The sequence below is a fragment of the Myxocyprinus asiaticus genome, chromosome 31 (assembly GCF_019703515.2).
Source record: "Myxocyprinus asiaticus isolate MX2 ecotype Aquarium Trade chromosome 31, UBuf_Myxa_2, whole genome shotgun sequence".
In the NCBI taxonomy this organism is placed as follows: Eukaryota; Metazoa; Chordata; class Actinopteri; order Cypriniformes; family Catostomidae; genus Myxocyprinus; species Myxocyprinus asiaticus.
In genome coordinates, this window is record NC_059374.1 from 28,879,832 (window position 1) to 28,940,779 (window position 60,948).

At 37.5% G+C, this 60,948-nt stretch overlaps 3 protein-coding genes across 4 annotated transcripts; 1 reads left to right on the forward strand and 2 right to left on the reverse strand.

Annotated features, from left to right (window-relative positions):
- Positions 1–40,904: 40,904 nt before the first annotated feature.
- Positions 40,905–51,319, reverse strand: dhrs13a.3 (dehydrogenase/reductase (SDR family) member 13a, duplicate 3). Its single transcript, XM_051665031.1, has 5 exons — positions 51,079–51,319; positions 47,287–47,405; positions 47,069–47,192; positions 46,488–46,814; positions 40,905–45,154 (listed from the first exon to the last, which is right to left on the reverse strand). Exons 1-5 carry the CDS (start codon positions 51,239–51,241, stop codon positions 44,895–44,897), a joined length of 993 nt encoding a protein of 330 aa, XP_051520991.1. The 5' UTR covers positions 51,242–51,319; the 3' UTR covers positions 40,905–44,894.
- Positions 51,320–52,727: 1,408 nt separating this feature from the next.
- Positions 52,728–55,957, reverse strand: cryba1a (crystallin, beta A1a). Of its 2 annotated transcripts, none has more exons than XM_051665032.1 (6): positions 55,860–55,957; positions 55,129–55,195; positions 54,888–55,006; positions 53,970–54,111; positions 53,731–53,873; positions 52,728–53,387 (listed from the first exon to the last, which is right to left on the reverse strand). In XM_051665032.1, the coding sequence occupies exons 1-6, from the start codon at positions 55,940–55,942 to the stop codon at positions 53,240–53,242; spliced, it is 702 nt and encodes a 233-aa protein (XP_051520992.1). In that variant the 5' UTR covers positions 55,943–55,957; the 3' UTR covers positions 52,728–53,239. The 2 variants fall into 2 exon arrangements, with proteins under 2 accessions (XP_051520992.1, XP_051520993.1); XM_051665033.1 differs by having other exon boundaries at positions 55,851–55,915.
- A 2,388-nt stretch (positions 55,958–58,345) lies between these two features.
- Positions 58,346–60,572, forward strand: crybb1l3 (crystallin, beta B1, like 3). Its single transcript, XM_051665034.1, is given in 6 exon segments — positions 58,346–58,411; positions 58,555–58,607; positions 58,609–58,671; positions 59,695–59,827; positions 59,946–60,088; positions 60,197–60,572. Coding segments are annotated over 6 exon segments (627 nt in total). The 3' UTR covers positions 60,366–60,572.
- Positions 60,573–60,948: the final 376 nt, after the last annotated feature.

Here is a 60,948-nt window from a genome sequence, read left to right on the forward strand (position 1 = left end):
TTGCGAATAGAGCATCGCCTCAGGGAGATGAGAGTGGCTCCCAATGTCTGGCTTAGTGAAGCCGGGGCCCGTCACTCCCCAGACAGTTCTCATTTATTTAACAGCTCAACAGGTAATTTTCCAGCAAAATGCTGATTTTCCTCACCGTCTTCCTCTTCAGCATGTATTCTAATTACCAGTGGCTCTCTTTGATCTGAGGCCCGCACTCCACACTGCTCCAGCTACCCCGGGATCTCATTTCATTAGAGGTTCATTTCGTCTTGGCTCACTCCTTATTCCACTGATACACATTCAGTTAGGGGGGAGATATGGCCTGACATATTAACTGAGCGCACTGACAAATACTGTCAAAATACACAGCACCGCTTCCACCCACTCCCCGGAGACGGGGCTCAAAAACAAAGTCCGCTGCATTTAAGGAGATGGAAGATGGGATTAAAGATGAGTCCATGTTCTGATTACCTGATTAAAATTTGGAGGCTGGGTTAAAGACAGCAGTATTAAAATTAATGTCATCAGCTCCGTATAAATCATAGTGCTCGGGCTCGCGGGGGCCGCAGAGGGTATGAGTGGTTTTAATCTGTACTTGGCAGTAAAAGGAACACAGAGAGGTTTTCTGATAGCAGGGGCCTCCAGTTAATGACAGTTTTCAATGTCAGAGTTTCATTGTTACGATATATGTGACATGAAAATAAAACATTCATTACATACATGGCTCATCGTGATAGACTTACGATTAGGCCCAGATGGAATCTCTAGACTTGTCTGGCATTTTTGCTCTGATTTTCTGGACGAAAATCTGGGAAAATCTGAATGTATTTAAACGTTGTAAAAAGTGATAAAGGAATAGCTCACCCAAAAGTGGGCAGTGGTGGCTCAGCGGTTAAGGCTCTGGGTTACTGATCAGAAGGTCAGGGATTCAAGCCCCAGCACCGCCAAGATGCCACTGTTGGGCCCCTGAGCAAGGCCCTTGACCCTATCTGCTCCAGGGGCGCTGTAACATGGCTGACCCTGCACTCTGACCCCAGCTTAGCTGGGATATGTGAAAAAAAAGAATTTCACTGTATATGTGCAAATGTATAACATGTGATAAATAAATACAATTAATTAATAAAAAAAATTAAAAAAAAAATTAATAAATTAATTAAAAATGACAGTTCTATCAAAATGTACTCACCCTGATGATGTTCCAAACCTGCATCACTTTCTTTCACAAGTGGAACAAAAAGGGTTTAAAAAGGACCCAAAAATTTCATAGAAGTAGTCCAGGCAAGTTATGCATCATGTTCCAAATCTACTGAAGGCATACGGTAGGTTTTGGTAAGAAACAACCCAAAATCACCCTTTAATTTGTTGTAAATAATAAATAAATCTCCATGCCAGACAACTAGTTCTTGTCCCTGTGCCAAAATTGCACTATGGCCTATAAGTGTGAATGTGCTGGAAAGTTTGGGAGTTTTTGTTGTGCAATCTAGCACTCATGGAAAATGGAAAATGCAATTGGTAAAATGCAATAGTGTTGATTGTGCTAAATGCTGTGCCATCAACTCAACAGTCCTACAAAGAAGCTGATGCCATTCCACACACAGTATTCCTCTCAGCTGAAAGTGGGTCATTAGGTACTGCTGAACAAAGAGAAAAAGATGCCTCATCCCCGAGCCGAGTGGCGACAGGACATGCAGTATTAAAAGGGGTCTTTTCAGAATGTGAGAGTGCGCAGAAGGTGGCAGTTCTCTGGGAAGGGCCCCCTCAGTTGCTCCATCTGTCCATATGTCTGTCTCTGCAGAGGGTCACTGCAGGGGGTGGGTGGCACACCTCCTTCAATGCTCGGAACGATGCCACGCCTGCACAGAGCCGCTGCGTAATATGGACGATGCCCTGTGCCGCCATCGGATGGGCGAGTCTGCTTTACCTGCTGCGATTCCATTACCAGGCTGCCTGTTCCTGCGCTCAAGTGTTTCTGTAGCATATTAAACAGATTAATAGAACAATGCTCTGGGGAGCGAGCGGGCTGTCAATCTCAGCTAAAAACACAAAAGCAGAAAATTAAAAAAGCCCATGGCTGAACTCCAGAGCCGATAAAACACGCTGGAATCTGCGGAGGAGGGGGGGAGGTACACAGATGGTAAATATTTATTCTCCATCTCGGTGGTTTAGAGACCACACAAACACACTCGTGTACAAAGATGGCCATTCTCACACTCAAACACACACATATATGAATGCAGGCCTGCCCTTTTACTTGGCTTGTCTGTATGTCACACACTGTATGTACGCACATAATCACAACAAGAACATACATGCACAAAAGCTAAAAAAAAAAAAAGATATGTACCATCTTTATTTCTATGTGACGGTAATTCAATCTTCGATAAAGAATGTTTCTTTTTTATCCATAGTACTGTATTTAGTCTTTTTCAAGGTGCATCGCAACTATTCTATGTGTGCATCATGCTTAACTTAGATATGTTGTCCATGAATGCAATTTAATGTTTTGATTTAAAGATCTAAAACACAAGAGATTTGGAGCAAATGCACTCTGCGCTGCGTTTTATTTCTCTGAAAGATTCCAGGAGATTCAGTCTGGTCTACAGAGACCACAGAGGCGTGCTGGTCTATCTACTATCTTGATCACAACTCAGCAACCAAGTCTGAATCACCGAAGGTTTGAAGGAACTGATTGTTTGCTGTGTTTGGGAGTTTGTCTACACCAAACAGCCATCATGGTTTCATAAAATATTCCCACTTCTTCAAATGCAAAAAGTTATTAAGGTCGTTTCTGGGAAACAATCATGGGAACACAAATCCACTTATTGTGCCCATCAGATTCCATGCAAGTCCAATATAACATTGTCTTTTTTTTCAAAGCCCGTGGCTTTCCACTGTTCCTGAAGTGTATAAGCAGGTGAATTGCCACAGTTGCAGTGACCTAAAGTGACTATTCACTGTCATTATATGGCAAAAAGCAGTGTGAAATTCTTTTACATTTCTCCTTTTGTTTTCCACGGAAGAAAGTAAGTCATACAGGTTTGGTGCAACATTAGGGTGAGTAAATAATGACAGAATTTTCATTTTGCAGCAAACTATACTTTAAAGGTTTCAATCCAGTATGATTTTCTCTTTAGTGGAACACAAAAGGAGATGTAAGGAAGAATGTTAGTGACTAACATTCTCAGTCACCATTCACTTTCATTGAATGAAAAAAAAGAGCACTGTCAACATTCTTCAGAATTTGTCCTCTTGTGTTCCACAGAAGAAAGTCATACAGGTTTGGAACAACATGGAACAACATAATATATATTTGGGATGAACTATCCCTTTAAGGGCAGAACTTGGCGCATGGCTTTGCGAGTCGCTGTCCGTGGTGCTGAAAAGATTAACTAATCACCATCATGCTCTGCATACAAAGTCTTTTCGAGAAGAGGTAATGACAGATTCTCTTCACTATCTAGTCACAACCATCCACACCTCAGTTCAGTCTGACCTTCACAGGTGCCTTTTCTTGCTCTGTCGCAGTACATCCACCCACCTCTCTCCATCTCTATCTCTCTCTCCCTCCCTAGTCTCATTCACTCTCTATCTCTCTATCTCTTAGCCTGTCATTTTATCTCTCTCTTTAACTCAGCCTGCACCTCTCCCCTAAACACCCCCCACCCTCTCCACTCTTTTGCATTCCGCTCCAGGATCATCTCCACTTGGCAGCCAAGCCAGCCCTGTCTGTTTTCATTCCCTTCCAAGAGGACAAGTAATTTGGGAGAGAGGAGAGCAGATGACCACTGGCTTCTGACCTTTTCTGCCTCAATTTAACTCCTCTGTGTAGCACCACTAAAGTGGCAATCAGACTAGGCAGAAGTGACACCCTCATCTGAGCATGGCGGAGCCCCACACACAATCACAGTGTCACTTTCCATTACGGATGCCATGGCGACTGGGAGGAGAGTAGGGGTTGGCCTGGATGACCATGGCCACCTCCCTCCACACAGCTCTTATTAATGTGATGGCAGAGTGGCCAATGAGAAAAGCATCATGAACACAGGCTGGACTACGGCTTGTCATCAAAATACAGTGACATTGTTGGAATCACTCTTGTGCTTTGTGTGTCAAGTGCTAATAGACTTTGGTAAGGAGTGAGGCAAACAGGAATGGCAAACAAGAGATTTTGTGTCGGGTTACATTACATGTACAAAAAAATTGTTTGTTAATTCTGGTTGTTATACATAGTTTCTCTCTGTCCCTTTTCTTTTCAAGGACAGGGGCTGCAAATTAACTAATGAATTATCTACTGACATACAGATTATACTGTATGTACATAGCATTTGATGCATAAAATAAAGGAGACCAGGGGTAGTTGTCACACTTTTTACTTCAGTGAATATTTCTCAGGGTAGGTTTATTTTGAAAGTTGATTTCTGTATAGCCATATACCTTAAAGGAGACCTATTATGCCCCTTTTTACAAGATGTAATATAAGTCTCAGTTGTCTCCAGAATGTGTCTGTGAAGTTTCAGCTCAAAATACCCCACGGATCATTTATTATACCATGTTGTAAATGCCTCTTTTTGGGTGGAATCAAAAACACTGTTTTCATGTTATCTCTTTAAATGCAAATGAGCTGCTGCTCCCTGCCCTCTTTCCGGAAGAGGGCTGTGCCTTTACAGCTCGTGCTTCGGATACTATAGCAACAACAAATCAGAACCAATATGACTGACACCGTAAATAGGCATTTTGAGTTTGTGATAGTGCTTCTTATGTAGAAAATCACCACAGCAACGCAGTGACGTGATGTCATGTGCAAACAAGCTATAACGACATAGATCTGGTCCACGTGAATACAGAGACAATGGTACCTTTAGCTGTATAAGCCGTGGAATCAGCTAACAAGCACATTCGGAAAGGCGATTTGCAAACATTCACAAAATATAAAGTGCGATACTTACATCTTCAGGATATAAAGCTGGAACACGAACAGTTGGTACTGATCCATGCTTAAGAGTCAAATTTTTTGAAAATCCTGCTTTACATTGACCCTCATTCACAAACCAGTCCAGTGTAAAATGATTTGCACAAACATACACAAATTTTGGTATGTTTTGGGGCACATTTTCTTCAAAAACAGAACTTGTACACTGTGTCTTCAGTGGCTCTGATGCCGGGAGTACATGAAGACTCTTATGTTCACTTTTACAGCCAACAACAGAACACTTATGACGCTTACGAAGCTGAGACATTATTCTTCTCAATGTAGCTGCTCCAGTGCAGAAACAAATGGCGGACTGTGTGTCGATCACTCAAAGTGACGACACTTTAGAGCGGATACGAAAACCAGTCATTTTGAGACACTGTTTTTGATTAATAGAAATATAAGAAAGAGGAGTGGGTGGACATTTAACATTGTAGGGTGGTTGTGTACACACACTGCCGACTCACATTTATGTTCAAACACCATGTAAAAGTGAATTTTGCATAATAGGTCCCCTTTAAAGTATTGGCTCCAAAAAAAAAAAAATTAAAAAAAAAAAAAAAATATATATATATATATATATATATATATATATATATATATATATATATACTGAATTCAAAACAACAACAAAAGGTGACATACAAAAAAAAAATTGTTCTGGACAACAAATATTGTACTTGATAAACTGCATACATTTATGACATTAAACACATATGTGACAACCTGCCCCAATAAAATTTGACAACTTGCCTGGACAAAGGCAAGTTATAAAAAAATACAAAATACAAATACCCTTGTCCTAAGAACACAGTTTAATCTTTCAATCAAAATGTACCTTCAAAATACAGTATAGTATAATAGTTGTTGATCCTTGCCTGAATGTATGCTACTGTGATTTTATTGTGCTCATTGTTTACCTAACAGCTATTACATAAAAATTGTGATATTGAAATTTTAGGTTTGAGGATAGAATTCACAAAAGTTATCCTAATTTAAGATGGTTTTGAATGAAGTGTTTGAAACCAACCAACAAACCCACTGCTAGAGAAAACAAACATTTGTGGACTTATGACTCAAATAGTTACTAAGATATAATCCTTGTGACAACTTCCCTGTGTGACAACTGACCCCGGGCTCCCCTATATGTACAGTAACAATGTTGGTCAGCATTTTCTCTGTCAAATAAACAAATAAATAAAAATAAAACCTTTATTGAAAAGATAATAGAGATAGTCCAATGCACTACTTCTGGTACAAACATTAAAAAGCCTTTAATTTGGCTTGTCTTACATCGACATATATATATATATATATATATATATATATATATATATATATGTGTATATATATATATATATATGTGTTTTTGGGGGGGGGGGTCGCGCGTGTGTGTGTGTGTGTGTGTGTGTGTGGTTAGTACGAGAGAGAGAGAGAATAAAGTGACGGCCCCAAAGCTGATTTCGCGATCGTGGGAGAGAAAGCAGCTGTTAGTTTATCACTCAGAGACACGGTGAACGGCTCGTAAACCGTCCCGCGGTCTTTGATTCTCTAATAGATAAACTCAGTGTTCCGGTATCACCCACGATGGCGGAAATGCACAACAGTCCAATGTGGTTGGACTACAATACAGCAAATCTCATTCGTGATAATTAATAGCTTGAGTATTAGCAATGAGCGGATACGGTGGTCCGTAAACTGTACAAGCAATAACGTTGATACACAAGAATAACACACTATAATATTCTATCTCTGCCCAGACGTAAACCTCTTACTTGAATCGCATGAGGATGCAGAATGTGTGTTCATCCGTCTTTTAACTCCGACTCGGTTCCTTGAGGCTCGGGTGTTGACGGGAGGCCGTTTGTCGGTGGGCGGTATGGCTGCTGATTCTCGGCGGGCTGGCGGAGAAATCGGCGACGTCAACTTGATTGAAGATGGAAGAGAAATCTTTTATCTCTTCACTTCTGCAGGCAAACGGATGAAGATGCGGATTGCTCGGCGATCTCCTTCAGATCCGTTACAGTGTTCGGTGGAACACAGAGTAATCTCAACTCGTCCAGCGAGATGGAGATTGTATGGCCACAGTTTCAAGTCGTACATTACTTCCTTGTCCCACGAGGCTGCACCTGAGAGCAGCAATGAGCTGCGTCTACACACGGCGAGCAAAGTTGGAAGCAAATCCCGGAAGCATTTCAGAGGTATTTCTACTCCTGATGATGTCATGGTTGAGGTGTGTTCTGTTGTGTGCCTCATCCAATAGGAGTTGAGTGTTCAATCCTTTAGTGAGCAAGGCTTCATGGGATTTGTAGTCTGTTTTGGACTCCCTTTGTTTGATTTTGGTGCGGTTTTTATCAGTAAGATTTATGACCTGGTATGTGGGCCTGAGTTAGGTTTTATGACTGTGTTAGGCCTGCCTTTGTCTTCTATCTGAATACATGAGGCCCAACAACAGCATACTTTTTACTTGTTATTTGTAATAATTAATATAATGTACTGTAATGTTGAAGTGTACATAATACAAGTTGTAAAAAAATTTAAAAAAATAAATAAAATTCTCATACCTTTGACTCTCACAAGAACACAATCATCCTTTCATCTAAGGGGTCATACTGTATACTATTTGACAATTCATGCCACTGGCTCTAGAAATGTCCAGTGACAGCTAAAAGCTTAGAGATTCATCAGTGCATTCTGAAATGCTGAGGCAGACGATTATGTTTGTCTAAGCAGAACAGGGAGGGGTGAGGGGAAGTTTCCATGAATAGCAAACTTAGGCAAGTTTCACCACTGTTGCTAAAAGACATGCCATTGTGTGTGGATGTATGTAAGCCAGTGTGAAATACAATGAGTGCCATGCTCACAGGCTACACATGTTATGGCAAGAGCAGCCATGAAATATAGTCGCTCAGAGGGGATCTGCTACAAAGTGGCATATATGCAAAAAACATCACACAAGCCACAACACACACTGGATAAATGGATTACAGAGAGTGTCCATGGACTAGTTGAGGAGCGGGAGACTTAAGGAGCCATACAGGCTTGTAAAATGATCAGAAATGTGAAGAGCTCTGGAAGGAACTGTGGCAGATGTGATATGTGGCTCAAGTGTTCAAGTGAAAGGCCAATGAAGTTCTGAGAAAAACTAACTTACATCTTTATTTTAAAAGAAAAAAAAGATGGAGTTTACCTGACAAGAAAAAAATATCCTAAATGATGATTCGCCTCTGAGGGGGGTAGTATCAATTTGAAAAGATCCAGTCATTGTACTTGCTCATCCCTCCTGTGCTGAAAATGAAATTGTCTGATGTGCGAGATTTACCTTTGCCGCATTTGGCCTCGTTCAGGCAAGAGGGTCGCGGCTCAACGTGTCATCATGTGGCACCATCGTGGTGGCTCCAATTTACACACAGAGCCTTTCTGCATTTCAAAGGAGCCCAGCACGAGCCCTCCTGTTAGCGATCGCTATCTGAACCCCGCGGACGTCAGATTAGGCCAGCTGGAGAAACCGCTCGCTGCTTCCCCTGCATTTACATTTTCATTTTCATATTAGATTTTTCCTCCATTCCCCCTCCTGGGCTTTAACTAGCCTGTCCGTACACCTTCCCCTTCCTAGATCTCTCCAGAGCAGGGCCGTGAAGGCTAAAGCCTGCCACTCCTTTTCCAAGCCTGACATCATTCTCCAGTCCTTTACACAGCTACGATTAATAGAGTAGCTAATGAAACTTTTGATGTAAAAACAAATAATGGAGTTCGTCGGCAGAGCAGCTTTCAAGTATTTCATCTCGAGAAAAAGATGACTGTTTTAGAACGATGGAAATAGATCAAAGACTAACTAATAAATCCATGCAAGGAATACGAAAAGCATTCAAACAATATCTGCAAAAAATTAAACGACTACGAGATAAAAGAAGGTTCGTGCGAGCTCCTTGAGTCTTCATGTTCTTTTGTGGTTTTGGGCTGTGAATCTGAGGTATACTGTTCAGAGCAGGCTAGACATTATTATATGTTCTTGCCCTTGAAAATCAAACTTAGAAATGCTGACACTCTAAAAGGAACAAGAAATTGTTGAAGTGGAAACCAGCCATGTTGCTCACGCAAAACTCCAAAATACTGTATGTGTGCTAGAACAAAACACAGGCCTCAAAACCAGTAAAGATGTGCCACTTTTTAATTACTAAATATGTGGTTCCTACATATTTTTTCCTCATAAAAAAACAAAAAAACAAACTTGTGTCACCTAAGAAGTAACATTATGTGGACCCTTTCTACAGCATGGCAGGAAGTTAAGTAAATATTCCCATTCCATTTGGTCAGTTCTTATAAATATTGTTGTGTCTATTCTTCAAGCTCAACCACTCAACCCTGTTACACAAGTTAGAAAAATGATCAACCATATTTTTTTTCTTTAATTTATGGGATTAATAACTTTATTAAAGGGATAGTTGTTCACCCAAAAATGAAAATTCTCTCATTATTTACTCACCATTATGCCATCCCAGATGTGTATGACTTTCTTTTTTCTGCTAAACACAGAGATTCTTAGAAGAAAAACTCAGCTCTGTAGGTCAATATACAATGCAAGTGAATGGTGACCAGAACTCCAAAAGCTCCAAAAAGGATATAAAGTCAGCATAAAAGTAATTCGTAAGATTTCAGTGGTTTAATCAATGTCTTCTGAAGTGATCCAGCTAGTTTTGGTTGAGAACAGACCACAATGTAACTTCTTTTTACTGTTCATTTTTGTCATTGTAGTCTCTTGGCACGATAATGATTTCAAGATCAGTTACACTTCTTAGTACTTGACGCATGCGCAGAGTGCTAGATGGCACTATAGGAAGTGTAATCAAGCTTGAAATCATGATCGCCAAGGAGACTGAAGATGTCAAGGTTTATAGTGTAAAAGGAGTTACATTTTGGTCTGTTCTCACCCAAAACCAACTGGTTTGCTTTAGAAGACATTGAGTCTTATGGATTACTTTTATGCTGACTTTATCTCCTTTTCAGAGCTTTTGGAGTTCTGGTCACCATTCACTTGCATTGTAAGGACCTACAGAGTTGAAATATTCTCTATCTAAAATCTTTGTTTGTGTTTAGCAGAAGAAAGAAAGCCATACATATACTTTTGGGTGAACTAACCCTTTAATAACTATAAACCAACATTTAACTAGCCCCTACTAGGGGGTAGCTTAATTTAGACTAAATTTAGTTACTTGCAACCCTAGCTTTATATATATATATATATATATATATATATATATACACAGGGTTGGGAGTGTTACTTTTGAAATGTATTCTACTACAGATTACAGAATACATGCTGGAAAATGTAATTTGTAACGTATTCCATTAGATTACTGAAGGTCAGTAAAGTATTCTAATTACTTTGGATTACTACTTCAGCACTGGTAGATTTTTTCAGTTGTTTTGACTATAAAAACTCTGCCAGTACAGTAAGACAAAATACGCATGTTAAAAATACATTCTCTGAAAAACCTAAATATCTTATGCAGTGTTGTTTCTAAAACAAGATAAATTGATCTTGTTTTAAGGATTTTTAGAAAGCTTTAGGAAAACTATACAAAAATTATTATCAAGAATATGATTTTTTGTCCTAATATCAAAGGTCTTACTAGAAAAAAGAAATTATGATCCAACATTAATTTTTTTGATAAAAAAAATATGATCGTGTCTGGTAATGTGCATGAAAATGGCTAGAAGTAGCATTTTAGCTTAGCGTAAAGCTGACAGTTTACACAAGATTTATTTCTATTTCTTCTGCTCCAAACTTACTTCAAACTTACTTCTCTGTCTGCTCGTATGAATGTAACACATCATAAGAAAGTGTTTCACCGCTGTTCAAATGCACTTTGGATCACATCATTTATATGTATAAATGTTTTCCATCTGAAAGAACTAAATATTAAATGAAACAAATTACAATAAAATGCAAAGTAATCTCTTCAGTAATCAAAATTCTTTTTGAATGTTACTGTATTATAATACAGTTACTTATTTTTTGTAGTTTAAATACGTAATCCCATTACATGTATTCCTTTACTCCCCATCCCTGTATATATACACTACCAGTCAAAAGTTTTGAAACACTTGACTGAAATGTTTCTCATGATCTTAAAAATCTTTTGATCTAAAGGTGTATCCTTAAATGTTTGAAATGAGTTCTGTAGACAAAAATATAATTGTGCCACCATCTTAATTTATTTAATTATAAAACTAAAATTTTATTTAAAAAAAAAATAAAATGTTTTGAAATGGATGACTTGGACCAAATAATAAAGAAAAGCAGCCAATAAGTGGCCAACATAGATGGGAACTCCTTCAATACTGTTTAAAAAGCATCCCAGGGTGATACCTCAAGAAGTTGTTTGAGAAACATGTCTGCAAATTCTAGGCAAAGGGTGACTACTTTGAAGATGCTAAAATATAACACAGTTTTGATTTATTTTGGATTTTGTTTAGTCACAACATAATTCCCATTCATTTATGTTATTCCATAGTTTTGATGACTATTATTCTAAAATGTGAAAAAAACAAATAATTATAATACAGAATGAGTAAGTGTTTCAAAACTTTTGACCGGTAGTGTGTGTGTATATATATATATATATATATATATATATATATATATATATATATATATATATATGTACAGTATGTATGTATATGTTATTTTTTATTTTACAAATGTTAATTTAGATGTTCATTTAATGTTTATTGCTTTAAGATTATACAATTACAAACATCAGGGTTTTAAACTGTATGTAAACATTTCCCAAACATTTTTTGACCCAAACAGGGTTGCAAAAATTGCAAGCTTAATATAGAATTCATATAATTATACTGCTTATATAATATTTTGTTTGACATCCTAAATTTGACAATCAACATTTTCTGAGGGTCAAGTCCTTCCAATGATCATTTGTTGTTGTCTACACTATTTTGTACCCTGTTCATGGAAAGTGACATCTGAGTTGACCAGTTGGTCAATGTCCCTACCAGCCCAGACATCATGCAGTTGCCAATCTACTTTGAATTTGACAGGGAATTCATACAGAAGGAATAGTTGTATCATTCCAGAGCTTTCACCACTTAAAAAGCTTCTGTCTCTCAGGCAGATCTCCTTTACTGTGTGAGTGCAGGGGCCTCATTTAAAGTGGCACTCGATGGACTTAAAGGGCCACAGTGGTTCAGTGATGCATTGCACACATAAACACCAATGACTTGCCCTGCATATTAAAGGCATGGAACCGCACACCTACGTATTCTCATCACTTTCCCTGGCCCTCCACAAGCAGACAGAAAAACAAAACCAATCTACCAACAGAACATAGTCACCAACATGCCACAGGCTGACAGTGGCCAAACAGGTCAGCCGTCAATGTACTAGCTGTAAAAAGGCTAATCAGAATATGTGAAGCAAAATCAATGTTTGTCTTAGGTACCCATATTTTTACAGTAAATGCTAAAAAAAATTCTGGAGTGTCTTAAAGGGAAGTTCACCCAAAATTAAAAATTCTCTCATTATTTACTCATCCTCATGCCATCCCAGATATGTACAACTTTCTTTCTATTGATTTTTAAAAGAATATCTCAGCTCTGTTGGTCCATATAATGCAAGTGAATAGTGACCACAATTTTGAAGCTCCAAAAAGCACATAAAGGCAGCATAAATGGAATCCATATGACTCCAATGGTTAAATCCATGTCTTCAGAAGCAACATGATAAGTGTGGATTAGAAACAAATCAATATTAAAGTCCTTTTTTACTATAAATCTCCACATTGACCAGCCCTCCTATGCATGTTTATGAGAGGACAGAGTTCTTCTTCTGTTTTTTAGGGATTTGCATTCTTCGTGCATAACGCCACCTACTGGGCAGGGAGGAGAAAGAAAAAAGGGAGGGATAAAGCAAAGGAAAATAATAAATAAATCATATTTCACAACAGCCCAGTAGGTGACAAACTGCACAAAGAATGCAAATCGGCAAAAAAAATAAAAAAAACTCTCATAAATGCATATATGAGCGTTATTTAATAGTAAAAAAGGACTAAAATATTTCTGTTTCTCACCCACACCTCTCATACAGTGTCATGAAGACATGGATTTAACCACTAGAGTCGTATGGATTACTTTTATGCTGCATTTATGTGCGTTTTGCAGCTTCAGAGTTCTGGCCACCATTCACTTGCATTGTAAGGACCTACAGAGTTGAAATATTCTCCAAAACATTTTCATTTGTGTTCAGCAGAAGAAAGTCATACACATCTGGGATGGCATGAGGGTGAGTAAATGATGAAAGAATTGTCATTTTGGGGTGACCTTTTTCTTTAAAGAAACAGTATTAAACCCCAATATTAAAATTCTGCATTAATTTACTTACCCTTATGTCATTACAAAATTCTTCTGTGGAGCACAAAATAAAATATTTTAAATAATGTTGACACTGCTCTTTTCCATTCAACAAAAGTGTAATCACAATTCTTTGGAAATAACAAAAAAGTAGCACCATAAAAGTGGTCTCACACATTATAGTTCTTGCATTTTAAAGCCGCATGAAAGCTTTGTGTGAGGAAAAGACCAGAATTTCACTTGTTTCTAAGTTTAAATTTTTAGGAATATACGCATGAGTAGTTGAGATTTAAGAACTATGGCCGAGAGGAAGATTTTCAGTGAATAATGACTTAAATTTTGGTCTGTTGCTCACACAACGCCATATCACATGGCTCCCGGTGACCTATACCTTTAAATTTTGCAGTAAGATACTATCACGCAGATTTGTTAAATAGTTATATGGTACATAAAAGCTTTGTAACCAGCAATTATCTTTTACATGTAACTTTTCCACAATATCCATCAGTTATCTAATATTTCATGTCAGCTGACAGTTGTCAAATTAATGAAACATGAAGGTTTTCTCTGTGTTGTGCATTCACACAAAAATAATTAGAAAGATTTGGACATTCTATCGCTAGGACATGCAGACATATTCTATGCAATATTTACTTATATGGCTGTAGATGTTTACTTGTGCGGGTGACTCAGGCTTATCTCCCAACAAAGGGAGAAAAGGGGAGGATGAGAGGGAGAAGGATGGAAGAGAAGAGAGAAAGACTCATTTTACATTTTCTGCATGCTCCTGATGGCAGACATCTGACCTTCACTGCAGACATGCTTGGGCGGGTAACGCCGTTCAAATTACGTTCATTCCAAAGGACTACATGAAACAGCCACGATGCTTTAAAGTCATTCAATTAGATTATCCTTTTCATTTCTTTCTTCTTGCATGTAGAAAAGACGCAGACACACAGCTGAAAAAAAGTACACACAGCCGCATATACAGTACATGAAGGAATACACACATGCACACATGCATAAACTCAGTGGGAAAGGGGAGAGTAGGGTGCAAGAGAAAAAGAGGAAAAGGAGTATGAGAAATAAATAAGAATAACAAGTGAGCATAGCATACGTGATCTGCAGCCAAGATTTTGTGACTAGCAAAAATTCAGCCCTGGAATGCGAAACTGGGACTGCCTGCTATAGAATAAATAGACCCTATTTATTTTTTTAATACACATTAATACACCGTCTTATTGTGCATTATCAGTCATCAGTACATGTTATTTCAAAGAAAACACATTTTTGTCTTCGTAATCTTTCACCAAAATGTAATAAATTGCTCTGCCTCTGAATTTATTAAAGTAAATTCATGCTGCTATCTAATACAATCACTGTACCATGGTACTGCCACAGTACTTTTTTGTAAGGTACTGTTGGAGTCATATATATTATAAACAATGCAAAATGGGACATACTGTATATATTAGAGTTCCATACAAATACATGAATCAAAAGCCATCCCTGCTCTTCCAACCTTGCGCTTTGATTCACCTCCACCCACACAGTCTATCTCTCTTTCTAACTCTCCCACTTTCTCTCTCTGCATTTATTTTCTGCCCCTGCTGTGGTTTTGAATCCCTCCAGCTTGTCAGGAGGACTGGCTGTGCGGACAGCACTGCATCACGCATTACAATTCAATACAGCTTTGTGTGTGTGAGAGAGGAGGTGTGGGGAGGGGGGTGTGTCTATTTTCAGGGGAGTTACCATAATTATATGACAAAATGCTGCAAATCTCACAGGGTGCAGAACACAGGAGCAGGGGTCAGGGGACAGAGCACTTTCGGCGAGGTAATTTGTAAATGTCATTCAGTTGGGCTCCTCTGTCAAAGCCCAGCATCCGCAGCAGGCTTTCTCATGCAGATTTCTATAACCAGAACTGCCAATGCTGCTTAATTCTGCTGACCCCCTTGGCAGGACTATCTAGTACTGCTTGTATAATCAGCATAAAAATGCTATAAAAACATATACTTAGGGTGTTCATGAACAAGATTCTATTAGCTGTGTTACGCAATGAGGTGTTTTTGTGTTTTAACGTATTTAAGTCATATTTGTCTCTATTCACCTTCAGTGATACTTGCATCATGGATGCAGAATCATGCAAAAGCAATATTTTTGGATTACTAATGCCTCTGTAGAAAAGCGCTATTCGCAGTCAGCCATGATTAATATATTTAACAAGTAAAGGTATCCGATAACAGTGGGGTTAACAAGATAAATTAAGTAGTATTCAGCAGGTCATGTGACATCTAAACATTTGCGGCCCCACAAAGAACTTCATGTAAAATAAAATGGCTTTTTTTAAGCTACTGATACTTGAGTCTTCATCACATGTGAGTATACTTGAATTTAAATGGAATAAAATGTAAATTAATTTTTTCATTCACTATTTATTTCTTTAGGGGTAAAACTTTTTGCACAGAATGCACAGGAATATGTGCATTTGTGTGCATTTGTCTCAATTAGTAACCAACTTATTTATGTTATTAATTAATTAAGAAATAGAATAAATAAATAAAATATTGTTCTATTATTATATAAATAAACTGACGCAATTGACTTATTGATGTGTATTAAATTTAGCAGTGATAGTATAGGCCCTATTATAAGAGCGCTTGCACTAAGCGCAGCACTATGCCATAAGACATAAGTCAATGGGCATGAAGTTTTGGTATTTTAGTGCAAGCATGTGCTAAGTCTAGGTGCAAGTGGGTTTGCTAATGGGCTGGGTCAAGGGCAATTTAATTCCGAGGCTTTTCTCCAGATATTGCATCGTCTACATCAGGGGCGGCTGCAAAACGGGACTTTTCCCGGTGGGCCGGCTGCAAAACGGGGCTGAATGGGTGACGATAAGCTGAAACAGGCTGCCGCGTTTAGCACCAGTGATATAAAGACAGCAAATTCATAAGAAGTTTGTATTGTAAATGGACTGTATGCATAATGAATTAGAAGAATAGAAATATGGACTTACATAATTTTGTGGCATTAACTGCGACCTTGTTAAATGTAACGCTCCTTTTATACGCATGGAAAATGTTGTTCAGGATATGGATATAGGCTATGTTAAATTTTGCAAGAATGTAAGTATTATTAATCATTTTCATCTACTGACACACAAATCATGGCCAGTATTAACAGTGATTGCACTGGCATGCACTTCACTTCTACCAGTCAATTATGAAAAATGTAATTAATTTATTGAAACATGAAAAAATTAAACCAAAAATATTTCAAAATTCAAATTACGCTTCAAACCAATTGAAAATATAATCAAAATAACAAAGTGGTTAAAAAAATCATTCCAGATCCAAACATTTTACCCTCTCCAACTTCTTCCACCACTTTTTCCGTGACTTAAAAATCACTCTACGACAACAGGTGGAAAAATACCAATACAAATATGATCATAAATATAATTGTAAATACAAACATAATAATAATAATTGAAAAATAAATCATGACCTAAATGCATTGCTATGATAAAACCATTGTGTTATATTTCTTTTTGAGTGTTTGGCCTCAGTGGCCAGTTAAGAAACGACATGAGGTCAGACACTGGCTATATGATTATGGGCTGGTGATATTACCAAAACCTAGCTTTAGAATGTGTTGCTACAATTTGAATAATTACAGGAGAGCATTTCAGTCCCAATCAATGCACTATCACTATTATCCTCAAAAAGACCTGCCTCATTTTCCTTCAAGTGGGCTATCAATGCTGCCTAAAACACATACATTTCCAGGCCTGGCCAAAGTTTCAATTTCTTTAAATATATTTCAAGGCCATCACTCACTGCAGCCTTGTTCGCAAGAGCTTGAAGGTTTCTTCAGGATGGTACATGTTTTAGACAGACACTTAACACCTATGATGCAGAGCTTCTGATGATACAGTCAAAGCCTCAAGGACTGAGACATTGCACAGAGTGAACCGTTACACAATGGATGAGCAATTGCAGGCATTGCCAGGCTTTCAGAAATGCTTCATTAAAGGTTTTATTGAGGAACGGTGCATGGAGAGATATTTGGTGATGTGGTTCATTACATGAGGATCCTTGAGGTGTTGATCATTATATCCTGTAACCTCCATAGCGATTGTGATTCATGGTCTGCACAACAGAAATGTTACATTTCTTTGTTAGCTGAGTTTCGCCTCTTCTAATCTGAATCACTGTTTACTAAATAAACACTAATCTTAAGCAGTGTTCAAGGTGAATCATTAAAGCATATGCCGTGAATGTCACAAGTATATGTAAAAGATAGTCCAGTTCAGGTAGACTCAAAGTTGCTTGGAAGAATACAGCACTGTACAAAAAATCCAAAGCATCTTAGGGGATCAAGGAAAAACCTCAGTTGAATGAGACATGAATACATAGAGATGATATAAATTAGCTCAAGAAAAAATTGTCTTTGGGTTGCATATTTAGAAGCCCCATTCTGTCAAACAAAAGCATTAAAAAAAAAACACACACGAGAGAAATTTCTTTCTGTGGTCTTGGCATTCATTGGTGACTTTCATATCTCTGAAATGGGAAAACAGGCATCATTCGACTATTTCCTTTAGCACAGTGGCTATAATAGGACCGCGGGTTTGAAATTCAAGTGGATTTTATACTTATTCTCTCTGAGCACTGCACATAGCAGCATCCCATCCAAAGCGCCAATCATTATATCTAAAGCAGCTGTGATATTCATTATGAGGAGGCACCTTGCCTTGACCATTCTACTTTCAGTTGACGGCACAAAAGATTCCCCTCAATGCCTCGCCAGCACTCTCACCTTGTGATAGCAATGCAACAAATCTGTATATATATGCTAACCTGTTTAATTCCATTTTACTTGACTGTTAATATCTCCTTTTACTCTCCAAGCACACCACCTCCCAACCCTTTTAAAGAATTGTGCAAAAGGATTACAGAGGTGTTGAAACCTCATTTTTTAACTGAAATCCCAGAGCTAATGTATCGTAAATGTCTTTTAAAATAGACTTTATTATTATTTTCGACAACAGTTTTACACAGATACGTGTCGAAGAAACACGTTTAACTATTCACACAATTAAAATGATTGAGATGCAAAGCAGAGACCTTTCTTGAGATGTGTCATCTGAGATTGAGGCAGTGGTGGTCTGTCAGAGGTGGTAAGGGAGGCTGAGTCTCCTCAAAAATGCAACCTGGTCTCACAGTACTATATACCCATATTTTTGTGAAATGACTGCAACACTAGAGGCGCTACAACAATTACTTTTATTCCCTTTCACAAGTCCTGAAGAGCATGCGAGTCGATGTGGGGTGAAAGCATCATAGAAGCAGGGATGGATTACCGACTGGGCCAATGGGGCCAGTGCCCAGGGGCCCTTGACTACCAGGAGCCCTTGACTACCCGGGGGGGGGGCCTGGGCTTTAAGGTTGCGCGATCCAGTTTGGCGATCCCCCTGCTCGAAACCCCCGCTCAACAACTTTTGGGCATGAAAACGAACCCCCTCCATTCAATTATAATTGCTCGTAGTCTGTAGACGGCACTGCCTAATTTGTCAGTTCATTTACAATATTGATAACTGTTTGGTTGGTGATCAGAAAGATTATAATGTGTCATTAATTATCAATATGATTTTACAATATCAGGGCAAGATCATCTGTGTACAGTAGGATTTTTAACAGCAAAAAAGAATATGATAATAATAAAACATACTACAATCATTTGGTGGCTTGATGATTAATCAAGTTTGGTTTACTTATCAGCATCCCCGGAAAATTCACTCACGGTCCATCACTGGATCCAGGCTGAGAAAGGACAAAGTCCCTTTCAAGGCAAGTCAGTCCACTTGTCGGCCATCTTTAGAATGCTCCCAGGCAGCTATAAGAAGCAGCATAAAAGTGCAGCTCCTATCAACTTGAATGGGAAGAGGCCGAAATCTCCAAAATGGTTGGTCAAGATTATGATTAAACAACGTATTTCAAATCAGCAGTAAAAATCTTATAACAATTGTATCATAAATGGTGCTTCTTTAGCTTAGATCACGAAAAAAAAGAAAAAAGAAAAAACACTATTTTCCCAGCTGGTACATCTTATGCGCGTTCTTGAGTTGACTGACAGGCTATGTCTGTATCTAAAAGGTGATTAGCTCTTTCACCTTTTCTATGATGTTGTGTGTTCTAATTTCTCCCATTAATTTTAACACAAGTAGTTTGTCTCTGGCTAAATAGTTTCTGGAAAGGCCTGCCATTCTTAGCAAAGCATTTTTCCCCACACACGGCAGTTCCAGCTACAGCCCAATACTGTAAGAACTTAATGCCATCAGGGACTCAGCTATTTGAATGCTTGGGCTTTTTTATCAGTAGCACAAGTGGTGCAGAAAAAATTGCTTGGGATTAATTTGGGTGGCAGTGAACACACAGCTGGGATCAGTGTGTGCAGCTTTCTCAACCCATGCTCCTGATATGCTGGGATTGCATGGTCTGTTTATTAACGGTGACTTGGCTCCCATTGAGGGTCTAAGACTGGGGGGCTGGAGTCAGTGGTGCAACTTTAAAAGGCATTTAGCCAATAATAACATACATGTACAATATGATAAGAAAATTAAACCTTTTGGCCCTCATCTTTGGAGCCACACCTAAAAACTGCCCATTTTCCCTCAATTTATCCATATCCAATGCAGAGCTTGGCTGTATCATCTCAGAACATGCAGGATCATGTGTTCATGTGTGTAAATAAAGAGAAAGCATATTATGACTGTGTGTGAAGAATCAAAGCTTTTGGTCCATGATACAACCCTATTGGGGATGTTTGTGAATGTGAATGTAAATGCATGCTATATTGTGGCTGTTTTATTTCTCGTCACACCAAACTGTTTCTGTGGGTTGCAGATGGGTATTGGAGTTAATGGACCAGCACTCTGTGGCATGGCTGCATTTGATTCAGCCTGACCGTAGATCTTTTCCAGCAGGAGTGGACAGTAGGCTTTGAGCAATGTTTGTGCCTGGGCGTTCATCCATTTAACACTGTTTCTCAGGGCTGATGATGGTGGGCCAACTGTGGAGGAAAATGCTTCATGGGTATAGCAGTTTCTCATTATGGTCTCCCTAAAATATTTCAGCTCAACCTTACAGTCAAGGTTTGTATTAAAGTTATTGTTCACCCAAAAAATTATATTTTGTCATTATTTACTCACTCTCATTTCCAAACCTGTATGCTGTTATTTTATCTATGGAACACAAAAATAGACATTTTTGAAGAATCATTGTGCTGCTCTTGCCATACAATGCTTGAGAGGTCCCCCTCAAGTGTTTCGCCACGTCACTACAGGACACTAGGCTTCCCATGCGGGACCAGGGACTGTTAAGCTGCAAAAAAGACAAAACATTTTTTTAAATGTATGCGAACCTGGGCTAGCCAGTGAGCTTCATGGGAGGGCAATATTATCGGAGAATAATGACTTAAATTTCAGTCTATTCCACACAAAAAAAAGCTATCATATGGCTTCAGAAGAATTGAAATATAATGCATGAGCCATGTGGACTACTTTTACAATACATTAGTGATGCTTTTTGTGGTGCTTTTTTATGTTTTGTTTTTTATTTTTTTATTTTTTTTGGAGCTTGACAACCTGTGGTTATTATGAACTGTCAATTTATGAAGTTGATTAAAAGGAAGTTCAGCTCAATCGAAAGTATTTGTGGCATAATGTTGATTACCACAAACATTTATTTGGACAAAATAAAATGTTTTGAGGCACTTACAATGGAAGTGAATGGGGCCAATCGTAAATGTTAAAAATACTCACCATTTTAAAAGTATAGCCACAAGAAGAAAACAATATGCATGTTAACATGATTTAAGTGTGATAAAATCCTTACTTGTGTAAAGTTATATAATTTTACAACTTCAGTGCCATGACAGCTTAACAATATAATGCCTAAAACCCTAAAACAGCCGTAAAACAACTTAATAGCTCAAATAAAACACAAGATTTTAAAGAATAATTACTGTAAGTGCTTTTATAAAATTAAGTTTCACATTTCTGCTTTTAAACCCTCCAAAATCTGGCCTCACAATTGTAAGTGCTTCACTGTAATCTCAATTTTTGCTTCTTTTAAATAAAAGGAGGGACGAGTCTAAATACATTTTTGTGGTAATCAACATTATGCTACAAATTCTGTTGATAGAGCTTAACTTGTATTGAACCCAGAATTTTCCTTTAAGATTCCATATAATGTTTTGTTTTTGTTTTTGTTTTTTATGATATGAGCGTGATTTAAATTTTTGGGGTAAACCATTCCTTTAAATTATTATTAGTATTTGGAAAAGATTTTATTTTATATTGTTTTTAAATTGTTTTGGACTGTTTTGGTTTGTGAACGGCACAAGTTTCTCTTGTAAACAATGATGCGCTTCCTGACTCCTCCACGTGATGCGTGACCTTACCAACGAGCTTATGTCATCCCTCTCATGAGCACACATCACAGAGATGTACAGAAGTGAACATTTGTAGTTAAAAAGTATATAAGTATTGTTTTGTTTCTAAAAATAATCAATTGTTTGTGTTCAGAAGAAATTTATTTGTCGACTGGAGTCGTGTGGATTATTTTGATGCACCCTAAATATGCATTTTGGACCGTCAAAAAATGGAGGACATTCACTTGCATTGTTTAGTGGAGGAGGCCTGAAATGAAATTAAATTCTGTTTTGATGAAGAAAGAAACTGAGGTTTCTTTGAGGGTGAGTAAATTATCAGCAAATTTTCATTTTTGGGTGAACTATTCCTTTAAGTGTAAAGTGAAGTCCAAGAGAAGAACTCCTAAATATAAATCCAAAATGAGACGTAGGGAGAAAGAAAACAATTATTTCCCATCTCAATTTTCCCTTTGCAAATTGCAAATTTAGCACCATTTTCAACCAAAGCTGCCTGTATGCAGTAACAGGACACTTAATAATTTAACGACTAGTTTCCCTTAGTCAAAGAGAAAGCAATGGTTTCATTGCAACTATCTCTGCCATAATATAAAAGCACACTGCATTACATCCATTTGGAGATGTCAAGTTTAAATGAGCTTTTTCACACATACAGTATGCACAGATGCTAGATGAGGGAGAACTTATAGGCAAATAGGCCAAAGGCAGTGTGTTATTTCTCGTCATATAATCAAACTGACTGATTGCTCAGGATCCAGTAAGAGAAGTTGGAGAGAGACAGTGTTGGTGAGCTTCTTTTATTCCAAATGTAGAAAGCCCCTTTGCAGTTTGGTCACCATCAATAAATTCTTAGCAAGCCACAACTGAAAATGATATATACAGTCTGACGATCTAAACCTTGAAATACAGATTTAAATTTTTTTTTTTTCTGTATCCACAACTTTCTTGAACAATCAATTGGCGCAGACGTGATAACTTCCTACTTCCGTTAGCCATTTTTCCCTTTCTGGTTTCTTTACAAATTACTGTAGTAGAAGCTGCACACATACATAAACCATGAATCACAAACATTTAAACGATTCTCAAGTTAAACATGTGCTGCCATAAAAATAAGTACATTTAAGTTCACAAACAATTTAGAGAGGAATGTTCTTGCTCAGCCCCTATGCCTTACATTTTATACCAAAGCAAGAGGAAAGGAATTGAGCAGGTTTGCGGCTTTACAATTAAAACATTCTCCAAAGAGCATGCTTGGGTGTTCTTTCTATTTTATAGATAAAAAAAAAAAAAAAAAAAAGGTTAAAGAATCTGGGGCTGTACCTGGTTTATGAATGCCCTCCTCAAACCAAGCACTAAAAGCAGAACATATTTTGTACATGCTGCCCTACAGATCCAAAACACAGTACCTACACATTATCAAAATTGAGTTGTGACCGCAGTCGGGTCTCTTAGACTATGAATAATTCTGTGGCAGAAAGGTTTGACGTAACTATGCTCTAATTCAGAGGCAACAGAGCATGTCCACTTTTTGTTAATTAAAAAGATTTGAAGCATTTTTTTCTCAGATTCAGTGTTGGAATAGTTACTGTGTTTTGCCTTTGTAGGGCAGTATGCAGTATGGGAGCTGTTATAACAGAAAAACAAATTAACATTTAACTGCAGAAATTTGAATCTGGAGTGAAATGATTATGTAAAATAATAATCAATGGTATAGAAGCTTTGGTACAGAAACTTTGGTAACATTTTAAATACATTTTAAAGACACATTTAGTCCTGCATATTTCTGTTTGTATTTTCTTTAAAGGGATAGTTCACCAAAGAATTAAAATTCTCTAATCATTTACTCACCCTCATGCCATCCCAGGCTTCCTTTCTTCTGCTGAACACAAACAAAGATTTTTAGAAGAATATCTCAGCTCTGTTGGTCCATACAATGCAAGAGAATGGTGACCAGACATTTGAAGCTCCAAAAATCATATAAAGGCAGCATAAAAGTAATTCATACGACTCCAGTGGTTAAATCCATGTCTTCAGAAGCGATATTATATGATAGGTGTGGGTGAGAAACCCTTTTTACTATAAATCTCCACTTTCACTTTCACATTCTTTCAAATTTTGAAAGAGAAAGTTAAAGTGGGGATTTACATTAATAAAAGGACTTAAATATTGATCTGTTTCTCGCCCACACCTATCGTATCACATCTGAAGACATGGATTTAACCACTGGAGTCTTATGGATTACTTTTATGTGGCATCTATGTGATTTTTGAAGATACAAAGGTCTGGTCACCATTCACTTGCATTGTATGGACCAACAGAGCCGATATATTCTTCTAAAAATCTTTCTTTGTGTTCAGCAGAAGAAAGAAAGGCATACACATCTGGGATGGCATGAGGGCGAGTAAATGATGAGAGAATTTTTATTTTTGGTAGAACTATCTCTTTAAGTATTTAACATGATTGTGGCAGACAAGCCTATTGTTCATCGGGAAAGGAGGCAGTAGGAACCAGGTTATCAACCAAAAAGACTTTAATTACAACTTAAACACAACACAAACACACAGCGGCTGCATGCGTTTCTCCCTCTCTCTCGAACTGGCATCACTGGCTCCTCTTTATCCCTCTCCCGGCTGATTGGGCTGATTCAGCGCCAGGCGTCCATCATTATGGCCCGGCCATGCCCTCCTCCTCGTCACAATGATGTTAAGTGTTTGTGTGTAAAGACCTGTTATATTCTCTGCACACAATGCAATTCTTTTGCCTATCCTTACAGAGATGACTATAATACAACCTTTTTTTAAGTTGAATTAAACACTTGCCACTTAGATGTTTATGCAAATTTCTACAAAAACAACAAACTTGTTTGTCTATCTGCTCATAGAATGGAAAGGAATGGAAATGTAAAACATTCTGACCAGGAAAAGACTTCCGGAAGAAATCACAGGAATTTTTTCAGAAAAAAAAGGTTATATAGAAAGTATATCTATAGGATAGTAAAAACATTTTTATCATAACAAAAAATGAGAATGACCAGGAAAAGAAAATGGTGCTATCCAAAGAAGAAAGAGCCGATTGTAAAAGTGATAGGGTGAAAGTTAAACAATCCAAGCAGTTTGTGAGCACAACGTCGCATGAAGAGGCAGGAAACATTGGGTGCGTTGGATTTAGTAAATGTGTATGAATGCAATCAAACATTGTCCGGACCAATACTGGCCTTATCATGATAAGAGGCAGTCGTGGGACTGAGTGGCTAGCAGGCAGCTCTCTTATCAGAGGCCGGACCACCGTAACTGCCTACTACAATCTATCTCTGCCACTGCCGGCTCCATACTTTCCGCAGCATTAGAAGGCTGCCCAGTTCATTTCAATACACAGCGCGCCGTCAAGTGAAATTGGTAAATGGGAACTGCTGTTTATTTTCTGCATCCTTCTGTCGTACTGGGGCCAAACACCAAGTATAAGAGAGTGCTATTAGCTCAGGCAAAATCCACACAAACCGCAGAAATTACTGTCAGCAGGCAACCCTCCGCAAGCCACAAACAATAGACACATCCAAATTAAAGCACAATAAATCACAGTGAGCCCACCAGAGTCTCATCTTTGTGTGTGTGTGTGTGTGTGTGTGTTTCGTATTTCAAGGAGTGAAGGGCCTCGAGCTCTGCATGCAGTGTTGGAAAAACAGGTCTGGTGAAATCTTAGCTCATTATCAGGAGGCACATTGTTAAATTCACCTCACACTGCTTTTAAACTCACTCTTGAAAATAATGGGTGCCAAACAAGTGTAATGGCTAACAGAGAAAATAAGATAATAATAGTGAATGGTTCTGGGTAAACAATGACGTTTTGTTACTTGTAAAGGTTGTATTATAGTCATCTCTGTAAGAATGTTAACACATTGTTGCAGAGGCAAACTCGTTTTGTTTTTTTGTTTTTTGTGTGTGTGCCGTTAAGCTAAAGAATGGACTTTGTGTCTGGACATTTGTTTTCTTCCTTGTCAAATAAAATAAAAATATGCTGAAATGTTAACTATGAAACGTACCCAAAAGAAAAATAAGCTTGAATAATATTCTGCAATACTTTTTATGTAAAATATATCTGATGGAAGCATTCATTTAACATAAAATAACTCATAAAATAACTCCAGTGAAAATCAATCTATAACAAAAACAAAACAAACAACAATCTGTGCAACAGGGTGCAAAAGGTCAATACAATCACTTTAATATTGTGTAAACCTATAAAACATTTACTCACTGCATGCATCCCAGTAACTGATCTTCAAAATATCAAACAGAGTAATTACATACCTATACTTGTGTGTGCAGACACCTTCAGAGGTATGACATAATACGTTTTCATGGCCACCACATAGTAAGCAGGAAAGAATAAATCAATAACTTATTTTAAATGACCTCATGAACATTACCCGTTATAAACTGAGAATATTAGGAGCCCCGGAAACATCAATGGAGTCCCGGAAGAAGTCAAGGCCACCCGGATTTGTATAGAAAATCTCAGTTGCCTCAGTAAATCACATGTTTGTTCCTGTAAAGTCACATTGTTTCTGTTTTCTGTACATGAGGTCATTGCGTCACAAGTCGCAATGTGGCGAACAGCAAATGTTTGACAGTATTTTGACGAAACAGGACAGGGGAGTATTTTATATGCTTTTATGAGGGCACTTGTGCTTTTTCAATCAGCAATAACAACAGTAATTGGTGGCTACTATTCAGGAACAGCTGCAAAAAATAATGTTTGAACTCTGGGTTCAAAGTCCTGGGAGCCCACTTTGTCAGTTTTGGATGTTCTGAATAGAACAATTGAGGCTGAATGGTGGCTTCATCAAAATAGGCTACGGCGCTGTTCCTTAAAATGACCTCTAATTACATAAAAGATATTTTGAGTCTTTTCAAATTATGGAGTGTTTGCCATTAGCCTCCACTCAAGACTTTTTTCACTAAAGAAAATGGGCAAACAATTTTCGTTCTCTTCAGTCTTCCCGAAATGTTTTTTTTCCAAGTCGGTCTAGAGATTTTGCAATGGGAGGTGCTGAGCGTGGCTTGTTTAATTCTGATGTCAAACGCTTAATGTGCTGAGACCTAGTACACAGTTTTCTTTCTGCACGATTTCAGAATCATTCTGTACTTTTAAAGCAGCCTATTAAGAAAAGATAGGCATTAGACAGAGTAATTGGCAAAAAACTGCCAATTTTTCATTTTTTGAAAAGTTTCAACCATTATTATTTTTTTTTATTTATTTATTTTCAATCACAAGACTCCCTGATATAATTTGTGATCTTCAGATTACAGGTAAAAAGATCACATCAGGTAATACCACCACAATCTCTCTGATACCTATATTTGGTTTTTTTATTAATTACCACCAATGTCTAAGAAAAGTCTCCAGCACCTAAAGCCCAAGGAACATTACTGACAAGGGCCTTGACTAAATCAGATTCTAACTGCTAAATCAATGCCAATTATTGTGAGAAAATTGACAGCAATGCATCTGAAATGAGCCTCTACATTTTATCTGCCACTCTTTAACAAGGACCAGAGGAAAATATAAGACATTAAAATGTTGGTTTTGGTGAATTATATTGGCTTCCAAGACAAGGTTATACTGATTTACAGAAACAAGCTGTTTTTTGTATCTTGTAGGCATTCACACCCATTTTCACTGGATTTACACACAACACCAACATCATCCAATCAAATACAACTAATCTGTAAACACAACCACTCGCTCTAACACACTTCCAGTCATATTTTCTCATGTTGTCAAATACATCATTACGAAAATATCAACAGCATGTATTCAGGCTTAGTACTATGAAAAGGATAACAAATTAAGTACTCTGAAACACTTTAATATAGTATCGCACCTTTTTACAAAAGACGTATCTATGATTTCAGTGAGATCCAAACACTTTTGGAGATCTTGTCAAAATGTACATAGAATGTTGTGTAACTAATTGCAACGAAACCTAGTTGGTTCCCAATACTTTAAATTCATTGTCATGTTTATTTATTTTAGTAGTAACACTTTACAATTAAACATTAGTTAACAACATTAGTTAACATGAACTAACAATGAACAATTCTTTTACAACATTTACTAATCTTGGTTTATATTCATTTCAGCATATAGTAATACATTTTTAAAATCAAAAGTTGTATATGTTAACATTAGTTAATGCACTAAATCAACTAACATGATGTAAAAAAATTAACAATTGTATTTTTATTAACTAAAATTAACTAAGATTAATAAATGCTGTAATATATATATATATATATATATATATATATATATATATATATATATATATATATATATATATATATAATGTTCATTGTTAGTTCATGATGCCTAATGCACTGACTAATGTTAACGAATGGAACGTTATTGTAAAGTGTTACCATTTTATTTTTTATTTTTTTAAATGGGGGTGGGGGTACGTTTGCATTGGGGACTCCAATGCATTGCAGTGACTCTTGGTTTGGACTCACCACAAATCACAGTCATACATTAATACTACAAGAGTAATCGATTAATTCTGAATGTTGGGTCTTTCACAGTACACTCTATTATTTCTAATTACCCAATGGGTCATGGAAGTATGCCTCTGCAATTGCACAGTGCCTACCAGGTATGTAAAAAAAAAAAAAAAAGTCATTCCAGTCCTCCTGTCCACTCTTTCTCCCTCTCCCTTTCTCACACAAACCCACACACTCACACACACACACACACACACACACACACACACACACACACACACACACAACTCAGTGGCCCTCTACCAAAAGATCACAGCTCCACCTAGTGCGATCTACAAGAAACAAATGTTAGTGAACAGTACTAGGGCACAACTAGACTATATATGATCATTGCTTTAGATTAAACCTTTTCAAGGTTACAAAAGTGAACTTAAAAAATGCCATAAAATAACTCCTGTGAAAACCAATATATAACGAAAATAAAACAAATGACAGTTCGTGCAAAAGGTCAATACAATCACTTTAATATTGTGTATACCTTCAAAACATTTACTCACTGCATACATCCCAGTCACTGATCTTTAAAAGATCTGTAATAACATACACTGTAAAAACAAACTTCTATTAAATTTACGGTAAAAAAACTGGCAGCTGTGGTTGCCAGAAATTCACTGTAAAAAAAAATGGTAACCACGCTTCAGGCTTTATGGGATGTCATTTTGATGCCTGTATATTTTACAGTGCATTACCGTTTATATTATTAAATGACATAAACTTAATACTTTAACTTTCTGAAACTGTAAAAATCTGCTTTTCACTTTATAATGTATTGTTACTCACCGTAGTATTTACAGAAGGGTACATGATGACATGAAGTTCATCAGTAGTGGCCTTTCCAAGAGCAATGAGCAATAAACATGTAGAGACAGCGCTCAGTGTCACTCACACAAACACTAAACACCATCAGGGTAACACATGTGAAATTTAAATAATGCAATAAACATTAAATAAACTACATCAGATATAACACAGAACACCCCAATGTAGATAAGTGATATTAAAAAAAGAAGAAACAACTATTCCCATAAAATATAATGAAATGTGATGGGTAACGCAGGGAATTCTGGGAACACCCGAAATTTTCACAATAATTTACCGTAAAAAGTACATGTACTGTCTTTTTAAATATATTATAATTTTTTACCATGTATTTTAAGGTAACTGCTGTTTACCAGTTAAAAATGTTTTACTGTAGCATATTTGCAGTCTTTTACCATTATAATTACGGACATTTTTTACAGTGTATATTTGCGTGTGCAGACACCTTCAGATGTCTGACATAATAAGTTATCATGGCCACCACATAGTAAGCAGGAAAGAACAAATCAATAACTTATTTTAAATGACCTCATGAACATTACCCGTTACAAACTGAGAATAATAGGAGCCCCGGAAAGATCCATGGAGTCCCATAATAAGTCAAAGCCACCTGGATATGTATAGAAAATCTCAGTTGCCTCAGTAAATCACATGTTTGTTCCTATAAAGTCACATTTTACACTTTTCTGTACATTAAGTCATTGCGTTACAAGTCGCGATGTGGCGAACAGCAAATGTTTGACAGTATTTTGACAAGACCGGACAGGGGAGTATTTTATATAATCAAAACAACAGGACTATTTCATAACCAGGAGTAGCAAATTTCACGCAATTTAATGAATATGATATTCTCGTTTTCAATTCACAGAAGATATGAATAAGTAAATCAAACCTCCAAAATACATACAGTCCCATGTCCAGTCCTAAACTCTGTACACATTTCCCCCTATATCTAACTCTGTGCTCTGGTTTGATAGGCCAGACCCTGTTGTATGTAGCACTGTCTGTGTCAGTGTTGAAATTAAATTTAAATTGCAGCAAGGCCCTTTATTAAATGCAGTCACATTCTGATTTTTTTCCCTTATACCATCTATCAAAGCGATGGGTTTTGTTTTTGTCATCTTTATTTTATTTTTTTCCACATCGATCTGCATTATGCACACTAGTTAATTTTGATTTAATTTTAATGGATAGGCATCTGAATAGTATTTATGCATTTATAAACAGAAAACGAACGCATCTATTTTTGTACTGTCACATCTTGCCTATCCAGAGAGCAGACCATGCTGGAAAATAGGCTCACCACGCACACACACTCACACTCTCTCTCCTCACACATACACACACACACACACACACACCCTCTTCACCCGCTGAGTTCCACAGTCTGGGCCTGCTGCACCGAGAGGGAATTTACATTTTAATAGGCAGAGCTGCTCGCGCCGACTTCGAATGAGGGTATATGCTCAGCTGAACAGCGGGAAATGCACCCCACAGCAGAAGTTTAGAATGAACCTCAAGACAATTCCCGGTGCACAAAGACAGAAAATGATATATTTTAGCCCATCTCTGTCGTGTGTGTATATAGTGAAATATGCATACATATAAAAATAATTTTCAAGGAAAACTCATCCATATGTCTCCAGGTTTGTGCAACATTTCTGCATTTAAGCAGCAGCTTTCACCACATTTTGTCACAAACAGAACTGAGATCTAATGTGCTGTGCATAGAATGGCAGAAATCTGCAGAGTCTGTAAGCAAGGTTTCCAGTATCAGTGCACTACTGTCAATATCTTCATTAGCCACTAAACAAATGGATATTTAGGGACTGACTGGGTCCTACACTTGATGATACAGGCTCACAAACCATTTGTGTAACAAAACAAAAAAAGAAGCATTATGCAATGCAGATTTTTGAGCCAATTGGATTTTAAATGCAACGATTTTATATATTTATAATTATAATTAAGTTGCACAATAATTGTAGGTTAAATTAAGTCTAAAACACTGTCACAGAAATCACCTATTCACATGTCTACATTTGGTCAGCCAGATCAAGTCAAATATAAGTAACTGTATTCCTCTACAGTTACAATTTAAATCATTGGTAATTAGAATACAGTTACATTCAAAAAGTATTTTGATTACTGAAGAGATTACTTTGCTTTTTATTGTCATTTGTTTCATTTAATATTTAGTCCTTTCAGATGGAAAACATTTATACATATAATGAATGATGCGATCCAAAGTGCATTTGAACAGCGGTGAAACACTTTCTTATGATGTGTTACATCCATACGAGCAGACAGAGAAGTACGTTTGAAGTAAGTTTGGAGCAGAAGAAATAGAAATAAATTTTATATAAATTGTCAGCTTTACGCTAAGCTAAAATGCTATTTCTAGCCATTTTACATGCACGTTACCAGACACGATCATATTTTTTTATCAAGAAAATTCATGTTGGATCACAATTTCTTTTTTTTCTAGTAAGACCTTTGATACTAGGGCAAAAATCGTATTCTTGATAATTTTTGTATTGTTTTCCTGTAAAAATATCTAAAAATCTTTAAAACAAGATCAATTTGATTTATCTTGTTTTAGAAACAACACTGCATAAGATATTTAGGTTTTTCAGAGAATGTATTTTTAACGTGTATTTTGTCTTACTGTACTGGCAGAGTTTTTATAGTCAAAACAAGTAAAAAAATCTACCAGTGCTGAAGAAGTAATCCAAAGTATTTAGAATACGTTACTGACCTTGAGTAATCTAACGGAATACGTTACAAATTACATTTTACAGCATGTATTCTGTAATCTGTAGTAGAATAAAATTCAAAAGTAACCCTCCCAATCCTGTGTGTGTGTGTATATATATATATATATATATATATATATATATATATATATATATATATATATATATATATATATATATATATAGATATATTCACATTTTTATCTATCCATTTTCACTTTCTTGGAAGGAACCCTTCTGTCCTATCATCCTCCACGCCATGTCATGAGTGAGTGTGAAACAACACAAGATGTCACCGCTCCGGGCATGCAATCAAGTGGCGGGCCCCTCCCAGCTCTAATTAATAACTATTGAACACGCTAACAACAATCAACACTAATTAAATACGAGCTTGTTGACAAGAGTGCAAACCTTATCAGAAACACCCCCTTCAAACAAAAAAACCTTGCTGTGGAGAGGGGGAGGAGGAAGGAAGCTCCTGTTTTCCGTAATTAGTTAATGAAGAGCCCCGAGCCACTCTTTTAACTTAGGGCCCTGCAAGCCAGTTAAAAGTTTTGTTTGACACTCTTAACAGTCACAGGAAGCAGCCAGCCTTAGCAGTTGGTCACATGACCATGCTGAATGTCTACTCCAGTTATGGGGCAAACAGAGCAGAGAACTGACTTGCTTTCAGTTTTTCAAGTGTAAGCGCTGAATACGAGGGGGATTTTTTATGTTGCTATATTTGCAAGGTCCAAAATGAACACTTGCCAAGCACTAAGCAAAAACATATGTTTTGGTGGGTAACTAAAACAGGTACTCACCATGTAACATTATTAGGAACTGCATATACAAAATGGGCTAAACTGAATAGTTAAGAATGATGACCCTTGCTAATGCAAAATACGTATGCTATTTAAATCAAAGACATTCATTTTTTCTACTAAATATAAAATCTGCGTCTTCAAACAACCTTTTACCTTGGTGGAAAATTTACCATAAGTTTAGCGAGGAAGATACAAGATATTTTACAGCCTATATATTCACTATATATTCAGATGAAGAGTTTTGTATATACAGTATACACCGATCAGCCACAACATTAAAACCACCTGCCTAATATTGTGTAGGTTCCCCTCGTGCTGCCAAAACAGCATCAACCTATATCTCAGAATAGCATTCTGAGATGCAATTCTTCTCACCACAATTGTATAGAGCAGTTATCTGAGTTACCATTGACTTTGTCAGTTCGAAACAGTCTGGCTATTCTCTGTTGACCTCTCTCATCAACAAGGCATTTCCATCCACAGAACTGCCACTCACAGTTTTTTTTTTTTTGTTTTTTTTTGGCACCATTCGAGTAAATTCTAGAGACTGTTGTGCGTGAAAATCCCAGTAGATCAGCAGTTACAGAAATACTCAAACCAGTCCATCTGGCACCAACAATCATGCCACGGTCCAAATCATTGAGATAACATTTTTTCCCCATTCTGATGGTTGATGTGAACATTAACTGAAGCTCCTGACCCGTATCTGAATGATTTTATGCACTGCACTGCTGCCACAAGATTGGCTGATTAGATAATCGCATGGATGATTGTTGGTGCAAAAACAAAAAAACATCCAGTGAGGGGCAGTTCTGCGGACGGAAATGCCTTGTTGATGAGAGAGGTCAACAAAGAATGGCCAGACTGGTTTGAACTAACAAAGTCTAAGTTAACCAGATAACCGCTCTGTACAATTGTAGTGATCAGAATAGCATCTACGGGTTGCGCTGTTTTGAAGGCACGAAGGGGACCTACACAATATTAGGCAGGTGGTTTTAATGTTGTGGCTGATCGGTGTGTGTGTGTGTATATATATATATATATATATATATATATATATATATATATATATATATATATATATATATACACATACATACATACATACACAGTACTGTGCAAAAGTTTTAGGCACTTAAGATGTTTCACAAAAACATTTGTCTTAAGATGGTTATTTATATCTTCGGCTTTAGTGTGTCAATTCCCAAACATTACTTTTGCAAAAGATTAGAATAGAAGAACAGGGCGCTTTGCAAGAGATGGCATTGCCCCTACAAAGCCCCCCACTGAACATCGAGTCAGTCTGGGATTACATGAAGAGACAGAAGCAATTGAGACAGCCTAAATAGATAGAAGAACTGTGTCAAATTCTCCAAGAAGCTTGGAACATCTTATCTGCCAACAACCAAGAAAAACTGTGTCCAGGTGTACCTAGGATAATTGGGTCTGTTTTTAAGACAAAGGTGGTCACACCAAATATTGATTTAGCTTTTTTATGTTTACTGGACTTTGTATGATGTTAATTGATAAATGAAAACTATTTATGTCATTATTTTTGAAGACATCCTTACTATGCAAAATTTTTCACAAGTGCCTAAAACTTTTGCACAGTACTGTATATATATATACAGTATATATATATATGTTTATTGTTGAGGAATAAAAAAAATAAACTATCGGAAACTATTGGCTTATATTTTAACTAAAAGTTCCAAAAACTATCGTCACCAATTAATCAGTAAAACTGATATATCGGTCTACCTCTAATTAGTATTGTGATTAATTTTCAGTGAAGTAATCAGTAACTGTATCAAAATGTTTGAAAAGTAATTCATAATTTATGGTTGATTAATTTTTTGAGTAACCTACTCAACACTAGTGGCAATACAAATATAGAATATTCCACTAAATAATCTCATTGTCATAGCAACAAACATCCATTTAAAAATAATAATAATAATAATAGTAATGTAAAAAAAAAAAGAAAAGAAAAAAAAAAAGTTTAATGGCCAGTAAGTTTTCTCTATTCACTCACCACTGGCCAGTGTGGCAAAAGGTTAATATTGGACCCTACATACTGTATATGTCTTTCTACACTCAACCTTCAAAGACCATTGTTAAAGTACTGTATAATCACAAAACTTCAGCTAGCATACAAGGAAAAAGATCTAACACAACAAACTGATGAGAAACTCCAATATAAGCATTAAAGTACACTAAACAGCTTAAATGTCTGCCATTGTGGGTAATCGATTAATTACATTAGCTGTCATTAGTGATAACCAACTTGAAAACACTCAGCAAATGTCATAAAAAGGCAGGTTTGTGGTTTTAGGAAGATGTTCATAGCAATACATCTTTAATTCACTCTGCAGTATGAATTGGACAGCAACTGTGCAGAGAGTTTGAGAGTTATTGGCCACAAACAGGACACAGTGGGCAGTCTTGGGGCAAGAGTTTGCCCTACTGTGCCCCACTAACCTCAGACATACGTATGTGCGCAAACAACCCCTGACGCTCTCCCAAACCGGGAGTAATGCTGAGTGACAGCTACTATAGGGTACAGCCCTTTCATCGACAGGAACAGTTTGTTTCCATGATCACTCCCTGATAGGCAATTGAATTTGTCAGTGACCCTAAACAATTGCTCCGATGAGATCCAGCAGGCCCTTCCTTCCCCTGGCCCCACTGCCCATCCTGATCAATAAGGCCGATCAATGGCCAGTGGCCGATATTGATGACTCTGTCCCATCTGCTGCCTGCTCCAGAGAAGCTTGCCAAGAGGGTAGCGAGCCTCCGTTCCCCTGCACTTGTTGATCACTGTCTTCCATTGTTGGAAGTGATGTCTAAATAAGTGTCTGGTCTTGCACCGCCACTGCATGCACAGTCAATCGACCCCCCTCCCAAAAACCATAAAGAGCGCAAAAGAAGTGCATATGCATCAACAAGAGATCAATATGAACCCTAATTCCAATCAGCACACCCCACCTGATCGCCATTGTGCTTGAGATACTGTGGTAAAAGAACAAGGTTTCATTAGTCTGCATAAGAGCGACTCTCTGGTTCATCAGTTAGGGGTTTGGAGAATGGGAGAGTCCCAGCTGTGAAGGACCATCAGTTTCCATCAGCTGCGAGCTCCCGTGTGTTTGAAGAGTCTAGGGAAGTAGGGAACCATAATTAAAACCCTACCTGAACCACACTCTTGATTCAGAACAGGGAGCACGTTCCCCATGTGGCACAGCAATGCCGCCCCCTCTACACTGCATGCCCCAAACCCTCGGTCACATGTGGCTAAGGATCTTCCACCATATTAGATAAATTGCTAGCTATTCAAAGTAGTCCTCCCGATTCACATTAGATCCATAAATAAAAGGCCCTTGTGGCTACGCAGGCCTGCCAAGACACACTGACCCAGACTGTGAGACCACAGCAGCTGCAGCAATTAGAACCCATTAACAGAATATTAAAAAGAATGTGGAGAGGCACGTAAGTATACGCAACACAACTTGCTGCACGTCGCTCCAAGAAGGAGATGTGAGTGTGGATTTTGTTTTCCGTCCCATTGCCTCGCACATCTGTTTGTGTGTGATGCTTTGGCATGCTCCCGCCATTGTCAGAGCCAAGAGGAGTTAGTTCACCATGCTCCTTAATTAACTGATTTAGTCCCCCTGAGAAAATGGCTCAAAGGCACCACTGTCAAAACACCAATCCCCTTGCTTTACAGTTGTCATGATATTTGTCCATGGGTAGTGCATGTGAAATACTCTTGGAAAGTTGATACTCCAACTAAAATGATTTTAAACAGCATTTTGATGTTTTGTTTTTCTAATTATTACACATGCCGCATTTATAAGCGCATATTAAAAGGACAGTTCAGCAAAAAAAAAAAAATGAAAATTATGTCATCATGTACTCACCCTCATGTTGTTCCAAACCCATATGACTTTTGTTTTTCTTGCAAAAGGAGATGTTAGGCAGAATGACAGGCTCAGTCACCATTCGTTTTCATTGTATGGAAAATATACACTCACTGAGTACTTTATTAGGAACACTATGGTCCTATTAAAGTGCCTGACATGGTCTTCTGCTGTTGTAGCCCATCCGCCTCAAGGTTTGACACGTTGTGCATTCTGAGATGTTATTCTGCTCACTACAATTGTACAGAGTGGTTATCGGAGTTACCCATTCTGTCAACTCGAACCAGTCTGGCTATTCTCCGTTGACCTCTCTCATCAACAAGGCATTTCTGTCCGCAGAACCACCGCTCACTGGATGTTTTTCGTTTTTGCCACCATTCTGAGTAAACTCTAGAGACTGTTGTGTGTGAAAATCCCAAGAGATCAGCAGTTACAGAAATACTCAAAGAAGCCCATCTGGCACCAAACATCATGCCATGGTCAAAATCACTGAGATCACATTTTTATCCATTCTGATGGTTGATGTGAAAATTAACTGAAGCTCCTGACACTTATCTGCATGATTTTATGCATTGTACTGCTGCCACATGATTGGCTGATTAGATAATCACATGAATGTGTACAGGTGTTCCTAATAAAGTGCTCAGTGAGTGTATGCATTGAAAGTGAATGGTGACTAAGATAAACATACCTCCTAATATATCATTTGTGTTCAGTGGAAGAAAGAAATTCATACAGGTTTGGAACAATATGAGGGTGAGTAAATGATGACAGAACATATTTTTTGGGTGAACTATTTTGGGTAAAATTAATTTTTCACTCCGAAGAGCCATTTAAAATGAGCTAGTGAAGAAAAAGTTTATTAATATGGAGAAATACTTAAAAAAAAAAAAAAGGTGACCAGTCATAGTACCTTACACAAACATGTACATTTGAACTTAAAACCTTGATGTTCAAAAAGATAAAGTTCATGGACACATTATGCATCAACTATGCCCATTTAAACCTTCTTGAATGCTGGAGTAGCACTCAAAAAAAACAATAACCTTTTCAAACAAACACAAATCTTTAAAAAAAATCTGTGGAACGTAGCATGTGGAAAAATACGTCATAAACATTTCTTATTCTTCACGCAGTGAATGGAGTACTAATAGTGAAGCTGATGGGAATGTTTGATCCAATCCAGCCTAAAAAAGGAGCCTGTTTTTCTTCAACTCACTCACAAGGAGTGCAATTAGTATCCAATCGATAATCATGCTTCCTCTGAATTTCTCCATCCATTTTCAGCAGATTTCAGACAAAGAGTGAGCCTTGAACTGTCAATAAGAGCTGCTTGTTTACCTTCATACCAATATTAATGTTTACACCAAGCTCTCCAGACGAAGTTGTGTGTACATAATTGGAATTCTTTAATTGTCTTTGAGTAACTGGCCGATCCGCACTTGACTGGGCATTTGAAAAGAAAATGTAAAAGTTCCATTGTGATGCATCAAAACAAAAACTGATTTCTGTGAAGCTGTTATTTTTTCAGAGTCTCACCTCTACACTCTGAAACACATATCCAAAAACATATAAGCATGACTGTTGCGCCAGCTGTGCTTTTTTAAAGTATCTTAATGAATGAACCCACAACTAAAGGATTATTTACCTATATAATTATACCATCATGTCATTCCAAACCTGTGTGCTGTTATTTTGTTCATGGAACAAAAATGGAGAAAAGTTAATAATGGCAGCATCTCTTAATCACCATTAAAAGTAGTCCATTCAACATCTGAAGCCATTCTGAAGCCATTCAATGGATTTATAAGGAATGGACTAAAGTTGTTATTCACTGATAATCTTCCCTTCCAATGAGCTGTTCACTCCCTGTCTGTATCTGTCATCATATAGAGACTACATTTATGCTTAACAGCCATGGTTAGAATTCTTCTTTTTGTTGTTGATCCACAGAATAAACAGGTGTGGAACAACATGAGAGTGTAAATAATGACATAATTTCCATTTTTGGTTGAACTATTATTTCTTCAAGACCTACTGTTCTGTAATACATTATCTATATTCTCAGGAGTACGACAGATGAGAGTAAATACTGCATATAAATACTCCAGCCATGTGTGTGTCAACTAAGTAAATTGTGATTAACAGCGATTCTGTACACCCATCTCCGCCTCCATACAAACGGATATGCACACAAACAGAGAAGGATTGATGCTGCATGCAGTTTTGTTCCCTCTTTTGAAAACGGCACGAGATATCACATTCCTCCTTTGGGACAGTCTTAATGTTTTTGTAAATGTCCTGTACTCATTTGAAAATGAGTGATTGCCCCATAAATATCTAAAATAAAGCAAAAAATTGTGCTTTATTCCAAGGTAACTAATTGGCAATTAGTAAAACAATTGTGGAGCATTGTAGCATCAGCCTAATTGATAGCGTTTATAAAGCTGGCTTCCCCAGCAGCATGCTTTCAGAGCTGTGCACAGCAAGCTACATTTCTTCATTAGATTACAGCAAATTGCTAAAACAAGGAAATGGGCTCATTTACCTATATGGTGTAAATGAATGTATGTTTATGAAGCTTTTCTGAAATTAGAAATAACTTGCTTTATTTAACTTTTTTTTTTATGCAATCCCGTCTCCTGGTACAGACAAAGACCAACAGGGTAATTAAGACCAACACATCACTGGGAAAGTTTTAACACTATCTGACAGGTATTGACCCCACATCCCTGCATCTCTTAACTTTAATATAATACAAACTACAAGGTCAAACTAATTCTATAGCATTATAAATTGCAATAAAATGCACAAAAATTCTACACAGCGAGTACGCTTTCAAAATTAAATATGAATTTCCAGAAGGAAATACAGGATGTCTATATATGATTTGAGATTTGATAATCAAAGGGATAGTCCATCCAAAAATAAAAAATTCTGTCATCATTTACTCATCTTGATGTTGTTACAAACCCGCAAGACTTTTTTTCTTCTGTGGAGCACAAAAGGATTGTTAGGCAGAATGTTATCCTCAGTCACCATTTACTTTCATTGCATCTTTTTTCTATTCAATGAAAGTGAATGGTGACATTTTGCCTTTCTTTATGTTTTGTGTTCCATGGAAGAAAAAAGTCAAGATATGAAGGTGAGTAAATGATGAGAGAATTTTCATTTTTGGGTGAACAATCCATTGCAGAAAAGAAGAATATTTAAGAATTAGCAATACATTGCTGCCTTGTTTTTACACAATAGTATTGTATTAGAAAGAAAAAATAAACATGCATGTAAAGCATATTATGTCCACATTTGGAAAAACATATCATATCTAGGAGTAAATTAGGACACATATTTAAATAAAAAGAAATGACTAATTTGTGGCGTGGTCTCATTCCATAACCCATTCTTTGTATAGTTTACAGTGCTCTCGTGCACAAACACCTACTGTGTTCTTAAGGGTCTGGTTTCCTTCTGCCACCTCCCACCACAAAACCTTAATTACAAATCCAGCAGCACAATAGCAGAGAGCAAGACAGACGAGAGAGAGAAGGACTAAGAGGTGTGAGCTGCATTTCTGACAGTCTCCGGCATGCGCAGCATATTTGTAAACATTGCTAATCACAGATTAGCAGATGGGGTGTTAATTGCACCTGTGGAAATAACATGACCCAGAGGATGATTCTATTTACCGCCTTCAGATGGCATTTACGCACAGGGAGGGTGAGAAGGAAAAACAGGAAGGCTTTGCTTATGATACAAGCAGCCTGTATTTGAATGGCTCTCCAAAATGTTGTCACCAACCATCATGATCAAAACCTCCTCCTCCCATCTCGCACCTCACGTTTCACTCTAAAGTGAGACCAAGCATCACTTTGTCTCTCTCGCTCCCCTCAGACAGAGACTGGAGATCGCTGCTCCCCTGACCACCTGCTACCCACTGACTGAAAACCAAACATATATTGTTTAATACGGCTGTACACTGAGCTATTGAAATAATCTCAGTGACAGCAGTCGTTTAGAGATGAGCGATAGAATACATTTCACTTATTTAATGATTAGTTAAGAACATTATGCATTCAAATTGTTGATTAGTTAATGATTGTTTATGAAGAGTAAACACTCGCGAAATAAAATGAAAGGTAAAGAGTGTTATTTCTGCTCCACCAAACAGAATTGCAAAAATGACTGTTTTCAAACAGGTTTCCCAAAAACATGTTGCATCCGCAATATTACTACAATAATGCTTAATAAGCCAACAACATGTGTGTAAAACCCGAAACAGCATTTCTTTATTGGTTAAGGTCATAAACAGTTTAAGCAAAAAAATATACATATACTGTATATCAACACATGTAGATTTCTGCACACTAGCCTAATTTACTGGCGTTCTTTCGACTCATGGTGTGTTCATGTCATGTCAGAATCACCGTAATTACAAGATTCTGATTTGTAAAAATCATTTAATTCTACATAGAACTCATAATTACAAGTTGTTAACTTTAAATTCTATAAAATCTCCAACTTGACAGTCGTGATGTCATGTAAAATGGCAGTGGCCTTAAAGGAATAGTTCATTCAAAAACCCTCGTACCATCCCGGATGTGTATGACTTTCTTCTGCTGATCACAAATGAAGATTTTTAGAAGAATATCTCAGCTCTTTTGGTCCATACAATGCAAGTGAATGGGAGCTCAAAAATTCACATAATGTCATCATAAAAGTAATCTATATGACTCCAGTGGTTAAATTTATGTCTTCAGAAGTAATATGATAGGTGTGGGTGAGATCAAAACAGATCGATATTAAGTCAATTTTTACTATAGATTCTCCTCCCTGCTCAATCTCCATTTTCCCTGCATTCCAAACAGGATAAATCACTCTCCGAAGGGCACTTTAAAGGGAAAACAATCATAATAGCCATGCTGTTAGATTACTTCAAACAGATTGTCCAATAAAAATGACTTTAAAAAGTGAGTTTTGAATGACCCCGTATGACTTTCGGGGTCAATCTTTTGAGCCCCACACTTTTTAGCCCTCCAAAACTCTCACCAAGGATGGTAAAGTCTTCAAAGGGAATAGGGCTTAGGAATGATCACTTATGTATGGACCACTAACTTTCATATTCTTCTTCTTGTGTTTTAGGTGATTCACATTATCATGCATATGCCCCCTACTGGGCAGGGAGGAGAATTTCTAGCAAAAATGGACTCTGAAGATATAGATTTAACACTGGAGTCTTATGAATTACTTTTATGCTGCCTTTATTTGTTTTTAGGAGCATCAACATTTTGGCACCCATTCACTTGCATTGTGAGGACCTACAGAGCTGAGATATTCTTATAAAAATCTTAATTTGTGTTCTGCAGAAGAAAGTAATACGCATCTAGGCATGAAGGTGAGTAAATTCATTTTTGGGTGAATGATTCCTTTAACATTTAATGGTAGTGAACTCATATTTCTGTTTGATATGCCATGTCATTATGCCGCTGTTGCCTGGAGTACTTTCTTTGTTCTTAAACATTATGCAAAAACATAAAGAGGTGAAGTAATGTAGAGATAAATATTTTGGTTTTATGAATGTTCCCATACAAACAAATAACTTACGAGATTTGAGGACATGAACAGATCCCACTAGATTCTCCAGGTTGGAATCTCATAATTTCAGTAATTCCGATAGAACGTGAATGCAGCATTATTCAAAGTGTTTTACATTTTGATGTCAAAAGCAGAAAATCCGAAGATTTCAAATCTCATCAACGGGTTTTTTAAGTTGTTGTGTTTTTTTAATAAAGCTTATTTTTCAGTGTTTTGCTGTGCATGTAAACACACTCATTGTTGCTGTGTCGACTGGTCATGACACTGAAACAAACAGAAATGTTTCGAAAGCACCACATCAAACTATGAATGGTTACAGTTGTCTTTGCATATTAAGCCATGCTCAATACAAGTTAAGCTCAATCAACAGCATTTGTGACAATACTGATTACCACAAAAATTAAATTTGACACTCCTTTCTTAAAAAAAAAAAAAAGCAAAAATCTGGGTTACAACTTGCCTCAGTGGAAGTGAATGGGGCCTCATTGTTTCAAAGGTACAGCCACATAAACAATATGCATGTTAACATGATTTTAGTGTGATGAAATTGCTTACTAACCTTTTCTTTGTAAAGTTATAGCCAATTTTACAACTTGCCATGACAATGTAGTCAACAAACCCCAAAACGACTGTAAAAATGACAATTTAAACAACTTTAATACATCATAATACTTCAAACTAATAATACATGAGTTTTAATAGAATTAATGTAAGTGATTTTCTAAAATTATTATCTTCATATTTCTGCCTTTAAATCCTCCAAAAAATATGCCCCAATCACTTGCATTGTAAGTGCCTTACAGTTGTCTTAGCACATTAACATTAAAAACAAAATTTACACTCCTCAGCTTTAATAAACAGTGGCTGGCGCAGAAATCATCTGACAGTTCCAGGTATGTCTGTAATGTTTTTACAAAGTCAACAAGGGGCATTTGGTTTTATTTTGCCATCATGCAGTGAAATTAGTCCTTTGAACTAATTCACAAGCAGCTGGCCACTGCACACTTACACACACACAGCTGCTTCCTCACATGCCCTAGCATGCCCTCGCCAAGCCTAGCAGCAGCAGTCTCTCGATCAATCAGACTCCTCCCATGCAGTGATTGCTAATTGATGCACTAATCCAGTCGTTAAGTACTGTGCCAAAGAGCTCGGAGTGTGTCCAAAGTAAACACCTGTCGTCACTCATCAATGTGTTTTGCTTCTACAAAACGAATCGAACCGGACGGTGTACTTACAGACTCACCGTGCATGAGAACCAAGAGATGGAGGAGACTGAGAAACATCCTTCATGTAGAGGTGGAACAAACTTTATTATTAAACTTTACCACCCTGCATGGGCCTTCTGCCTGTTCTGATACAACACTATACATAATGTCTCAATCCTCTAGCGAAAAATGATAGGTAACATGCCCATAGGAATGCACTTTTGAATATGATATTAGTCACACCATTGTAGACAAAAGATCTGTGATACCATACGGGTACAACAGAATAAGGGCACACTGATGGCAACACAAAAAGAGAATGGAAGAACTGCATTGGATCAAGTCATTCGTTTCCCTCAACACTTTGTAGCATTAAAGGGATAGTTCACCCAAAACTGAAAATTCTGACATCATACATTCATCCTCATGTTGTTTCAGATCCATATGACCCACGTTCCTCTATGGAACACAAAAGGAGATGTTAAGCAGCAAGTGACCATTACTTTCATTGTAGTGAAAAAAAGATGAATTAAATGAAAGTGAATGGTGACTGAGACTAACATTCTGCCTAACATCTCCTTTTGCGTTCCACGGAAGTAAAGAAAGTCATACAGGTTTTGAACAACAACAAAACTTTTCTTGGGGGAGGGTGAACTTTTCCTTGGACAGTATACACCAACTTTTAAGTCAGAGAATGAATAGGATGTAAGGGTGAGGTCTATACACATAATGTCAAAACGTTACAATCAAATACCACGTGAAGTAAAGGATCTTTCCGCAATGGGTTCTGTTGAAGATGCGTAGATATGGGTAATAGTCTATAACAAGCCCTCGTTTTGGTTCTCCTGCTACACTGAATGGCTGTAGCCCCTGATGCCCATTTTCATTCAGTGGAAAAGCAAACTCTAATATTACATGAAATTACTTTTGCAATTCTCAGTGTAATCTAACCTACTTTATTCTAATGATTGTCATCTTGACAGAGGTCTCTGTAGACTTCTCAGGTTGTGTTGCCCAGCAGTTGAAGACAGCCAAGTATGGCATGCTACTGCCACCCAGTGAACCACAAAGACACTACATCCTGATGATAAGGCAAAGAAGCTTCCGATGATGACCGTAAGCATTTTCTGCTTGTACTTTGGCATGAATTTGAAGATTCAGTTCACACACAAATCACACAGATATGTCAATTAACATAACAGATAAAAATACATTAAAGGATCCTGTGGTTAATTGTTCCCCAAACAATGCATATATTGCTATCTCAGCATGTTCCTATAAGGCAACAGTATTTTTTAAGAGCCCCCTAAAACAGACTGTACCTGTAACACCACGAGTGAATTACCTGAAGAACACTAAAGAGAGTTGAGCAGCTAAAACTCATAAGGCTGTTGTTGGTTTCTCCTTTCCTCAGTTACAGTTCTATTATTCCACAAACTTGCATGAGCTCCTTCACTGAAGTCCACACAACCTCTCACTCACTTCCCAAAGCTTCTTGGCCAGCGCATCATCCCGTCCCAGCTTACTAACACCCTGCAGAGCACAGCAGGAGAAGTACTTTCCACTCAGAGGCTCAAGACCCTCTTGCAAAGCACAGTAAAGTGTGGTTTGTGCACCTCCCTCAGGACTCAGGAAAAACAGCTTAGACATGGGCACAGAAAGCAGCTTCGCCAACAAGCCCATGTTCCGTCCGATCTCAGTGGATATTACACCTGTACGAATGATAAAATGAAGAAAAGCTATTCGAGAAACACTACAAGTGTTAGTTCATACATAAAGGAAAATGCAAAATGTACTTACCTTCATGCTGTTCCAAACCACTATGACTTTCTCTCTTACGTGCAACACAAAAGAGGACTTTTTTTAATTATATCCTGGCCGCTCTTTTCCATACAATGAAAGTAAATGAAGACTAAGGCAATCAAGCTTCAAAATGAAAAACTAAATAAAAGATCTTAGTGTGAGGAACAGACTCCTTTCAGCTGAAGTTCTGAAATGGGATACGAGACATATAGAATAAAAAAATGGCACGTTGTTGCCACTGACCAAAATGCTATTGGCTCTTGCTTATCCCATGACCAAGCATCGTTGACATCAATAGTTCTATATTTTGTTAATCTCTGCAGACCTGAGTGTGACTGCTGTGTGCATTTTCCATTTCCCTTCTATAGGATGCTTCCTTGCTCCCTATTTAGTGAATGACTTGATCTCCAGTGTGCTGTCTGTCTGCACTGGTCTCAGAACAGTTCGAAATGCACCTTATTTTCATCCTAACTCCATATAAAGCTTCTTTTTTTCTCAATGTGATAATGCACATTTAATATATAGGATTTCTAATGAAAAACTAGCACTATTGTCCACTATAGTGTTCATTAAGATTAACAGTGTGCAATTTTGCGATAAATCACTCAAATTTTAAAAATGGCATATCGGATGAAACTAGAGACTCTAAGCTTTTGACTCAAACAGGTTTCAATGTAAAAATGTAATTAGGTTTCTTACAAGTTGTCATTTTGTTGGTGTTTCTCCCAAAGACAAATTCTGCTGTGATCAGTGCCATGTTGTTTTGCCACATGACTCCGGACGTCAAACGTTTAACCCTTTACTGACAGCCCAGAGTCTTCTGAACTGAGATCAGTCGGTTTAAATTCATTTAAATTATGCATTGTATATAGCAAAGTCAACACACAACGTCCGCGTAGAAGGACGCGGGGTCGCTCGGGATAAGAGTCACAGCATAGCTGAAGATTTTCAGAGAATAACTACTTAAAATTTGGTCTGTTCATCACATAAAGCCTATGTAAGCCAATTCCAAGAATCACTTATATTATATTTTTATGATAGATTTTGTTTCATTTTGGAGCTTGACAGCCCCAGTCACCTTTAAACTTCTTTATTTGGTAAAAAGTCAGGATATGTGTTCCACAAAAGAGAGAGAGTCATAGGGATTTGGAATAACATGAAGGTGAGTAAATGATGATAGAACTATTCCTTGAATATATAGAAAAACACTTTCCTATACACAACAAATAAGGGATCACTGACCTGGATGCAGACAATAGCAGGTGACACTGGTCCCCTCCAAGCGGCTTGCAAGCTCTCGTGTAAAAAGCACATTACACAATTTGCTGTGGCAGTAGGCTCTGAACGAGTGCCAGTATGATTGGCCCGTTACCAGATCCTTGTGCGTTTTGAGGAGGTTGAAATCAATAGACCCCAGCCGATGAAGCAAGGCAGACACGTTGACTACACGGCTGTGCTCTGACTCCTTTAGACGATCCAACAGCAACAGGGTCAGCAAAAAGTGACCCAGGTGGTTCACGCCAAACGCCATGCCAAAACCATCTTCTGTTCTGCCTGATCCGATAAGACCTAGGAATAAAACAGGCAATTTCCCATACATTTTCTTGGCCCCATACAGTAAAATTCCTTAAAGGGTTTGAATGGTGACTGACTAGTTGACTAGCATTGTGCCTAACATCTTTTTTTGCATTCTATGGAAGAAAAAAGTCATTTAGGTATGGAACAACATTAGGGTGAGTAAATGATGACAACATTTTCAATTTGGGGTGATCTATCTTCTTAATTATTACTGGTATTGTCTGGTGTTTAACAGATTTGGTTACCTGCATTATTGATGAGCAAGTCAAGTCTTGGCTCACTCTTCAGAAAAGTCTCAGCAAAATTGCGCACAGACTTCAAACTGGCCAAATCCAAATGCATGTACAGCACCTCAGAGTTCCCGCTCTCCTGGGAGAAACAGGGCAGAGAAGATCTTTCTATTAGACTCTTTAGACTTCTATTACATGCCAATAAAGGAAGTGTGGTCAATGCATGAGTTTACCCTTCTTATGTCATACACTGCAGCTTCAGCTCTCTGATGGTTTCGGCAGGCAAGGATCACTCTGGCTCCTCTCTTGGCCAGATCCATAGCTGTGGTTTTGCCAATGCCAGTGTTACTCCCTACATACATATAACAGAGATCAGATTTACTGAAATAACATTTCTAACCCTGTATAACTAAACACAACAGTAAAAATGCCAAAACCATTAAATAACTGAAATTGCACAGTTGTCATTTTATTTTTATTTGTAGAGTGCTTTTTACAATACACATTGTTTCAATGCAGCTTTACAGAAAATTAAGCTGTAATGTCTTCAATGTCTTAAAGTCCTCAATTAAGCAGTTTAATTACAAAAATTTAGGCCTAACTGAAAATCAGGCCCCCAGACAGCAAGTAGCCACTCATAAATGCTTTTTCAGCAGTCTTAAAAGAATATTTATGCTTTTAGTTAAGAAATACATAGAAAAATATATACAGTATTTTGCCTACACAACTAATTTCAAGAATTCAGCATAAGCTTTTAGATTAAACATACATTCAGTAAGTCAGCCGTGTCCAGAATTTTGACTGGTCGCCCACTGTATACACATTTATCCATCACTTGACAATAGACAGTGAGCATATCATGATCTAATGCAGGGGTTTTGAAACTGGGGTCTGCTAAGAGGCAGAAGATTTCAGAAAAAAAAAAAAGTGTATAAAATGTAATATTATTACCGTTTTTATTCTGCTTTCTAAAGGCTGGTTGGAAATCATAAGATTAAATTGACAAATCTATTGACACCTGCTGAAATAACATTTAAAAATCTGCATATAGTTTTGTGATCGTGTTTCTCATTTGTTGCAATGTACAGTGCATCCGTAAGTATTCACAGCGCTTCACTTTTTCCACATTTTATGTTACAGCCTTATTCCAAAATGGATTAAATTATTTTCCTCAATTCTACAAACAATATCCCATAATGACAACGTGAAAGATGTTTGAAATCTTCGCAAATTTATTAAAAATAAAAAAACGAAACAAAATCAATGTACATAAGTATTCACAGTCTTTGCTCAACACTTTGTTGAAGCACCTTTGGCACCAATTACAGCCTCAAGTCTTTTTGAGTATGATGCTACAAGCTTGGCACACCTATTTTTGGGCAGTTTCTCCCATTCTTCTTTGCAGGACCTCTCAAGCTCCATCAGGTTGGATGGAGAGCACAGCCATTTTCAGATCTCTCCAGAGATGTTCAATCGGGTTCAAGTCTGGGCTCTGGCTGGGCCACTCAAGGACATTCACAGAGTTGTCCCGGAGCCACTCCTTTGTTATCTTGGCTGTGTGCTTAGGATCGTTGTCCTATTGGAAGATGAACCTTCACCCCAGTCTGAGGTCCAGAGCGCTCTGGAGCAGGTTTTCATCAAGGATGTCTCTGTACATTGCTGCATTCATCTTTCCCTCGATCCTGACTAGTCTCCCAGTTCCTGCAGCTGAAAAACATCCCCACAGCATGATGCTGCCACCACCATGCTTCACTGTAGGGATGGTATTGGCCAGGTGATGAGCGGTGCCTGGTTTCCTCCAGGCATGACGCTTGCCATTTAGGCCAAAGAGTTCAATCTTTGTTTCTCATGATCTGAGAGTCCTTCAGGTGCCTTTTGGCAAACTCCAGGCAGGCTGTCATGTGCCTTTTACTGAGGAGTGGCTTCCGTCTGGCCACTCTACCATACAGGCCTGATTGGTGGAGTGCTGCAGAGATGGTTGTTCTTCTGGAAGGTTCTCCTCTCTCCACAGAGAAATGCTGGAGCTCTGTCAGAGTGACCATTGGGTTCTTGGTCACCTCCCTGACTAAGGCCCTTCACCCCAGATCATTCAGTTTGGCCAGGCGGCCAGCTCTAGGAAGAGTCCTGGTGGTTCCAAACGGATGATGGAGGCCACTGTGCTCATTGGGACATTCAGTGCTGCAGAAATTTTTCTGTACCCTTCCCCAGATCTGTGTCTCCATACAATCCTGTCTCGGAGGTCTACAGGCAATCCCTTGGACTTCATGGCTTGGTTTTTGCTCTGACATGCACTGTTAACAGTGGGACCTTATATAGACAGGTGTGTGCCTTTCCAAATCATGTCCAATCAACTGAATTTACCACAGGTGGACTCCAATCAAGTTGTAGAAACGTCTCAAGGATGATCAGTGGAAACAGGATGCACCTGAGCTCAATTTTGAGTGTCATGGCAAAGGCTGTGAATACTTATGTACATGTGATTGTTTTCGTTTTTTATTTTTAATAAATTTGCAAAGATTTCAAACAAACTTCTTTCACGTTGTCATTATGGGGTATTGTTTGTAGAATTTTGAGGAAAATAATTAATTTAATCAATTTTGGAATAAGGCTGTAACATAACAAAATGTGGAAAAAGTGAAGCGCTGTGAATACTTTCCAGATGCACTGTACACATTCAAGAATAGTTTCTACTTGTGTTGTATTTTTCTAGGGAGTTTTTCCTTGCCACTCACTGTCACCTACAGCTTACTTGCTTGGGGTTGTAAAACAATATTCTTTGTAAACTGCTTTGAAACAATATTTATTGTGAAACGAAATATAAAAAATACTTCTGAACGGCTGAAAATATTTTGTTTCAGGTTTAACATCTAACATTAAATGTGGGTAGAACAAGATATGTTGTCATCTTAATCCAAAGTAGGCCTAGATATATTCTAGATAATATTCTAATCATTTATTTTGGCTTTAATACAATTACAATAAAGGCCAATACTTTCATCTAGCAAACAACATTTTTTTTTTTTAAATATCACCGTTACTTCTTCGTTTTTCTCACTGAGTATAAATGGGTCTTTATACATGAAAATATGTAGGTGGTTTTATACTATTTATGAAAAGTGTCTCTCTCATATTTGGGGGTCCTTGGCATCAAAATGTTTGAAAAATTCTGATTAACCCTTGTGCGACCTTAGGGATATATATATATGTATTTTTTTTTTTTTAATCATTTTGAAAACAAAAATACATTTTGTGTTAATGCCAACTGCATAAATTTTGCCAAAGATGTGTATTTTGGGGGAATTTTTATATTTCAACCTCAGTTCCTATTATACATCTATAATAAACTGTGTACATAGTTACACTCAGGACCTTAAGGACAAAAATGTCCACTGAAACCCATTAAAACTGCAATATTTGATCCCAGTGCGATTAAAGCGTAAAATCATGAATTCTATGATATTGTGCTTTCATTCTGGAGCCCTGGCTTCAAAATGTAAATTTTTAATATTTTCCACTAGATGGCACCATTTTTCTCATGTTTAGCCTATGGAGCAATTACATGCTTTTTTTCCTATTTTCTGTTACTGTATTATAGAGCACTGCAGGCCAATTAAATAAATAATGCACCTAAAATTGTGTGGGTGTGTTGATATGGATGTCAGAGTGTGTTTTGTATGTGTGTATTGAGAAATTTGTGTGTGTGTAAAAAACAAGTGGCATTATGTAAACAAACCGGCATTTAAAGGTTTAAAATCCTTAAAATGAATTAATATTTGGTAGTTATGATCAAGACTGATGCTGGTTAAAAAATGTACTCATTGAAAGTGGAAAATAATATTAATATATAATATTATTACGGCAGTTTTTTGACGCGGACATTTTTGTCCTCTAAGGACCTTTGAGTAACTTCAAATGTCCTTGAGTAACTTTTTTATTATTATTGACGCACAAGGGTTAAATGGAAAGTGTATGTGTAGTTGAGTTCTTATTTATATAAAAGCAAACATTTAAAAATATAATCAAACCTGTAACAATTGCTGTCTTCCCCTTTAACGACAGATTGCTCTTAAATCGGGCTCCTTTGAACAAACAGTAATAAATCAATGAGTATGCAGCGAGCCCAGCGGCCAGCACTGTCAACAGGAAAGACATCTCGCTGGAGAGCATCAAACAGGTGATGTTAGACATTTTGAAAGTTTACGAGAACACAATTCTCGCATATGACAGCTTTTTTACGCTTTCGTAACAGCCTGCAACTACTTCCGGGCTTCCATTCTCGCTTACTGCTACCAACCACTAGATGGCGCAGTTACTCTTCTTTATATTGTTTCCAAGCGCCATTCACTTTCTTAGCAACTTTAATTAACAAAAACTTAACATTCTGCCTAAAATCTCCTTTTGTGTTCCACGAAAGAAAGAAAGACACATACAAACATATATGTTCTAATAGTACACCACATGTAGATGCCTGTCAGAAATGAACATCTGTAGGCTATAGAAGATAACAACAGCTCTTAGCCTTTTTTATGATGTAATTAATATGAACACATGGCAAATGTATACTTCCCTTTGATTGTATTTTGATTGAACGAAGATGCATAAAAAATCTTTTCGTCCTCTTTTATTTACATTTCACGCTATCTTACTCCTACAAAAACATTACCCTGGCAACCAATCGTTTCTGTCAAAATACCATAGTTGGAGTTATTGCTTAAATTTAAATAATAATAATAATAATAATAATAATAATAAATTTAAGATTTACGCATTTAAATTTCATATCAAAATTCCATACTATTTAATTGAGTAATCTCAGAGAGTATTTAGCAGAGACGGGCCATTTCTATTAAAATTAATGGGAGAAATAGAGGTCAGCAGTCTTGATCCGGAAGTTAAAATCCCATTCATTTATCCCATGGAGGAATTCATTTTCAACAATAATTTAAAAACCTTTAAAGACAGAGCTACCATGAGCTCCGAGGTTGTTCATTGATGGTATATGCTTCCGTTGAAGCCATCCGAAGGATTTTACATAAAGTCTATGGAAGAAATTAATGTGGAAAATACCGGAACCAAGACAGATGAAAAAGTGGGCGGGCACTGTTGCGCTCTTTGGAACGCCCAACTGTCAACTGATGTAGAAAGGAAGTCCCTCCTTACAGGTAAAAGAGCCAATCACCTTTTAGATCCAGACATCGCCTGTCAATCAACTCGAGAATGCGCGTGCGCATTAACTATACAAGCTGGGAAAATTGCATTTTTTAACCGTAATCTGAGGTAAAGAAGCACATTTTATGATTCCAGCGTTGTCAGATTTTACTGCTGATTTGAAATATGTTCTTTGATCATAATCTTGACCAACCGTTTTGGAGATTTCGGTCTTTCCCCATTCAAGTAGATAGAAGCTGCTCTTGTAAGCCGCATATTTACATAGAAAAATAGCTACCCGAGAGCGTTCCAAAGATGACTGCCAGTAGACTGATTGCTAGAAAGACTTTGGTCATCTTAAACCAAATAAAATTAAAATAAAATCTAAATTAATTTTTATTAATTTCATTTTGTTAAAAAAAAATGAGGTTGAACTGAGGTAGTTTATAATAAAACACTACTACTAAAAAACTAGCTTAGTTTTTGCCACCACTGTTATCAAAACAAAACAAAAATGACAGAAAGATTCTGAAAGCTTCTTACACCATTTGAAGAAGATCCCATATTCATTTATTATAATTTTACAGTGATAAAAATAGCTGTGGAATAGATGGTAAATGTTTTTATGTTCTCTGCATCTAAGTACTATTTTGTGACATAACATTTGGGTCACAGCTTCAATATCAAGCAAACAATCACAGTGTTTTTTTTGGGGGGGGGGGGTCATACTTGTGCCCTTTATTGATCTCTTTTGCACAGACTGCATGACAGTGATGAGTAGCAAAGCTTGGGTCACATCACTGCGCCACCCACAGAATCAGTCTGCTTGAGTTCTTCTTCTCGCTCTTTTCTTTCAATCGATGGCATGGAAAAAGAAGAAAGTGCTGTGAACATTTGCAGAATGCACCAGACGTTCTGTCTGTGCTCTGTCAGGTCTAGCTGGGCTTGACGGTGTCAGAGTAAAGAGGTGGAGGTGAGGAGGGGGTGGAGGAAGAGGAGGAGTTGGGGTAGGGAGGAAGGGAGGTGGGCAGGCTGCTCTCACTGCTGAACTCGGCGGAGGGACTGCACCTGGAATGTCTGAGCGTGGGAGCCCCACTCCCTGTAGTGTTTGTACTCGCCACCATGGTGGTCACACTCCAGGATGTACTGGTAACCACGGTAGCCGGGGTACTGGTAACAAACCCAGCTACAGGCAGTGAGAGAATACATTACAAATGCAAAATGAGATTCCCAAATTAATATTTCCAGTATCACTCAACTTGCATACAAGTACTGAATTGTTATCAGAATCAGAATCAGAATGAGCTTTATTGCCAAGTATGCTTACACATACAAGGAATTTGTCTTGGTGACAGGAGCTTCCAGTGTACAAACAATACAACAACAATACAAAAACAGCAGCAAGACATAGATAATAATAAAAAAAAAAAAATTATTATACACATACGTACAGACACGCATACATACATACACACATACATTATATCACATGAAGCTATGGTGTAAAGAGACAAAAGAATGGTACTCACGCCCCACTTTGCACCTGCATTGACCCGATCTCATTTGTGGGCCAGCCCATGGCCTGGAGGGAGGGGTAGTCATCGGTTATCTCCCACTGGTGTCCGATGAAGTTCTCCCGCTCAAAAACAGTAATCTTGGACTCCTTATGGTTCTGTGCAGATCATAACATTTGGAGAGAGAATATTAATTTAAATAGACTGTTGCACAGTAACCACACTGTTGTAAGTCAACATATTTTTAGACTCACAGCAGAGCAGATTGGGCGGAAGGACGTTAGCCTCTCGATGTGGTAGGCATTGCTGCCACTCCAAGACTCCCAGCGAGGGTAGTTTCCTCTCTCCAAGATGAACTGCTGCCCACAGAAGCTGGAGTGTTCAAAGCCCAACCAGCTGTTCAAATGGACACATACACTCGGGAGTTAGAGAGCTATAAGGGATAGGAAACCTGTCATCATTTACTCTCATGTTGTTCTAAACTTGTATGGCTTTGTTTAATGGAACTCTAAAGGAGATGTAAGGCAGAATGTTAGGGACTGATAGCCTCAGTCACCATTCACTTTCACTGCATTTTTTTACATACAGTGAAAGTGAATGGTGTCTGAGGCTAACATTTAGCATAAGATCTCCTACTGAGTTCTACATAAGAAAGTTATATGGGTTTGGAATGAGATGAAGGTTAGTAAAGGGTGAACTGTCCCTTTAAAGACCCATTGAAATCACTTGACAAGCGCAGTTTTCAGTCCTGTGTTGACGTATTTCCAATTGTAAATGGAAGTTTGGGTTGGACATATCAAACATTTTTTTCAAAAAGCCAATAGGCTTTAGTTTACATCACAGCCATGAACCATGTTTTTCTATTTGCTAGTCGGTTGCAGGTGGTATTAGGGAGAGGGACTCTCATTCTAGAGAGCATTTGATCAGACAAAAATCAGTGTCATGCAAGTTGAATCATTGCTATTTTTGGTCAGTTTTCCAGGAAAAGAGAGAAGCGTATATTTTATTTTAGGATATTTTAGGAACTTTTAGAAGTGCACTACCATATACATGGCTTCAAAGCTAATTGACATGGATTACTAGCCACAAAACTCCCATTTTCATTTCATTCTTTAAGACTATGCGAGGTATAGGAATCTGTGCATGTCTTTGTGTGTATTTGTGTAACTTACGCGCCACACTCCACCTTCACTGAGCGGACACTGTCCATGCCACATTCCATGATGTTCTGACAGGCTGAGGTGAACTCCATGCGCTTGCCTTGGAAGTTCTCCTGGTCGTAGACTGTGAGCTACATATGTTCACAGAAACAACTGTTGGCTTTGACATACTTGAAAGCATTCTTATTAACGTGAGATTTCAACACTTTGTATTGAGGTTGGCATTATCACTAGCCATCAAGTATTTACTTGCCTTCCATGGCCCCACTGGCATGGGATTAGTCAGAGCCATCCTTAAAGATATCTGAATTCTGATAGACCTGAAGAACGCAAATATGCAATTGAAGAATATTTTTATATATATAATATATGAAACTGTACAAACAGCCTGCGGCCGAGGAACAAGTTAGTTACCAAAGGTGCTGACAAATGTAATTGAAATGTCATTTTTGCTCTAATAAATGAATAAAATAAAAAAATAAATCACACTGATTCTCTCGCTGATTTAGAGTACATAATCCAAACATTACAGAGTAAGGCCAAACAGCAAAGCACCTACTTAGATGAAGAGAAAAAAACAAATTTATGGCTTATGCACATTGGATCTAAAAGCTTTACCCACTGCAAATATGAGAAATTACAAACTGTATAGATTATATCAGCAACTGCATAAAATATCAGATTTAGCCCAGAAGCATTAGTACAATTTTACAGACCTCTTATTCAATGTATTGAAGAGAACTGATATCAGTTGTTACCCAAAGCATTCTAATGTAAAGTATTTTGATGTGTGGTGTGTTGTTTTACATTTAGTTTCTTGAAATGTCAATGCCTGCTCATAAGATTGCTATGTTTGTTTTGTTCTCAGTGGTGTTTGTGTGATCGGGTGCCTCTCCCCCGGAGTTTTACAGATCGGCAAAGCACACTAAATGGAAAATGACTTAACAAATGAAAGGACTAACATGGAGGGCTTACCTGACCTACCCAAAAAAATAGCTGTAAGCGTTCAGGGGCTCCACACAACGGTCTCCAGACCTCCGACTAAGGGCTCTATTTATATGTAGCATGGCAGAATGGGAAGATTGGCCACAGGGCAGGTAGGAGTCAGCACTTTGCCCCAGGCCTCATTGTTTTGGACTGAGCCTTTGGCTTTACCCAGCTCACAATAACATCTGCCATAGCCAGGAAGGCATCGTGCCTACTGGCAACTGCTAGTGGAGTGGATGCCAGGCACATTGATTCCATGCATGCTTTTATTCCATAAGCCTTCGTAAAGCACTACCACAACTGCAATTCTTAGCTCCACGTTTATTCTCTAAAATGTTTGAAAAAAGATAATTGCAACTACTAAAACAGCTTGAATGTATCCCTAAATACACAAGGAACCTCAGCTCTTAAGAAATCCACTCTGACAAACATCTCTCATTAAAAACCCATGGCTGCCTTAGACACTTCTGCTTTCACCGCAGTGATAGGTACAAAGTGTTTAAACTATCCATTTACACCTGCCTTTACATACTCGCACACATGCTGTCCCTCACATATGCATACACACACAGCACTTTACAAGCACATCCATTCAACATCCATGTCCTGCCCACTTCTTTGAGTTTATGCAAAGCAGACTGCATGGTTTGGGCCCAGTGTTGCTATAGGAAGAGCATGACTAAGTGAAATGAAAATATGACTTGTCATTCAAGTAAATAAAAAAACAGTAAGTTAAGCCTTTATACCCACAGGTATAAATTGAGCTCAGGTAAGTAACAATATGGCACATGTTTAGGACTGTAAATCTTAAATTAATTGCTGTAAGTGATTTGTTTGGTTTTGTCTATATTCTTTTTCACTGTTGCACTTACATTTAGGCTATGTAGGGTAATGGTGCATGCTGTTTAATGTTTAAGGAGCAATTTTACAGTGCAGTTTAAATGAGCACTTGTCAGGATATAACTGTAACCACCTAGAAAACTGCTGAAGTTTCACACAACACACTGTAAAAACAATTTATCATTATAACAACATCTTTGTTTCATTTCTGTCATTTTAACTCAATTTTATAAGTTATCAGAGTTATTTTCTTCATCAGTAATTAATCCTTTTTTTTTTTTTTTTACCATAAATCTCAACTTTCACTTTCAAAATGAGATTTATAGTAAATAATAACTTAAATATGGATCTGTTTCTCACCCACTCCTATCATTTTGCTTCTGAAGATATGGATTTAACCACTGGAGTCTTAAAGATTACTTTGCTGTGACCTTTATGTGATTTTTGGAGCTTCAAAGGTCTGGTCACCATTCACTCGCATTGAAAGGACCACCAGAGCAGATATTTTTCTAAAAATCGTTGTTTTTGTTCTGCAGATGAAAGAAGGTCATACACATCTGGGACACCATGAGGGTGAATAAATGATGAGAGACTTTTTATTTTGGGGTGAACTATCCTTTTAAACTAAAGTGGGTGGCTTTTTTTCTTTTTTTTTTTTTTACAGTTTGTATACAACAACAAGTCTCCCTATTTCTCTCAATGGAGAGGTCTGTTGCCAGTCTACTGAGGTCAGCATATTACTAACTGTGTTACAGAGTGTGAATGAGTGTGTGAGAGAGAGAGAGAGAGAGAGAGAGAGAGAGCTGAAGAGAGTAGAGTTCCACACATTTTTTGCTGATGGAGATAGACATCAGACATCCATCCAAAGCTTGCAACAAAGCAATGAGCAACATCAGCAGGGTCACATCGATAAGCCTGCACTCCAAACGGCCATCACTTTATCCAATAGCCTGGCCTTGTTCTGCCCTAGAAGTACAACTAGGGAGATATATGTGTATATATATATATATATATATATATATATATATATATATATATATATATATATATATATCCCATCCAAAGCCCGAACCCTAGTATATTCAGGTCTTGGCATCCTTTCCTCTGCCAGCACTCCTCTTACATTGTTTTGCGCCTGACTGCAAAGTTTTGGGGAGCTCTTCAGGCCCTTACTGAGTAGAAATCTCACTCTTTAAACAAGCTGGAATAAACCTTGATTGTTTGGAGCGTATATAGATATAGAGTATATAAATACTTTTTTATAGATTTGAAGCGACTGGAGTATCCTGTATATAGATTTAGTCTGCTCCAGACTTCACTGATTTGAGTGAAGTAGATTTTTTTTATAAATGGAAAGTCTGGTAATGTCACATGCCTGACGTTAAAATGTCTTCAGATGTGTTCTGTTAAATGTGTAGCAAGAGGTTATTTAGAAGCTATTTAGAGGTAGCTATTGAAGTCTTTCAGAACTGTAACAATGTCAGCTACTAAATGTTTAGTTGTTCATTGAATTTAGCTTTTCCAAGGTTCTGTTGTCCTACACAGAACTTAAATCTTTACTGAATCATGATTAGATCTTTTATTGAAGCTTGAATTTTTTTTTCTTTTTTTCTCCACCTCTCTGTTTGGTAACAGCTCCAGTCATGTCACATACTGCTGTACAGGGAAGCATGGGGAGTCGCAATGCCACGGGAATGAGTTCCCACAGAGTAGGTGAAATATATTTCATTAAGCACTTAAAAAATTCTCATTACTCTATTAAGGAAATATTAAAACATATATGAAACAGACTGGTAAAGTTCAAGATGCATTTGTTTGATTAGATGTGGTCATGTGTAAATCCTTTGATCAGATATGTCTGTTTGAGAACGAGAATTTCCAAGGGCGAATGATGGAGCTGAGTGGAGTGTCGTAACGTCTGTGAGAAGGGGCTGAAACATGTGGGCTCCATTAGAGTGGAGTGTGGGCTGTAAGTATGGAATGATCTAACAAATTACATGCTATATTAATAAAGAAAAAAAAATGGAAAATGTTATGATGTAATTTAAATGTAAAATGGGTATCACTTACAGTAAGGTTCTATTTGTTAAAGCTGATGTAACTTTTTTCAGTGTTAAAATACTTTTTTCTATCCCAGCTTAATATGCAGAGACAACTATAAGTAAGCCATTCATATGTTAATTTTCTCAAAAAACACTGTGTTTCTGGCACTATAAAATTCCTGTGTTAGTTTTGAGCAACTCACTTAGACCTGCCCCAACAACATTACTCAACCAGTGACAGAAGTTGGGGGCGGGACTATCTGACGGTTTGAACATCTGCGTATGAGAGGGGCGTATTCAGAAAGATGTTTTGAAAACATTGTTTATTTTTGCAATTCCATTCTGTGGCGCAAGTGTTGCAGAAATTACATACTTCAGCTTTAGTTAACAACATTAGTTACAGCTTTTTATTAATCCTGATTCATGTTAATTTCAACATGTAGTAATACATTTTCAAAATCAAGTTATCTGTGTTAACATTTGTTAATGCACTATGAATTAACATGAACTAACAATTAACAATTGTATTTTTATTAACTAGCATTAACAAAGATTAATAAAAGCTGTAAAAAAATAAATAAAATATTGTTTATTGTTAGTTCGTGATACCTAATGCATTAACTAATGTTAACGAATGGAACCTCATTGTAAAGTGTTACTGTAAACTGTAGATGTAAAAGGGACATCTGAAGAAGTTAATTAAAAATCATAAATGTCCTAAAAACTTACTTTTAGTGAAGCAGACCAACCTAAGTGTAACTGAAGTAGATTTATTGGGGACTATTAACACTTGTCGTGCCAACTGTGATCAAATATGTACTTTAAAGCTAGCTGTGTTAATCATAACATCTGAGTTTTAAATATACAATTTCTTCTGTCTGTTGTTTAATAATAAAGTACAGTAAATGAAAAAATAAACAGACCATTGTGTATTCTGAACTACCTTGCAGATGGGTAGGTTATGAGCAACTGAACATGAGTGGTGAGATGTTCATGCTGGAGAGGGGCAAATACCCTCGCTGGGACACTTGGTCCAACAGCTATCGTTGTGATCGTCTCATGTCTGTCCGGCCAGTTCGAATGGTGAGTTAACATTTTATCACTAACCATGAACAATTAATTCAAGGACTTTGATTATTGCTTTAAAGGAGGACCATGGAAACTATGAAAGACAACAATTCTGTGTGCTTTCTCCTTGTAGGACCCACAGGACCATAAGATCTGTCTGTACGAGTGTGTGAACTTTGATGGCCGTAAGATGGAGGTTTGCGATGAGGACTTCCCAAGTTTGTGGTGTTATGGCTTCCAGGACAGAATTGCCAGCATCCAAGTGAATGGTGTAACGTAAGCGATTTAGCATCCCTTGTATTATTGCCAGTGTCCAGTTTGAAGATGATTATCCAGCTATTAAATGATCTCTCAAGAATTAATGTATGTTACTTCCATATCCAGGTGGGTTGGATACCAGTACCCTGGCTATCGTGGATACCAGTACCTGTTTGAGTTTGGACTCTATAAGCACTGGAACGAATGGGGGGCCAATCACCCCCAGATCCAGTCGGTGCGTAGAGTGAGGGACATGCAGACGCATCACAGAGGTTGCTTCGAGATAACAGCATAGGCAATGACACACGGCATGGACATATGGACACAGCAGGGTCCTGCAGTGAAAGCTCGATGGAATGTAAAATCATCTCTCACCATAAGGGGATCATCAGCTGAGATAATCAGAACAGACACTGACTATTGTGATGATAAACTCTGCTAGCATAATAATATGTGTGCACATTCATACCACTGGTTGCAGAATCTTTTCAGTTTCTTGAGTGCCTTTAAGAGCAAAAACATTCTATGTCCAACCCCTAAAAATTATTAAATTAAAAGAAATTAATTTACAGTTTGTGCAGCTTTGGTGCTCATTAAAGGGATAGTTCACCCCAAAATTACAAATTCTCTCATCATTCACTCACTCTCATGCCATCCCAGATGTGTATGACTTTCTTTCTTCTACTGAACACAAATGAAGTATTTGAACACAAATATTTTAAGAAATATATTTCAGCTCTATAGGTCCATACAATGCAGGTGAATGGTTGCCAGAACTTCGAAGAACTAAAAAGCATATATAGGCAGCATAAAAGTAATTCATAAGACTCCAGAGATTAAATCCATGTCTTCAGAAGTGATATGATAGGTGTGAGTGA

Bases quoted from the DNA above. Each gene is read 5' to 3' on its own strand.
- dhrs13a.3 (XM_051665031.1), bottom strand. From the start codon at position 51,241: ATGTCTAACATCACCTGTTTGATGCTCTCCAGCGAGATGTCTTTCCTG. The intron at 47,406-51,078 runs GTTTGATTATAT...ATATGTATGTAG, and splicing joins GAAGACAGCAATTGTTACAG to GGAGTAACACTGGCATTGGC. The intron at 45,155-46,487 runs GTCAGTGATCCC...TCATTCGTACAG, and splicing joins CTGCTATTGTCTGCATCCAG to GTGTAATATCCACTGAGATC.
- cryba1a (XM_051665032.1), bottom strand. From the start codon at position 55,942: ATGCTACATATAAATAGAGCCCTTAGTCGGAGGTCTGGAGACCGTTGT. The intron at 55,196-55,859 runs GTAGGTCAGGTA...TGCGTTCTTCAG, and splicing joins GCTTACAGCTATTTTTTTGG to GTCTATCAGAATTCAGATAT. The intron at 55,007-55,128 runs GCAAGTAAATAC...GAACATATGTAG, and splicing joins TGCCAGTGGGGCCATGGAAG to CTCACAGTCTACGACCAGGA.